We start from the raw sequence: 65,441 nt of genomic DNA, 5'->3' as shown, positions 1-65,441 counted from the left end.
ACGCCTGGACCTTTATCAGAGACAGAGAGTCATGAGAAAGAGGCAGACCAAACTGCCTCCTCCCCTCCTGACGCTGATCTCCCCGAGCCAGAAACAGAAGACACTATAGGTGTCATAGATTTCTCAAAAGCTGAAAACAGACGTCTTTTACGCAGATTTGAACAAATACAAAGCAGACAACGTAAGAGAGAGGAAAGGCGTGACCTGGGAGAATGATCCCACGTGGGCTCAGAAAGAAAAGCCATTATAGGACTGACATCTGCTCTGCAGGGACTGCTATCAGGGAACTTATCTATAGTATCGTAAATCTTGTAGACAATTAACATTAAAGGACTTTAGTTTTATAGCTCTGTGGAGAGTTGAATGTTTATACAACCCTTTCACGACAGAGGTGCAGTACTGCAATAATGGGAGACTTCAACACTGACTGTGTTATTATTTGTTCCAGTTCTGACAATGAATTAGTTTCTTCATATCCTAAATGACTGTGTCCCAGAGCAGTTGGTCATGGAATCAAGCAGAAGGGAGGCAGTCCTGGATTTAATCTTAAGTGAGATTGCCCAGGACATCGTTTGGAATGTCAGTGTTGTGAATGGAATGGAAACCGTGACCACAGTGCTATCAGATTTAATATGCGGTTAGGTGGAGGATTGCTAAAGAGGTCTAGTAATCAAAAGAGGAAACTTCAACAGAGGAAACTTTTCAAAAATGAGGAAACTGGTGAAGAAGAAGTTGAAGAGGGCCTTCAGTAAACTTAACTCTCTTCCAAGTGCTTGGAGATTACTCAAAAACACTATAATACAGGCACAGATAATATTCACACTGCAAGTCAGCAAAGATAGCACAAAGTCCAAGAAGTCACCCAGGGTTTGGCCAAACCTCACTGCAATCTATTGTTCTAGCATTCACAGTCTTGCAAAGCAAGCCAAGCCAAGAGGAAGTCTGCAAATACGAGCAGAAGGAAGGTTGTACAACCGCAACCTTCTTCTGTATTAGGTGCAGCAGCATGAAGGATTGCACGTGATGTGGAAAAGGAACACTCGTTGGGCAACCATCAAACAGGACTTGGCAGGGATGCTGCTTGTGCAGCTCATTGAGTTCAATTCCTGCCAAAATTAACCCCGGGGCCAATGTGTGATGTATTGTATGGTGTCCTACACTGTGGTTAGTTTGAGCTTCACCATTGCCTTGAAACTGGATGTATGTCAGAACCTAAGCCCTAGATTTCACTGTTTGCTGAAACAGGGCTAGGTTGAGACAACACAATAACTCATACTTGAGGGTTGCATATAGGTTGTCACTGAACTATGCGTTATCATGTCTCAGCCCAGCCACACAAACAAATTGTTAACCACGGACAAACCATAGGTCACAACCCAACAAGACACATGGTTTCTCTTGTGCTCATAACGAGAAAGGCCTTAAGCCACAGAGGGAGAAGCAAGGTTTAAGGGCTGTAGCCAGCCGACCAGGCACAGGCGGCTGCTTCAAGGATGAGCAGGTGCTTGGGTTGGGCCAAGGGAGGAAAACAACTGAAGGTCTGGAGATTTTCAAGGATAGTCACAACCTTCCCAGGGAAGGATCCCAGTTGGAGATACCAGAGATGACACCCATGGATCAAACAGTTCTGTTTGCCTAGTGACTCCTTAGAGGGCAAAGAGTTTAGATTTGTTGATGTCACCCCAGAGAACAAAGGATTCTGATTGCTCAGGGAGGGAATAAAAGGAGGGCTTGGAGACCAGGCTGGGCGCACTTCTGGGGTAGAAGGAGGCACGCCTGCTGCCAGATGCTCGAGCCCCTGGACTGCTACTCTTGATACGACTGGTTAAGTACTGTGTGAGTTACTAGGTTTTAGACTAGCTAGTGTTTGCTGTTTTAGAGTCTGGGGTGGTCAAATGACCTAAGGGGGGATGAACATTAGTGATTGTATTCTATTGACTAAAAGCTGCTATCCTCTTCCCCCTTCCTTTTCCCTTCTCTTTACCCTTGTGTAGTTGAAGTTGTTGTATTTTTCTGTTTGGATGGCATGTGGTTTGTAGTTTAATGAAGTTCCTTTCCCCCAAGACTTGGGTCACTGTGTGCTGGTCCAGTGCTGTTTCGCTTGCTAAGGGCAGGGATTGGGTTTTCCTGGCCCTACAGACTACCGGGAGGTGGGGGACTCCCAGTAGTGTCAGTGTTGGTGTGTTGCCTCACCGTTACAGGGCTGTTTGTGGTTAACAAACCAGATTTTGTTAGCATGGCTAGGTTCAGACAACATGATTGCCCACAGTTCAGTAACAACCCATACTCAGCCCATGACCATGGGTTATTCTGCTTTCTGAACCCACTCATGGGAGTCTGTGTGGAATCTATCATGCAGCTGAAGCCATCATTTCACATTACAAATTCTCAGTTGGCAACTGTAACTGTCCAGGCATGGACAGTGGGATTACTTAAACACACTAGGTTCCAGGCATGGTGGTACAAAGCCAGAATCCAGTACCAGCCCAAATCACAATTCCAGGTTACAATACCAAACAGGTCAGTGTCAAACCTCATCCTCAAGGAGCAGGATAAGGTACAGTCCAGTAAACAAGAGTATGGTCAAGATGAACCAGGGGTCAGGAGCCAGGAAGACAGCATGATAAGGTGGGTGGCACAGTGGTTTAAACCGCTGTGCTGCTGGGCTGGTTGATTGGAAGGTCGACAGTTCGAATCCGCAGATGGGGTGAGCTCCTGTGCTTTGTCCCAGCTCCTGCCAACCTTGCAGTTCAAAAGCATGCAAATGCAAGTAGATAAAAAGGTACCACTTTGGTAGGAAGGTAACAGCATTCCGTGCACCTCGGTTTTCAGTCATGCCAGCCATGTGACCACGGAGACTGTCTGCAGACAAACGCTGGCTCCCTCAGCTAGGAAACAGAGATGAGCACCGTCCCCAAGAGTCAGACATGACTGGACTTTAATGTCAAGGGGAAATCTACCTTTACCTTTACCTTCACCTTGGAACAGGAGTCAGCAAGATCCACATGCAGCAAAAAGATTCAAAACACTGGAGACTAGTGTTGCTGCGGCAACTTTGGAGGGGAGAGCCCTTTCTTAAATAGCTCTTCCCCCAGGATGCTCAGATGGAAGGCCCTGGAAGCTGCCAGAGTCCGGGACTAATCCTACCACTACCAAGGCTGTTATTCTGGTGCATGGCCAGCAGGAGGAGCCCTCGAGCTGCCCAGATTCTGACAGCAACAGATACCATCTATATGGAATATCAGAAGAATAGAAGTATCCTAAGAAGGCTGAGTAAAGACCAGGAGAGAGAACAGTAACATTCTGCCTCTTCCAAGTAGCAGTAGATCAGTAGCACAGTCAGTAACTGAGGACTATATTATTTTTGAGGCTTAGACTCCACAGACAGTTTTTAATAAATAACAGATCTTGGAACATTTAACTACTCCAGGACTCTCTTCTAACATTAAATTTTGAGACTTACTTTAAATCATTATTCATGTAGATGTTTGTTTGCTTCCACCCACTTTTCCTTTCCACATTAAATCCTAATTCTCACTGTATCAGTTACTCACTGGTTTTCCCTCACCTACTTTCAGGGAACAGGGGTCCTGTTGGGCTGGAAGCACCATAGACTATATTGCAATCAATATATTTTGCTTCATCCACTATTGCATGTATGAACCCAGGTCCCTGATAATGATAATGATAAATTTCATTTCTATAGCCAAAGCTATTTATAACCTTGCATTCCTTTCCAACAACCCTGCACAAATAAAAAATGGTTACTGCAAAGTACATCCCATACATGTCTGTGAAAAAAAACTTACAATGCCTTTCAAAGTGCCACTAGGTACTCAAGCAATTTAAAATTTGTACAGATCACTCCTAAGTGTCCTCTCCCGCCAGGCAGAGCCCACTCTTCCCCTTGGTATACATCTGAATTGCGGGCGATGAAGTAGGTCGGGAGACGGCTAGAGCGTAGGTGGAGGAGATCACAGGATGAATCTGACCGAACACACTTAAGAGCCCATTATCAGGCCTATGCTGTGGCGGTGAGGGTGGCGAAAAAGAAATTCTTCTCCGTTTCCATTGCCTCCTCAAAATGCCGTCTGGTGGAGCTTTTTCGGGTGGTACAAGGGCTGGTCCATCCTGGCCCTAAGAAAGATCTGGTTCCACCCTTGAAGGCCCGCTGTGACGACTTTGCCAAGCATTTCAGGGAGAAAATCGCTCAGATTCATCACGAGTTAGACTCTACTAGTGATTCAGAGGCTTCTGGGGAGATACCAATGTCGCCGTCTGGACCAAAATTAATGGATGCATTTCAGTTATTGCGGCCTGATGATGTGGACAAGGTGCTTGAACGAGTACGTCCCACCACTTGCCTATTGGACCCTTGCCCATCTTGGTTAATAAACAACGCCAAGCAGGGGATTGGGATCTGGATCTTGGAAGTGGTTAACGCTTCTCTGAGGGAGGGTTGGGTACCTGCCCCTTTAAAGGAGGCGGTAGTCCAACCGGTCCTGAAGAAAGCGTCACTGGATCCAGAGATGGCCACTAATTATAGACCAGTGGCCAACATCCCGTTTCTGGGCAAGGTGTTGGAGCGGGTGGTGGCGGGACAACTCCAAGCACTCTTGGATGAAACTGATTATCTGGACCTATTTCAGTCCAGCTTCAGACCCAGGTACGGTACTGAAACTGCCTTGGTCGCCCTGTACGATGACCTATGCAGGGAGAAGGACAGGGGGAGTGAGTCCCTGTTGGTTCTTCTGGACCTCTCAGCGGCTTTCGATACCATCGACCATGGCATCCTTCTGGATAGGCTAGCGGGATTGGGGGTCGGAGGCACTGCTTTGCAGTGGTTCCGCTCCTATCTCAGTGGTGCTGGGGGACTATGGCTCTGCACCATGGCAGCTATGCCATGGAGTCCCGCAGGGTTCCATTTTGTCCCCTTTGCTGTTTAACGTCTACATGAAACCGCTGGGAGAGATCATCAGGAGGTGCGGGCTGCGGAATCATCAGTACGCTGATGATACCCAGCTCTACCTCTTGTTTTCCACCAATCCAGGTGAGGCAGTGGCTGTGCTGAACCAGTGCCTGGCCGAGGTAATGGGCTGGATGAGGGCCAATAAACTGAAGCTCAATCCAGAGAAGACAGAGGTCCTGTTGGTTGGCGGATCAGGCTTCGGGGAGGGTGAATTGAACCTAGTCCTGAATGGGGTTGCACTCCCTCTTAGGGACAAGGTCCGCAGCTTGGGAGTGCTCCTCGACCCAGAGCTTTCACTGGAAGCTCAGGTGACAGCAGTGGCGGGGAGTGTTTTCTTTCAGCTTCGGCTGATCCATCAGCTGCTCCCCTACCTGAAGAATGACTGCCTGGCGACAGTGACACACGTGTTGGTGACTTCCCGACTTGACTTCTGTAATGCGCTCTACGTGGGGCTGCCCTTGAAGACAATCCGGATACTTCAATCGGTTCAAAATAGAGCTGCCAGGCTGCTGACGGGGACTGGGCATTATGTTCACATGACTCCAGTCCTCCGTCAGCTTCACTGGCTTCCCATTGAAGTCCTGGCCCAATTCAAGGTGTTGGTGATGACCTATAAAGCCCTTAACGGCTTGAGTCCTGGTTACCTGAAGGAGCACTTACGTCCATATATGCCTGCCTGCCTGCCTCTCGAGATCAGCGGGAGAGGCCCTTCTCCAGGAACCCTCCGTGAAAGAAATTAGGAGGGTATGTACTCGGAGGAGGGCTTTCTCTGCGGTGGCACCCAATCTACGGAATGCGCTCCCCAGAGAGTTCCGCCTGGCACCATTGTTATTTGTTTTTCGGCGCCAGGCGAAGACCTTTTTATTCAAATGTTATTTTAATTGTTAATATTATTTATTCATTTTATTCTTTGGCCAGGGCAACTTAATTTATGTTGTTAATTTATATTGTTTTATTCTATTTATTTATGGTTTGTGAGCCGCCTCGAGGCTTTGGCGAATGGGGCAGCATAGAAGTCCCCTAAATAAATAAATAATAAATAATAAATAGATAAGCAATTTCTTGCCTTTTCAGCCTCAAAATTGGTAGGGAACACTCTCAATCCCACCTTCTACACTACCAAATTCCACATCAGTCTGTTAAACTTACTCTTAGTGTAAGGCATGGGATCTACCCTGCACAACCCCCTATTTCTGGATATAATGGCCTATTATTAGAAAACTGCACGTTCTGGGGTGAGTATATGATTATGTGTGGAATGAATGAATGATTATTTCACCAAGTCTGTTGCATGCACTGTACACAGGCCTTCATGGAGACTGGGATAAGGAAAGGTATGAAAGGGCACTGAATTTAAGAGCTTGTTAAGTAAACTGCCACCTCAGTGAAGCTTAAAGTTGCTTTATTGTCTTAAAAATAATTTCTCTGTTAGAGAAAATCAGATTCCTGTACTTGGGGATCCTAAAAAAATAGATGGATGGTAAAGGAGTGGATCGTATTCTCTACCAAAGTTTGATGGTTTACATGCATTTAAAAACCATGTGGACTGTGAGGAAATATCAGCAGATTGACATAGTTGGATGCTACCTTTTATGTATACTTTAATTTCTGTCCTGGATTTTGATTACTTGTGTTCATTTTGCACTTCAGAATTATTGTATTTGAACAGAATATTATGAAAGGCAGTAACTACTTAATATGTGTAATTACTAGTTACCGATACTCATTTTGGTCCAGTGCCTGGATACAGTTACAAGATAGATGAAGGCTAACAGCCCTGCCCCAGACTGGATGAGTTCTATCTTGTGATACAGATCTGGAGCAAGATGAGGAAGCTAAGTCTCGCTCAGGCATAGGAAGCTAAACATCTGAGAACTCAGTTCTACCAGGCCTCTCACTGGCTTACAAGCCCAAAGGGGAGAGGCACAGGATTCTGATATAGCCAGTCTTCTACAACTGGGAGACCAGACCCTGCTTCTCAAGCCAGAATGCTTCTACAAGAGCAGGTCCCTGCTGTAAAAGGGGTTTCAAGGATGTCTCCTTTGGCACATCATCAACTTAAGAGAGCAGGTCTGAGACATCTCTTGATGAACAATAAGCTTCTGAGAACTAGGTTTCCTCCTCCCAGGATCGAATGTCTGAAAGTGATCTTTCGATGCCACTTCCCTGTGTTTAAGCCAAAGCAATTGGTGGCAGACTTTTCTGGAAAAAAGTACTGGCAGCTTGGAAAGCTTCCTTCTTTCACCAGAATTGTGAGATTGTTTATCTGTTTGCTGGTCCCAGGACTGATGGAGGGAGGGGGCAGTTTAGTGAGACTCATAAACAGATTCTTGTCAACAAACTATCCTGTGGATCCTGATTGGCTCTGTACAGGCTTATAGCTAATTACAGGAAATGCTGCAAGAAAAGGTTTCACTGAGACTTATGCTTTACTCTGGGAAGTCAGGTTCCAGTACTGAACCCTGAGAAGGCATTTCTCTGGCTGGTTCATGGGGGCAGGAACTGGCTTCCTTGCCTCTTTTGGCTGATACTGCACACCTTCTGAAGGAACAGCTATGACGTATAGGGGATCTCCACTGCTGTCTCTGGGGGCTGATGTGACTTCTGAGGCCCATTACCAGTTTCAGCTTTTCACCAGCTATCCTTTCCTTATAGGGCTACCCTACCTGTTGTGACCCATGCACTGCTAACCTCATAGTTTTCCTGCTGATCTATTCTGGTGCTTTTCTGGAGCCTAGTTCAAAACCTGCAGCTAGTACAAAATGCAGCAACTGGGATACTCATGGGTGGAGCACCTCATGTTGCACCTGCACAAAAAGAATTGCACTAGCAACCAAGTAGCTATTGAGCCACTTACACGTTTTTGCTATTGACATATAAAGTCCTAAATGGCTTAGGACCAAGTAGCCAAGCACCTGGCTGCTTTCTCTTATATTAGAAAGGGTCCAGAGGAAGGCAACAAAAATGATCCAGGGTTTGGAAACACTGCCCCAAGAGGAGAGGCTCAGAGAACTGGGCATGTTCAGCCCTGAGAACAGAAGACTGAGTGGGGACATGGTATCCCTCTACCTCAAAGGCTGTCACAAAGAGGAAGGTCAAGATCTCTTCTTGCTGACACCAGAGCATAAGACATGGAATAGTCAGTTTTGACAAGGCTCGATATCAGTTTTAGGCTTGATATCAGGCAAAGTTTCCTCACAGGCAGAGCAACACAACAGCAGAACCAGTTGCCTAGCGGGGTGGTGGCCTCTCCCACACTAGAGACATTCAAGGCAAAGCTGGATGGTCATCTGAGTGGGAGGGTGTAACTTGGTGGCCTGCAATAGCAGGGGGTTGGACCCGATGGCCTTCTTGGCCCATCCAACTCTACTATTGGCAGACTCTCGGTTTTCACTTTGTGACAAATCATAGAATAATAGTATTAATGAGGCTTCTCAGCCTAGCTAAGAATGCCATCTTCCTAAGGTAACAGCAACACTAAACAGCAACCTGGCTGAAAATTCTGCTGCTGTGTGAGAAAGGTGTATATTTGATTTAACAACACAAAGGCAGATATAAGCAACCTTTTTCTACCAGGATTTATCTGAATTTTCCCATGATTCGCTGGTATAAACCCAATTGACCCCTGAGATCTTCTGAAGAGATGCTGCTGTTCATTCCATGGCCAAGGGAACATCACCAGGTAAGTCAGCAGATGTTCTCAGTGGCTGCACCCTCCTGTTGTAGCAGTTCTCCAGTGTGTGGCTTGAAAGGCAAGAATGCTGACACGTTATAAACTCAACTCTTCAGAGGCTTTCCTTGACCTGTGAGGTACTCTTATTGCCACTGGGCTGTTGCTGTTACGGTAGTGGAATCTTTCTAAATGCGCTCAAGGTTTGTATGCAGGAACTGAGCAGGGCTGCCAAGAACAGGCCATCTTGGTGGGCAGGTATTCACAGGGTGCGACTTGATGGCTCATAACAGCAACAAGAAATGGTAACATTTCCAAATCTGTTTAATGTGTTGATTGTATTATCTGAGGTGATGTATTGTGATGTGTTTTAAGTGAGAACCACTTCAGATTTTAATATGAAAGCAAGCAAATAAATGAATTGCTAAATAAGGACATAGCTAACAGGGGATAAAACACACGGGTTTATGGTTCAAGTCTTTGTAAGAATCGCATTCAGATAAAACCAGATCGAGGATAGGCTAAGCAAAACGTCATGAACAAGGTTTCTCACTGCGGGGAATACTTCCTTCTGTTTTGTTTCTCGGCTTTGCTGCAGGATTACAGCACTGTTTGCCGTAAATAAATAAATAAAAATTCAGCAGGGAAACCGAATCTCTCTGCTGTTTCCTGCCTTAAAAAAAAAAAGACCTATTGGACATTCTGATGTGAAACAGAAAATAAAAGTCATTTGCTCTGTATTCTGCTTTCGCTCTTGGTTAAGTTTCAATTGCTGAGAAATAGAATAACGGGAGGAGTTAATGCTGTGCCAGGCTAGTTATAAAGCATCCTCACCTCTGTAGCTTGAGAGAAGAAACCAGCTTCTTGCTTTGATTTTCGGACACAAAGGTAAGAAATGGTATAATCCAGTGGTTCTAAACTACAGGATGAGTACAACTTGGGGTACGAGGAAGAGGGGAAAAGGTGCTTGGAAGGAGCCATAAAATGCTAGAGGAGTGATAGGATCCTGAATTAGGTGGTTTCTTCTTCCCTTGCAAACACATCACAAGAGAGGTAAAAGCTATACTATCTTCCTGTAATTCAAGGGAAAAGTAGCTCAGAAAGAATTGCTGCTTGTCATTGGTTATCAAGTCTCCCAGTTCCGGGAGTAAGTGAAGAAATCCTGATCCCCTTCCGCTTCTAATGCAAATAATGGGAATAGCATCCCAATATTTGCATTATATTTAGCAAAAAGGTTATGTGTATTCTGCTCTGTACAAAGATCTTGACTTCCTTGAACTTGCAACAGATGAGCTGCAAAGAGAGATTTGCAAGGAATGCAATGAGTTCCAAGAAATCTTGAACAATTGTGCAACCTGCTTTAACAACAAATTACAAATTTTGATGAATGCCTGCAGTTCACTGCATGATCTGACGCACATTATGCAAACAAAATACATTGCCTGCTTGACTGCCTAAGGCAGTTATTGGACTATTCAAAGGGCAAGTCCAGATCCCACCAAGTTCAAATATATAGAAAAACTGTTTAGAATAGCTAAACTTCAATGTGTGACTGCTTCTGTTTGGCATCCAATGGTAAGTGGTGGTGCATTTTGTATTGAAAGAGTAAAAAGTACTTCTAAAGTCCTATGTACTTTCGAGAAATCATGTATAAATTATCCAGTTTTCTGTTCGGCCGTTAAGGAACTGCTTAGCAGCTTTATGTCAGAACCTGTTAGCACCAGGGTTGCTTTGCCAAACCCTCTTGGGCGTGGTACTCAAGGCTGAGAGGTGGTGACACCTGGAGGCTACCAGTTGGGAAAGCCACCATAGTTCTCTTGGGTGTAGATTGCCAACCTCATTGCAAAGTGCCTAGCCTGAGTTTTGGGATGGGAGGCTTCCATAAAGTGTGCCAGGCCTTCAATTATCCCCCTCTAGAGATACAGGATCGTGCCTAAGTACCCATGTTTTAAAAGCAGTTAATGGAACACCAGATTCCACCCCCATTCCCCATTTGAAGGAATGCACAGTTTGGCTGCAATTGCTGCTGGTGTTTGTAGTTCTTTAACAATAAATAAAGAAAATGAGAGATGTGAAGATTAGTTATGTTACATATATTCAGCATTACAAATGCTGTGTTGGATAGTTTTACAAAGAGTGAAAAATAGGATGATTGGCCTGGGTCTAGGAGAGGTGTGGTCTGGCATGTTAGCTTGCTCAGGTGGTTCAGCAAGTTGCTGCTACCAAGATGCTGACCTAAAACAGCATACAGGGCAAACGAAAAAGCAGCAAAACCTTATTAAAATAGCCAACGATGATCTTTATGCTTCCTGTGATATATCAATCTAGGACATTTTTTCATTCTAGGAAACTATTAGATGGATGAGGAAATGGTGTCTGTCCCCTTAGTCCATACAAATGATGCAGCTCCACAGAAGAATAAGCACATTAAGTTACTGGCATACAATATATCCAAAATTAGACCCAGTGTTGCTGAAATCCACACCTGAAAAAATGCACAATAAACTATATTTAGGACTAAATGAATTTTAAAATCCAGTTTTCAATATCCTGGTCCAGAACTGGATGCCCCGGCAGTAACAATGATTCAAAGAAAGCATAGATACTACTTCAGTGTGTGGATAGTACAAGTGACTACATGTAAAAAGGCGCATGTATCCTTGTGTGTATTATGCAAATATAAGATAAATAAGACCTCAGTATCCTCTTCAATAAGATATGCCATGATTTGCCACTAGGACTGTTTTGTCAGACCTGTAGCTGTTCTTTGAAGGTGCTATCCTATGCAGGTTGAGGCAGAAAAGAGGCCTGCAACTCCCAGATGTTTTTAAATTATGACTTAAATTCTGTCTTAGCTCATATGATTAAGGTGCCTTTTATGGCGGGTTGTCCCTGATTCCGTCCCATGATGCTGCTGTAACCATACTAGGCCCATCCTGCTCCACTTGTCTGGAGCCAGTGCTCTTGGCTGTGTGTCCTATCCCAATTCTGTGGTGGTCGTGAGGGAAAGTTCCATGCAATTAACTCCAACCACATGATAACATTTGGTCAAAATCATCACCTAGGAAACAGGCCCATCTTCCTGTGTGTCTGAGCCTCAAAGTTTGATAATCATTTGTCGGATTTAGACACGTTTTCCTGGAAATGTAAACTTCCTCTGTTATTAAAATGCTAACCATGTGTTAAAATTGCTTATGTATAGTCATAGACTGGCACCACTAAAGAAGCCATACTTTGTTCATGGATTAATCCTTTTAAAAAATCTGCTGCAAATGTCTATATCAGAGTCATATCATGATTGCCTCCAACCCCTTATTGGGACTCCTAACAACTTTGTTTGTCTCTCAGGAAGCTGCAAGCGCCTCCTTAAGCACCCTGTATAAGGAGACGGTCCACCCCTGAATTGACCTCATTGATTCCCTGAGAGCACTTGCAGTGGAAAACAACTTGGCATTGCCAGCGATTGCTGCGATTGGACACCAGAGCTCTGGGAAAAACTCAGTTCTAGAAGCCCTGTCTGGAGTTGCACTCCCTTGGGGCAGTGGTGAGAATGCCCAATCAGCTTTTGTCCTTTGACATGTTTAGCATTTCTGTGTGTGAATGTGATGTGGTCATTGGTTGCATAGTTCGCTGGCTGTTTAATTCCCTTCCAAGGAAGCTAACTTCTCTCCCTCACTACTGTCCTTCCACCAGGGAGTAAAGACCATTTCATTCCATGAGGCTTTTGGCCTACTAGTGGAGCTTTTTAATCTATTTTATTTATCAATTTTGGTAGAAAGGCAGGATATAAATTAAATAAGTAAATGCATTAAGAAAGCTGTCCTCTGACTGCTCCCTGTGCTGAGAAAGGTGGCAATGATGAGGGAAGACTATCTCGGAGGTGGCTCCAAGCTGGTAGAATGACTGACACTTGCTTTGTTCCCTTGAGGCGCCTGACAGAATTGTCACTCCATCCCTGCAGGTCTTTAAAATACCTTAATTTTTACATGCAATTCGTGTATGCAGCTTTTTATTTGACATTTTTCTTGTTAGTTTTTATATTTCTGGCTCTCTATCTTTTCCTGTAGTTTTGTTTTGTGGTGTTGTCTTGGATTTGTTGCTACTGCTGCTCCTGTTGTTGTTCTTGTTTTTTGAATGGGCAGAATAATACTCCCTTTAAAACAATATAATGAAGGCAGCAAAGGACAACTAGATGAAGTGTGATACTTCCTTCCTACTCAAAGACATCAGCTATGTTGGATGGTGTTCTGCTAGTTTAACCAACCTTTTTTGTCATTCTATGTTTCACTGACATTTAAAATAGAGAAAAGTCTTTTTCTTCTTTATCTTAATCCATTCATTTGATACAAAAGTGTAACTTCTTGCTTTTAATAGGTATTGTTACCCGATGCCCCTTAGCGCTCAAACTGAAGAAACTGCCGCATAAAAGCAAGTGGAAAGGGGACATCCAGTATTCAGGCAAGATGTGCCCACTGACTAGCCCATCAGATGTAGAAGCTGCAGTAATCAAGGGTAAGGGTCATGCACTATGCAATTCTATGCATCTTTACTTAGAATGTTAGTAGAACTGCAGCCTAAAACTAATTACTTTTCTTATGTCCCCTTGTGGTTGAGATAAGATCTCAGAAGAGCTAACCAACCAAAATGTGTTGCTGCCAGAGCCCCTGTCTCTGCAAGGGAACAGAGAGGGCCTTCTTTCCCACCCCACGTGCTCTCTGCTGGTGCATCCGGTAGTTGCTGAAGACACGTGAGTCAATGTGCTGCCCCTCCGGTTGTAAGCTGGAAGGAAGAGGCCGAGGCATGCTGTGCCCAGTCGATTACATGTTGGTTCATTTTGTAATATGTTGGAACAATTGCTGAGTTTTCTGTAATCTAGTCTGATGTTCTGCTTTCCCTTGATAAATGTAGCCCAAGATGAGATAGCTGGAACAGGAGTGGGCATTAGCCACAATTTAATTAGTCTGGAAATCAGCTCTCCAGATGTTCCAGACCTTACTCTGATTGCTCTGCCAGGGATTGCAAGAGTGGCGGTGGACAACCAGCCACAAGACATTGGCCAACAGGTAAGTTGGGTGAATGGTCTACATTGGTAGGATCTGAAAATCGCTTGACTGTTCCCTATCCAAGCCTATACTTCACATTAATGCTGTTTTTATCCCACCCAGTTCTGCTTCTGGAACAGAGTTCTACTGCAGCTTTTTCTGTGCTGTCTTCTTTCTTTAGAGTTTAGCTTTTTCTCCAGCAGAAGGTACTAATTGGTTTTTACAAGAGGAACCATGAAAGCCCTTTGCATATGTCCATGCAGATACATCAATAAATAAATAAGATGTAGTAATGTGCCTTGCCCAGCCCAGCCCTAGACCTTACACAGCACCAAGCCTTTCATATTGCTGCACATGGAAAGTCTAGGCGAGGAGGCTCCCATGCATTCTGGCTCCCTGCATCCTGTGGTATGCATGCATGCTTTGGGGACATCAGCATCAGTGTGTGGCCGTCTGGAGGCAGTGTTGATGCTATGTAAGAGCTGAAGCCAAGAGGCATGCTCTCATCCTGAGCCCCACACGTGTGGACAACAGAATAAGATCCCTGCCGGAACAGCCTAGCAGTCCCTTCACACAGTGACCAGCCAGCTCCCCATGGGACCCCTCAAGCAGCATGTGGGTGTAACAGTACCATCCTGCCCATGTTCCCTTTGACTGGATTTCAGGACCCTGCTGCTGATCTGGAGGTAGCAATGAGCCATCAGGACTAGGAGCCAATTATAGCCTTCCCTGAATTTGTCCAGTCCCCTTTAATGCCATCCAAATTGGAGTCTATCGCTTCCTCTGCAAAGGACTGATAAAGGCAAGTAAGTGGCAGGGCCTGGTAGGAGTTGCTGGCTGCAACACCTTCTCATGCATTTTGGCGGGTGACTGCAAGTTTGCAGGGAGATAACCATGCTGTGCTCCATTGCTATTGTGAAGGAAGGATAATTATGCATCCTCAGCATTGGAAAAAAAAGTTGACTTATGCCTCTAGGTTTGTTCAAAGTTCTACCTATTGCTATCATCTTTATCACATACAGCACAGGTCTTATTGTCTGGATTTTGTTGCAGATAATAGCATTGATCAAAACATATTTGCAAGCACGAAACGATCAATTTGGTGGTGGTGCCAAGTAACATAGATATTGCAACCACAGAGGCACTGAAAATGGCTCAGGAGGTAGACCCTCAGGGAGAGAGAGCGCTTGGTAAGTGAATAAAACTCTTCAAGCTTTTTAGCTGCAGGGAAAATGGTTATTGTTGCAAATGATGTTCATTCACATGTTATTCTTTCCAGTTTGACTTTTATAGAGCAGAAAGCCCATGTCACTTGGTTAGCTTCTGACTGTTGGTGCAATAGTATCTGAAGCCACGCCACTCTTGAAAGACCATCTTCACTCAAGTGTGTTCCATATCTTGGGTGAACCCCTAGTTGATGCCCCATTTCCAGGCTCGGTTACCGTACAGTAAATTCCTCTTGAGGGCAGAATGTGCTTCCTCGGGAATGCTGCATGTAATGGTTGAACAGAAATCCCAGGAACACAGCTTGGTTAGCCAGGAGAGGCTCCTCGCTGATGGATCTCCAACATAGTGCTTTGCCCAGTGGGCTCAGCACACACTCCTGGGTAATTCTGCTCCATTGCACATTTTGAAAATACTCTGTTTGCACAAAGAAGTAGCTGGATATTCTGGAAGGAGGAAGGAAAGGTGGGAATGATGTCGGGACTCAGCATGGCTGTCCAGAGCAAGCCTGGATCAACTTAATGGGCAGCAGTCATGGGTACTAAGCAGCAGATACACAGAATATGGTCCAAGACAATCAGTTGGACTCCAGAAGGTGGGACAGGAAAGTAACAGCCTGCAAGTTGTTCCAGTAGCACAGAAAGTGCAGTTCCTGAACCCTACTGCTGGATTCCCCAGTTTGAGCCTTCACTGGGGGCTCCCCTGCTCTCCATCTTCCTCTCTGAGTGGTGGAGATGCCCCTTGACAGAGAACTTAACCGCTGAATTTAACACTAAATGTAATGCTACATGCATTTCACCCTTTCAAATTTCCCTTTATCATGGTGCTCTCTGAAATAGTATTTGAATGATCTCAAATCTGTTTCATGGGGACATTTTAAAACTCTGCCAAACATGAGCAACAGTCCTCCTTTCCAAGCGAGCAAATAATTGGTGGGCCATGGGCAGTTGTGGGGGAAAGGAACAGGGCCATCTGGGAATCTACCTGGAAGTCTCACACCTTAGCCCACTTGCAGGTCCGACTTCTTAATCCCAGCATTGAGCAGACATGTTTACTGAGTGCCCAGGATGTTCAGAGACAGCCTTTTTTTCTCATTGTGCAAGGTTTAGGCCTGAGGTCTAGATTAGAATAAATCCTGATTTTTATCAATAAAAGAAGCCTTTCCTTATTATTTATCAATTATTCCAAAGACATTCTGACCAAGCCTGATCTGATTGACAAAGGAACGGAGCAAGAGGTAATTAACATCGTCCAAAATCAAAGAGTTCCTCTGAGAAAAGGATACATAATAGTGAAATGCCATGGACAAAATGACATCAATGACAAAATGAGCTTGGAAGAAGCAATCCAGAAAGAGAAAATTTTCTTTGAGGCGCATCCTGTCTTCAGGTAGTGTTTACATAATGTTCTTTCTTGGCTAAAATCTGAAGCTGAATTGAGGCAATTTCTATAACAGAGGCCTGCTCTCCTTTCAAATGCATCGGGCTGTTCCATGGCTTGAAGATGTGCAGTGGAATGCCCAGTGTGAGGTGCTTTGTGCATTTTGATGTAGGACGGGCAAGAATAGGCAAGAGGTGAGGGACCCCTGAGTATCTAAAACTTGGCAGAGAAACATGGCTCTCGTAAATATCATACTGTGTTTTTGTAAGGTTTGCTTGACTGTGAAATATGTCATATTGAATATCATATCAAACCTCCACCTTTTCAACCTTTTTTTGGCATCTGTGAACATGAGAGTCAGTTTATTTAATTATTTTTACACAATACTTTGTGCTCAAAGTAATCAAAGGCAATTGCCATAATAATTATTAGTAGTATAACATTACATTTCTGTACTGCCCATACCAAAATTCTCTGGGTTGTTCACATTTAAGTCACCCATCCAGATTTCAACCAGGGCTGACCCTGCTTAGCTTCCAAGATTAGGCAGAATGGACTTCAGGCTATATGGAAGCTATTTAATTATAAGACATTGCAAGGACTTATTTAGAACATATCAATATTCCAGAAACTCACAATGGACATCGCTCTGTCAGCCTTGCAGTTGCTTCAGGAAGGGAAGGGGAACAGGTTGCCCCTGTGCAGCTTACATGGTTAGCCATATCCAGCTTTTGTGGCATGGTGTTGTACATTACTAGCTAAGGCAGAGCAGAGGGATACATACCTCTGTTCACACTCCCATACATTTTCTGCCTCAACTGATTAAGAAAAAACAACCGACTCAGGGCAGAGTTCCTTTCCTTGTTTCCTAACTATTTCCCATGTTACAAGGTGGGAAAGTCTACATGATGTACCCTCTTTTAGCTCAGTAAACTTTGATGCATGGCTCAGAGGTGGACTGGAAAACCCCAAACCACTCAGTTTCAGCATTCAGAGAAAGAATGTGGTGTAGCTGGACCCTAAGTTTATGGTGTCTAAAGCAATAAGCCCATTTCTGTTTCTTTAATTACTCCTCAAATTGTAACCTGTTTACATAGTCCCAGAGAATTAAGTGGAAGTCTGTTGGTTGGTTCACAGTTTAACTTTGTTCTGATCCTGTGCCTGGACTGAGGCCTACATACACAGGTCTCAGTCATGTGAGCGATTCTCCAGAAAATATCTGGGAACTGACCATGCAATTGAGTCTTATGCAATTGAAAGGAGGCTACAGTTGTGCCTGGGAACTCAAAGCTGGACATGGTGTCCTCCTTGGATTTGGAGGGCAAGCACACTTGGCTGTGGGGGTAGGAGGAGGCCTGCCATATCCTTATGGTTCAGTGCAGAGATAGTGATCAAATCAGGCCCAGCGGAGCAAATGTGGGAAAATGTCTTCTTACCTGTATGCAAACAATGTTTTGAGTCATTTCTATATGTGATTCTTCCTTTTGTTCCCTGCCAGCTACTATCCCACTGCTGGCAGAAAGGCTTACAGAGGAGCTGATAGGACACATTATTGTAAGAGAATCCCAGTTTCCTTAAAGAGCTATTCCTTGAAAGGGCTTTGCCATCACAGATGAATGTATGGAAGAGAAGAAGTAGATATTGCCTCCCCTGTCCACTTAATGTGCATTGTGTGAAGGGCTCATCACACAACTATTGGGAGTAGGGCCGTGCTAGTTACACTGTCCCAGGTGTGCACAGAAAGTCTTGTGTGTGAGCACCTTTCCCTGTGCATTTGGGGGCAGCATCCACAGCTCCTGGGAATTGTGTGATGCCCCTTCCATGTGATTCTTAAACCAAGGGGATTTCTGCTATAGTGTATAAAAGTATATCTGCATCAAAGTTTTACAGTTTGATATGGCACTTTGAAATGAAAAATAATAATAGCATCAAGAATTCTATGGATAAAATAAACTCAGATTTTTCTCTTTGCTGGGACCAGCATTAAAATATTAAGAAATTTATTTGAGCATAAGTGTTTGTGAAATAAATGTGTTCCAAGTACTTATAATGGAATAAATGTTAGTCTGTGAAGTGCCACAAGACTGTTGCTTTTGCTGCTTAATGTGACTGCCTCTCTGGAAATGGTCACATAAATATTGTCTGATTTATACAAAAGATTAATGCTATAATAATAATGTAGGATCTTCATTTCCGTATGTTCTTCTGTTTTTTGGATCATGGCTGTGGCTAGCCGTACTCTTGTCGCCAATTCACCTACGCAAGTGTTGGGGCTGCTATTGGCCACAAAGGGGGAAAACACACGCACTGGGATTGTATGTTTTCCTTGCTTTAGCTAACAGCAGTGCATGTGTGCATATGGGTGCAGGGGAGGGACTTGTTTTGAGAAATCAGTACAGGTGGGAACATAACCACACCATGGCCCAAATTTGTCCCATCCTTCCTCATAACTTTTTGTGGATTGCCCAGGTCACATATTCCTGGCTTTATGCGGCAGAAATGACATATGACATGTGGCTTCAACATACCTTTTCCCTGCATACTTGTTTGGCACTGGAGACTGCTATTTCAAATGAAGGACTGCTGAAGTAGGGAAGGGTTTGTTTACCTATTCCCTTGTGCTTCTTTCACCATGCAAAGCTGCTCTTCCTGGCAGCTGCTTCCCCATGTGTTTTCAGCCACAGGGGAGCAGCTTGAGAGAAGAAATCCTGAGTAGAAAAAATGGCTGGAGGTGGGAAATATTATCCCTCAACAAGCCCTGGCCTCAACAGGAATTATTCATATTTGTACAATTTGTTTGTCCTGTGTGGTTGCATGCCTCAGAATATTTATTTATTCAAAAAAGACAGCAGTTTGAGGAGTGGACAGTTTCCTGCCCCAGTGGATTTGTTCTAAACAATGCAGGGGGTGTGGTGCTTGTTGTAGTTGTTGTTAGTCGCGAAGTCGTGTCCGATCCATCGCAACCCCATGGACAACATTCCTCCAGGTCTTTCTATCTTCCACCATCCCCCAGAGTCCACTGAAGCTCACGCCGACTGCTTCAGTGACTCCATCTAGCCACCTCATCCTCTGCTGTCCCCTTCTTCTTTTGCCATCTGTTGTTCCCAACGTTAGGCTCTTCTCCAGGGAGTCCTTCCTTCTCATTAGGTGGCCAAAGTATTTGAGTTTTATCTTCACTATCTGGCCTTCTAACGAGCAGTCAGGGTTGATCTCCTCTAGGACTGACTGGTTTGATCGCCTTGCTGTCCAAGGGACTCGCAGGAGTCTCCTCCAACACCACAATTCAAAGGCCTCAATCCTTCGGTGCTCAGTCTTCCTTATGGTCCAGCTTTCACTGCCATACATTGCAACTGGGAAAACCGTAGCCTTGACTATACGCAGGGTGATGTCTCTGCTTTTTAGTATGCTGTCTAGATTTGCCATAGCTTTCCTCCCCAGGAGCAAGCGTCTTTTAATTTCTTGGTTGCAGTCCTCATCTGCAGTGATCTTGGAACCCAGGAAAATAAAATCTGTCACTACCTCCATTTGTTCCCCATCTATTTGCCAGGAAGTGAGAGGACCGGATGCCATGATCTTAGTTTTCTTAATGTTGAGTTTCAAGCCAACTTTTGCACTCTCTTCCTTCACCCGCATCAAGAGGCTCTTTAGTTCCTCTTCACTTTCTCCCATTAGAGTGGTATCATCTGCATATCTGAGGTTGTTGATATTTCTCCCAGCAATCTTAATTCCAGCTGGTGATTCATCTAGCCCCGCCTTTCTCATGATATGCTCTGCGTATAAGTTAAATAGGCAGTGTGACAGTGGTGTGGTGCTTAGGTGTATGCTTTGTCTCTCAGCCAATTTAATTTGCTTGGGTCACTGGACAAGTCCGTGTGGGTAGCCTTTTAAAAGTGTGCATTGTTGGCCTAATTTCACAACACCCAAACTACAATGAAATTAGTGGTTTCTGTATCTCACCAGCATTTGGCAGCAACACTGATCTCAGTCAAAATGTCAGATTAATCAATTAATCATTTTATGAATTCACCCAAATAAGAGCCATTAAAACACTCTATTTTGTGAGATTAAGACTGAACACTGAAAGCCAGTGTGGTGCAATGTTTAAGAGACCAGGTCTGAGACTCAGGAGATCTGGGTTCTAAGTCCCAGTTTGGCCATGGAGCCAATCAGGTGACTGGGCCAGTCACAGACTCTCAGCCTAATTTATTTCACAGGGTTGTTGTTGCAGGTATAAGATTGAGGGCAGGAGGAGAATGGTGTAAGCCATTTTGTGTTCTTTAAAAAAGAAAAGGGCAGAATATAAATCTAATAAATAAAAATGAACATCTTTCTTTTATTTTGGTGCCTTGCTCTTTCATTCAGAAATCACTACCAGCATTAGAAAATCAAATAAAAGACAAACTTGAAGTAGCACATATGAAGCTTCAGCAATGTGGCCAAGGTGTGCCTGAAACTATGGATGAGCAGATGCTTTACCTTATAGAAGTAAGTATGATTATGGGTTGGGCAATAAATAGATGTGTGCTTTCATGGTTTATTTCTACATTGCCTGAACACTACAACATGATATAGTAGAAAATTTAAAACTAACTATCTAGAACTCGATAGGTAACTTAGTTAAAAGTTTATATGAACTAGACACTATTAAATGTTTCCCATCTACACAGTTTAGCTTGGCAGAAGACATATTTCTAACACCTTTCTTTTCTTTTCTTTCCTTTTCTTTTCTTTTCTTTTTTCTTTTACAGAAAATCCAAAATTTCAGTAAAAGCATTTCTGAAAAAGTGGAGGGTCAGGAAATTTTAATGGATGAGCAAAACTCAAGAATGCTTGCAGGAGTGTGAATCTGTTTTAATGACTGGCAAAATACCGTTAATGGAAATGCACTAAACGGTAAAGTCTTAAAAGATTTCTCTACAAATGACCATTTCATCTGAGTACTCAGATAGTCAAGCTGAATACCACCAAACCATGTGTTTGTATTAAGTTGGTTATAATGGGACAGAACCTGGGAGAGAGTCTGGGCCTGCCAGGCAAATCATGCCTTCCCCTGTCCCCATCCGTTGGAAAAGTTCTGAACAATGTGGATTGTTTCCAGGTTCACTGTAGCTGCGTTGTGTTGCAGCCCTTTGTGGTTGGGTCTGGGACGTGGTCATGCTACAGGATACAAGTGCTTCAAAGGCAAAGTTGTCCAGCAATGATCTGGACTCCTTCACTCTCCTACCATTTTTACAGGGGCAGTCATTATTAACATAAGCCTGACTGGGTGCCTGGGACCTCTTGGCTTAATAATTGATTGTGTTGCTCTTTCAGTAGGAGGCATTTTGAAAGAAGTCAGCACCTTTGATACGAAATACCGTGGCAAAGAACTCCCTGGGTTTGTCAGTTACAGGACCTTTCAAGAAATTGTGAAGATGAACATAGAGATGTTACGTTCACCAGCTATTGAACTCTTAAAGGAAGTTGCAGGTCAGTTCTGCAGTGATGCTTTACTTTCTATTCCCAAATCTGATTTCTGTAAAGTGCTTTGACAAATGACTGAATGTATCCTTTCTGGATGCTTTGTAGGCATGTCTAGACTTTAAATGGAGCCCCGTTGGTGGGATGGGAAGATAGGATATAAATCAAATGCATAACCAAATGGTCTGGGAATGCAGTTGAAGAGACATACAATTGTTTGGAAGCCCTTTCTCTGGATAGAGAGAGAAGTCCGAAATTGGAGACCTTCCCAGATCAGCCACAGGAAGCTCTACTGCCATTGATATACTGCTGGCAGCACCATGTCCTGGTGGCATCTGGCACAGGATGTTCTGGGGGAGGTGATGGATCCACAGCGATCTGCACCCGCTCAGTCCCTCACCAGAGCTACTGAAATGTCAGCTACTGTTGTTGGATTCAGTTTGAGGGAAAACTGTTTACTGGAGGGTGAGGAGATCAGGCAGGGCGTTGGTTGCAGCAGATGTTCCAGTGTGGATTGTTCATCCAGTAAGTAGGCTTGATCTGCCCTGAGTTGCTCGCTCATTTTTTGGATAGGCCACTTTTAAAGGTGCAATGCCACTGTCCTATTTCTCTACCCTCTCGTATTCAGGCTGAATGAATCTGAAATCCAGCCAGAGTCTGCAAGCAGCCCTAGTAAGAACCAAAGTCAGAATCTAAGTCAGAACTTTACAAATAACAATGCAAAGGAGAATAATACAAAAGGTTTTGGGGAGAATGTAGTCCAATCCAGGCCAAGGTCAGTTATCAGTTTGTACCCAAGCAGAAGGCAGAGCCTATAGGCAAGTTGCAGGCTGGACCCAGAGTCAAACATGGACCTTGTGTGGGTTCACATGGCACAATAAACCACCATACCCCTAATGCATCCAACAGACAATCAGGCACATTGTGGGTATGGTGCCCTGCTTTGTTGTTCTGTTCACAGAGTACACCATGGGAGAACTAATGTTCTCCCTTTCCCAGCTGAGAAAGTGAGCCATCTGGGGCTCTGCACAACCTACCTACCTACCTACCTACCTACCTATCTATCTATCTATCTATCTATCTATCTATCTATCTATTTTAGCCAGCAAACGCTGGCTTTAAAGTTGGCTTCTGCAGCAATCCTTTCAACAGCTATGAACAATCCCACCAAGGTGCTCCAGCAGTGCACCTCAACAAGTGCACTGTCTGTCGCTTGTAAACATATTTTTAAAAATCATGTCTCCCATTTGCTACCCTTGTGCAACTGCAGATGCCTGCAGTTAGACAGAAACAGCAGCGGTGAAGTGGGGGGAGAGCAGTAAAGGGTGGGGGGAACCCTGTTGGTGAAGCACTCACCCTGCTCAGTGTCTCCCCTCTGCCAGGTTCACCACAGCTCTCCCTGTGTAACTGCAATCATCTTTAGTTAGAGAAGGCTTACATTAAAAAAATAAATTTGCAAAAACTGGGTGGATTTTTTTAAAAGTTTGGAAAGCATGGGCAGCCCTTCCAAGGTAGCCATCACAAGGAGGAGCTAAAGCCAACTTTCTCACTCTGACAAAAAAAGTCATGGTGATCCCAAGATGTTTTACAATGGGGAGTGGGGCAGCTCTGCTAACTGCTCCCAAATGCCATGTGAGTAATTCTGTGGCGGCTGGCAGCACTGGTCGCCCGGGAGTCACTTGGCTAGAGTGGCAAGGGTGTCTCGCCACTATTGCCAAGCACCTCTGTCTTTCTTTGGGTAACTCACAGTGTGCCACAACATCTGGGTTCAGATGACACAGTGGGCCATGCAAAGCCTATAATAGGCCCTGGCTTATAACCAAATCATAAGGCAGCCTGCCAAAACCATGCCAGGTTTACACACTGCGCTAACTCAGTCACTGTATCTACCCGCTTCGGCTAGAATCTGCAGGTTTATCATTTGTGCTGCAGGCTTTAGCTTTCCATATATGAATCTGTTGCCAAGTCATCAGATCTTGTTCCAAAGGATTGATTAGCTGTCCTTAGGAAGAGCTTTTAACCAAGTTTATACCAGATCTTTCTTAGTTTAGGAAGCAGCCTTCCTCTGTCCTGGTTCTTTGCTATTGCTTGGGGTACACTGTTCTTTCGCTTTACCCATTCCTTGTCTGTCTGCCTCTGCCATACCAGCTCTTTCATTATACTGCTGTACCTACGATTGTGCCAATCCCCTTGCAATGCAGCTAGCTACAGTTCCTGAAACTTCTTCTGATGCTTGGCCCTTGCTTAGGGAGCAAGCTGAACAGAAGTCCACAGACACTGTGGAACTCTGGTTACACAACCAGCAACCTTATTCCATAGCCTGTGCAGCACAAACAAAAACTACAAGTCTTGTGCAGAGAAGGGGTAAACTGCTTGTGCAGGATTTGTGTTAACTCAGCTACTGATGAGCATCCGTGCAACAGCCTGCTGCGCTTTGCAGGAAGTCAGACTCACAGCCATGAGACAGTGGTCCAGAGTCTGGGGAGCCAAGGCCAAGGAATCGGATGGTTTCTCATCCCCCGCCCCCCCCCCGCTAAAAAAGTTTTTCTTGCACATCCCTAGCCGCACCTCCTCATCCTGTTATAGCTAAGTATTGATCTTGCAGTTACTGGCTGTTACTATTTATGTTGTCTTTCATGAAGTTGAAGTTTTAAGTAACATAGAAGTGGAATGGATATGAATTTTGCTACCTGGATAAACTGTCCACTATATGTTGAGACCCAAATAGAATGAAATTTCAAGAAAGAAAAGGAAGGAAGGAAGGAAGGAAGGAAGGAAGGAAGGAAGGAAGGAAGGAAGGAGGGAGGGAGGGAGGGAGGGAGGGAGGGAGGGACAGCCTGCCTGCCTGCCTTATTTTAACATTCATTCATTCATTCAGGATATTTATATGCCGTCCTATTGCAAAAGCCTCAGGACGGCTTACATAAATAGAATACAAGTCTTTTAATCTTTATCAACTTTTTATTTTGGTTGTTATCTATCCCAAAAGGTTATTTCTTTCAATTAACTTGTTCATAAATGAAATCTTTCCCCACTTTTTTGATCTCTCTCCCCCCCCCACCTCAGTGCTTGAGATTATTTTTAAATATGTCATATCTTTATTGTTTAAATTTTAATATTTTGGAATAATTAAAATGCTGATCATTTAATGATAATATCATAATTAATATCATTATGATAGCCACTGCAATAGCAGAAGTTATACTGCAGTTTTCTTCTGGCCCTCCTGGACCAGTTGTGCTTCCTTAAGCCTCTATTAATGCTAGAAGAAAGTATGGGAACAAATTAGACCAATTTTTCAAATTGTCTGGGTCAAGAAACAAAATTGCTTAGCTGTCCTGTTCATATTGCCCTTTCTGCATAGCTCAAGATCTCCCCAGCAGGAACTGTCCAATAATCAATGAGAAAAGCAGGGAGCTGGCCAACAGGAAGGTACAAAATTTAGATGCAGCCTCAGAACTGTTTAGCCTTTGACCAAGCAGCTTTATGGGTGATGTTGCAGCTGCCCTTTTCCTAGCCTGTCATCAGAGTCCTGATGTAAATTGAGTTATCTGCCCTCTTCATGAGCTGCCAAGCAGGCATTCTCGGTCCAGCTTAAGGCTTCAGCTTGTGAACATTCCCACCTCTGCTTTTATGGTCTGATGGTGAACCAGGTGAGTCTAGAGTGATGAGACAACAGGTGGGTTATTGGTATCCAGGGCTCTCTTGATTGGCAGCACGGTTCTCTACTGCCATGCAGTTCAGCTCTTGTCTCATCTGCAGAACCAGGATACTGAACACTTTACTGCTGCCCCTGCAGTTAAGATCTAAACCTAGGCCACCAAAGAATGCCACACTGGCCAACAGGGAAAAAGAATAGTACCTGTGATTTGCTCCTGGAAGAGGATGCTACCCATGCTTCTACGAAGCCAAGGATGTGCTTTAAATACAGTGTCTGTCTGTGTTTTAAATGTGTTGCCGTATTTTGATTCTTTTTGTCACTGTTGGACATGGGTTTGGTTCTTATTTTTATGTTATATGGCACTTTTAAACGTTTAAAGTTTTGCATTTTTGTGCTTGTATTTCATCATGTTGTATTTTATGGTTTGAATTGCTGCGAATGGCCAAAGTGCTTTGGCCACTGAGTGGTACAAAAATGGATTAACTAAACGAAGAGTAGGTATAAACCTCTCAAATGTGTCCAACTGGGTATCATAAGCAGCACCAGGTATGGCTTGGAGACACAAATATGCCATCTTCCGGCTCGGATGTCTGCCCAAAAATCTCCTGGCTTTGAGAGTCTGTGCCTGGTAATGGAAACTTAACAGGATTGGAATTCTGCTGGTGTACAATCTACCTAGCCAAAGCAGCAAGAGGTTGTCTCAGTTATGTTGCTGAAAACACCAAAGCTTACCATCTTGGGGGACATAATTAGTATATACCACAAGACCACTTTATCTGGAAAAACTGGGGATTTCTGACTGTCAGGACAAGCATAGAAAACCATTCCTGCTGTGGCAGGCTTGCCAAAGCACAAGTACCTACCCTGAGTAAATGACAGGAGTAGTGTTTGGCTGAGACCTAGCACACTAAACTCCTATGAACCCTAGAGGTTATTTAAAAAGAACAAGTAGGAAGAGTTGCCAGCAGCTTGGTGGGCTCCAAATAAGGTTTCTTGGGATGCATTGGTACCCAGAGGGAGAACATTGCCCATCCCAGCTCTGGATGTTGTGGATCAGGTAAAAGTGATCTGTGAGTTGATTCTGTTGGGTTTGGAGAGATCTGATCTGGTTTGGCTTTCATACTGGTTCTCATCACTGCCACCTTGAGGGACACATTTTAATGATCCACTCTGGACCTTAATGATTTCCTAATGTTGCTGGGGTCCTCCCATTTAGGTGGTTGCTGAGTCTTGGTTTGTTTTAGTTCTGTTTGGCAGACCAACTTTCCTTTTCTTTCACCAAGAAACTGTATTACTGACAGATAGTCCATTTGAAGTGCTTCCTAATTTTGTCAGTCTTAACTTCTGTTTAAATATATATCTATATCCTCTTATTTTCAGAGTGCAGGAATCCGTATTGGCACCCAAATTCCCATGATAATTCGGACTTGCGTTCTCCACGATTGTGCTGAGAAGTTGCAGACTGCAGTGTTGATGCTCTTGCAAAATAAAGATCACAGTACGACTTTCTGCTTCAGGAGGAGAAACATGTTGCTGGAAGGAGGACCAGGGTAAAGGAACAGATCAGCCGTCTAACCAAAGCTCAACGGTGCTTGGTAAAATTTCCCATTTAAACAGGCAGCGGTAGCTAGTAATAGGGAATATCATTCAGTGAGTTACTCATACCATTGAGTAACTGAATTAAATATTTATTTTGTTCATAGTCCACAATTGTTTAAAGTGCTCACACTAAACAGCTTAGGGCCTGGATATCTAAAGGAGTGTCTTCTCCCATATACACCATCCCTTAGATCAGGTCCCTCTCCATGAAGCACCCTTGAAGGAGATAAAGAGGGTGGCTATGAGGGAAAGGGCCTTCTTAGCTATGGCACCCCATCTGTAGAATCATCACCCCAAGAAAATATATCCTGTACCGTTGTTATATGTGTTTTGGCACCAGATCAAAGCATTGTTATTTTCTTACCATGTTATGCTATTTAGTTTTATACTGGCTTTTAAACAGTTTGGTACAAGTGGAATAGCTGTTACTAGGTATTGTTTTGTTTATTGTTTGATTATATGCCTGCCAAATTGTGGATGTTATGACAGGCAAGTTATTCATATTATGGCAAACTAGATGTGAGTACCATAGCACAGTATACTTCAGTTAAATTAGACTAGAGCTGCTATTTGGGCCTATCCACAAACAATACGCTTGTGCATTTCTGAGCACAATTCAAAGCATATGGTCACCTATAAGGCCTTATTACAGCTTTAGACTGAGACCTCCAAATATTTTGGAATACAGGTGCCAGCATTCCTTAGTACTGATCATGCTGTCAGGGGCTGATGGGAATCGGAAAGGTAGGTCTTTTTGAGGTACCAAGCCTTATGAAGTTTGGTTGAAAACCATTGAAGAAGCCTTTCTATTTCCACAGTCACACCTACAAACTCTTCCACAAGGGAGATTTTCTACACCTGCCTTTTTGGCAATGCAAAGTACTCCCATTTGTTTTACCCCTTTTAAATGGAAGCTGGACTCCATTTTATTCTGAGGCCATGCTTGCGTGTTGATTTTTGTTTTACTCTGGAACCAGTCAAAGATATAGTAATGGCTTAGAATATAACTGTAAACAGCAATAAAATGAAACTAATTTTACCTTATTGTGAGCCATCATTTTCACTTGCATGTACAACACCCTCCCCCATTTCCTCATCAAAGATTGCAGAATGTGGAAAGTACAATGCTAGATCATATGACGCAAAAAATAAAAAAGATGAATTCCAGCTGAATAGCTCAAAGGTTCTCTGTAATTCACAAATCAAGAAAAGCATCTTTTTAAACATTCTGAATTACATACAGATACCTAATTCTCTCTCTCTCTTGTTTTATTTATTTATTTATCTGGAATTTTTGTATGCTGTCCTATTCGCATAAGCCTCAGGATGGCTTCCAACATCATAAATAATCAATCATACAGACAAGTACATATAAAATCTGGATTCATCCTGGCTAAAAATTAAAAATCAATAAATATTAACAATTATTAAAATATTGTTTAAATAAAAAGGTCTTGGCCTGGCGCCGAAAAACAAATAACGACGGCACCAGGCGGACCTCTCTGGGGAGCGCAGAGAGGCCTCTCTTACAGGCCTTGAATCCTTAGTAGCCTTTAACAAAAATTAACACTTTCCTAGAATCACAGAATTTTTAGCCAGACACAGAAAGACTATAAAAAGTTTATTCCTTGTCACTTGAGTACAAAATACACATTGTATTTCTGAAACTAAAAAACCCCATTTCCTACCTAAAACTGTAATGATGGATAGTTAACAATTCTGCAGGATTTATTTTGAATAATGGCACTTTATTACATAACCTATTGTATCTCAGAAACCTGATGTGAAAGTTTCTTCACAATCAGGCACATTTTTAAAAAGTGAATTTCAATAGCAGCAATATTATGTCAGTCCATTCAAATCAAAGGGGAAGGGGGGAAATCAATGCCATTATGTTTATGATCTAGTCTTTCTACAGAGTAACATACCTAGGCACAGTAACATCTTCATAAATCTTACAAGAATGCATTAACTGGAAAGATTTGTCTGCTTAACACATTCAATTTTGTCAGTGTTTTACAAAATGAGGTAGTCATAAGATTAAGTAATTAATGTTGCTTTCTTCTTTCCTTTTTTCATAAACTTAGTATCTGGAGTTGACAAGAGTGAACTGTGCACAGCGCAGCTTCACAAGATATTTATTCTTTGCTTAGAAAAGAGACAGAAAATGTTGAACTATTTGTTAGTCACCGCTTCTGGCTTCAGCAACTCAAGATGCATCTGCTACATGTCTAGCTGCCAATCCAGAACTCTTATGTGACTTCAAAATGCTAGCTACTTCATTCTTCCTCCATCAGATATATGACCCTGGAGTATTCTCTTTAAAAAATGGAAGTCCAATAGTTTTCTGAAATCAGCTAATCTTGATTATACATGCATAATGGAGAAAGGGAAACATTCAACTGAAATTGGATATATACTTGATTTCAGAATTAATAATACCAGCAAAAAGTATAAAGAATTATGGGTACCTGAATATATAAGATGTATTTTTCATCTGTCAGTGACATTTTAGAAGAATGTCTCCTTTCATGTAGTATTTCAAGTCCCGAGTTTTCCCCGAGTCTTGAAAATCTGGGCTAGCCAGCAGCCCAAATATTCACTTCACTGCTATACTAATCACTAAGAAAACACTATATACTGAACAACACTTTAAGTAACGAGATGTTGTGCTTGTATTCCAAAATAGAAACAGCAATTTACAAATTTGGTTATAACTTAAAAATAAAATAAAAATAGCTGTGAATCCTCAGAAATAAAGGAATCTTCAGCAAGTAGTTGGTGAAAGGAAATGCTGGCCACCCGACTGTTGCCATCACAAAATACAGACTTTTGCAAAACCTAATTTATGCTTGGTAGACTAATTGTGCTTGCAATGGCACCAAGCATTTGCAAACAGTCAGGTTATAGTCACTGTATGAAGTGTTGAGGACCTAAAAGTCATTTTTAAAAGACACTTAATATAAAAATTGGGAAGGACAAGAAAGGCTTTTTGATCCACCACTGAAAGAAGCAATCCAATGCATCACTGGGGCAGCAGTCATTCCACGGGGAGAAGATGTGGCAGAGTGGAGTCGTCATCATCTGTTTGCCTGTCAGAAAAACATGCACAACATGTCAGCACCCCTGCCCAAAAGTCCTGAATATGTGGGTTTTTACTGACCGCATTTATAGTATTAGTGAACAACTATTTCAAGATTGGTAACACACTCAAGAGGAAAATCAGAGGGGGACTTCCGGTAATGGCATCGAGACAAGGCAGATGTGATTAACGACCCTCCATCATTATCACGCTGGTAAATGTCCAGTGGTGGGCCGTGAGCCCAATCTAAGCCCTGTCGGGGCAGAAGATAAGTGCTGGAAATCTCCCAGGTGGTGTGGAACAGCAATTCCATGCCTACTGGGGGAGAACCAGGCATTTTCAGCTGGACAACACAGGGAGGAGATTAGCCTCCCATTAGTCTCCGACATACCAGAAGTTTAGTTTAGGAATTTCTCATTGGATTTACTGGGACACATTTATTTTCTGTTTTTTTTACATTATTACCTGTGGGAACGCTGGGTTTTTTTGCTAATTGATATAAGGGGGGGAAAAAGGGAAGCCCTCCTTTCACAGAACTGCAAGCGGCAACTGAGATGAAGGAGAGAGACGGGGCTGTTTGTAAGTCAAGCAAAGGCTTTCTTTTTCTAATCTCTCCAGGGCAAAAAAAATAAAAAAATAAGCAATTAAGGTGGAATTGATTGATAGAAAATCTTTCTCTATACTGGACTCCTGCCAAGGATATCTAGATATCTGCCAAGAAACTTTTGTATTATGTAGCGTTTTTCTCTATTTTATGATCATCCTTGGGTGAGCATTGCTTTCCTTTCTTAGAAGGCTATTTGTGGAAAAGCTGTACTTGTTACTAATTGGTATGAGAACAAAGAAAGTAAGTCCCTTTGAGGGAGGGAGGAAGCTTCCCCCCCGCCCCGCAGCCATCTAACATTACGGGGAGAGGACTTAAGGCTTGTGTAAAAGCTGAAATCGTGTCTCTTAAACCTCCTCAAGGGCGAAAACTAAAGTAACAGTTACGGAATTAAGCTATACCAAAATATAACTTGTTGAAAGTTACTTTTTGTGTTCTTGGCCATCTATTCACTTTCTGGGACTTTTGCCAGAAAAATTGGATGACTGCCAAAATATTCCTGCCAGGCTAATTAGAAGACTGTGATCTGCTGACACTCGGTGGACATTTGAATTATTGCAAGCTTCCCCCCACCCCAACAATTTTCTGCTGACTCCGGTGGACATTGGAATTACTGCAAGCTTTCTCTCTTTCCCCCCCCCAACGATTTTCTGCTGACACCTGGTGGATATTGGAATTACTGCAAGCTCTTTTTTTTTCTCCCCCTTTTTTCCTTTAGTTCTTCTTTCTTTCAACTTCACCTCTCCTTTCTGTTTTTTTTCCCCCTCCTTTTTGGTGAATAACTTTCATCATGAGGAAAACACAGACCTCTTCCTCAGCTCCCTGTTCAGCGACTCAGAGCCCAACTTACCAACCTAAGATAGAAGAGATGGCAAAAAGCTTAAGGGAATTGCAAACAATGACTTTGGCAATACAGACGGCCTTAACAGCTTTGCAAGCATCCCAAGAGAGAATGCAAGCTTCTCAAGAAGCGATGGTAACACGGCTGGAGAGTATGTCAAGTGAACAGAAAGAGCGATGGGATAAATTGGATAACTCTGTTAAGGAGATAACAACTCAGCTTTCTGATGTTCGATTCAAAGCTGAACAGAATACACAAAAATTACAGCAAACACAGGGAAAGCTAGAAATGGTGGATAAAGAAACACAGATAATCAAACAAACATGTAAGTCAACATGGGATGCCGTGACCGTATTAGAGATGGAAAAAGCAACTTATTACTTAAGATTTCAGAATATATTAGAGAAGAAAGTGAGAACTTGCAGGAATTGATGACCAATATGCTGGCAGACCTCTTAGGTGTAGGTAATGAAGCCATGGAATTGGGGATCGACCTGATATATAGGGTCAATTCAAGCTATACTAGAAGAAACAAACTCCCGAGAGAAGTTCATGTCAAATTTTCTCTAAGGTCTATAAGAGACAATGTTTTGAGGGATACACGTGAGAAACCATTAAAGAGAGATGATCATCAAGAAGTGAAGGTTCTGAAATAAATACCATGGAGATTTAGAGATGGGAGAAAGAAATACTTATTTCTTACCACGAAATTGATTAAGAAAGAGATTGCTTTCAAGTGGTTAATACCAGAAGGAATATTTTTCACTTGGAACTCTGTAAGATATAGATTAGACTCAATTCTCAAAGCCCAAGAATTCTATGAAAAATTTAGATCGATGCTCGAAGAGGAAGAACCCGGCATTGCAAAAGAAGAAGGAAAAAGTACTGAAGCCATGGAAGTAACAGTATCATTCGGAAGAAGGAGAAGTAACGAATCTCGACCCACAGCAAGAAGCACAAATTTTGGACTCAAAGGAGAAGAGAAAGGGTAGAGCTGTAAAGGCGAAAAATAAGTAGATATGTATATGTACATATATGCATATATATTTATATAATTTTTCTTAAATATGGCTACAAAAAGAGAAGGGAGAATTGAGTTCCTCTCCTTAAATGTTAATGGACTGACTGGACCCGCTAAGAGAAGAAGGGTTTTCGCCCAACTTCAAAAATGAAAATTAGATATAATTTGTTTACAAGAAACACATATTAAGAAGCAAAGTGTTAAACTTTTGGAATGTTTAAAACTGGGAAAATTGTTTGTATCTTCTAATTCTCAAAAGAAAAGAGGTCTAGCACTCTATGTTAAGGAAAAACTGGAACCTAAATTTATTCTTGCTGATGAGGAAGGTAGAATTCTGATGGTTGAAATTACAATTAAATGGAAAAAAGTACTTTTAGTGGCAATATATGTACCAAATGATCATCAGGAGACTTTTTACCAAAGATTACACGTTACTTCTACAAGTGGATTTCCAGCCGATGTGTCTAATGGGAGATTTTAACGCAATTGTGGATAAACAAATAGATTATAAGAATGTTAGTAAAGGAAAAAAGGGTAGGAGGATACTCCCAAAGTCCTGCTCTAACGTGATTGAGGAATTTAGACTGACAGGCGCTTGGAGGCACAAAAATGTATCTTCCGCCAAATACTCTTTTTACTCAAATAGACAGGTCGTGGTCTAGAATTGATATGGTTTGGATAACTCCAGACTTAGTACCAGATCTGATAGAAGCTGAAATAGAGACAAATGTCTGGGCAGATCACAACCCAGTATTCTTATCACTAAAAGGAACTGTAAGGGCGCCCAGATGGAGCCTAGATAAAGCATTGTTAAAAGATAAAAAATTCACAGAAAAGATGAATAAGGAAATGCAAGTATTTTTTCAAATCAATAAACCAGAAGAAACTTCTTTACAGAATGTCTGGGATACAGCCAAAGCCTATGTTAGAGGAGTGATAACACCATACTCAGCACAAATAAATAAAAAGAAAAAACAAGAGCGAGCTCTGATAGTAGAGGAATTGATGAAATGCTGTAGGAGGACCCATCAAAACAAAGTCTTAAGTCTCAGCTGTATATTTTAAGGCATAAGTTAAACCTTTTGGATACAAATGAGCTTACTAAACAAATGAAATTGACCAAACAGAATTTCTTTGAAAATGCTAATAAACCAGGGAGATAGTTAGCACATAAAGTTAAGAAAGAAAAAGAGAAGAGATTGATCGTGAAATTGAAAGACAGAGAAGGACAGCTACATTCACAGGGTGCACAAATCAAGAAAACAGAGGAAGACTTTTTTACAAAGCTTTATCAGAAGGAGGAGATTTCAATCGAGAAAGTTAAAGAATATATTCAAAAGGGAAAGTTACCAAAACTACCAGAGAAATATCAAAAATTATTAAACCAAGAAGTCACGATCATGGAAGTAATAGAAGCAATCAAGCGACAAAAGAATGACAAAACTCCTGGCCCGCATGGACTACGAGCCGAGTTTTACAAATCTTTCGAAGCAATATTTGCTACACTCTTAAAAGACATATGTAATGAAGCATTGTTAAATACTATGATACCGACTACTTGGATCGAGGCAAATATCACATTAATACCGAAAGAAGATATGGATGTAGCACAGATTCAAAATTACTGACCTATATCACTATTAAATGTGGATTACAAAATGTTTGCTTCCATACTCGCAGAAAGATTAAAGAAGTTATTAATAGACTTTATCCATCCAGACCAGAATGGCTTTTTGCCAAAAAGACAAATGAAGAATAACCTGAGAACTATCTTGGATATTTTAGAATATTATGAGATACATACTGAAATACCAATGGCCTTATTGTTTTTAGACATCCAAAAAGCCTTTGATAATGTTAATTGGCAGTTTATGAAACAACAGATGATTCAAATGGACTTTGGTGAAAGATTTATGAATGCGATATCAAGTATTTACCAAAAGCAATCGGCCAGGATCTTAATTAATGGAGAACTTTCAAACCCTATAGAGATTCAAAAGGGCACAAGACAAGGATGTCCTCTGTCACCCTTCTTGTTCATTATGACTTTAGAGGTACTGAATAGATGTGTTAGGGATGACGAGGGTATCAAAGGAACTAGAATTAGGGATGGAAGTTATAAATTGCAAGCATTTGCGGATGATCTGGTTTTTATAATGGCGGAACCTTTTTCAACAATGCCCAAACTTCTACAATGGATTGAAGAATATGGTGAAGTTACGGGAATGAAAATAAATAGAGAAAAAACAAAATTGTTAGTCAAAAACCTTACGTGAGAACAAAAAGAAAGACTCCAGGAACAAGTAGACTTGCAGATTGTTAAAAAGGTTAAATACTTGGGAATCTATCTTACAGCTAAATGTACTACCTTGAAAGAAGACAATTATGATAAATTATTGAAGGATATTAAAGGCTTTTTGGAAAAATGGACCAATTTACAATTTTCTTTGATTGGAAGAATAGCTCTTGTCAAAATGAATATATTACCTAAACTTTTGTTTTTGGTTTTTTTTTATTATTATTATAACATTTCTATGCTATGCATTTCTATTGTTTCAAATGATTCCCATAAAAATTGATAAAAAATTCTTTGATGACTTAAACTTTCATATCTCGAGGTTTATCTGAAGAAAAAAAAACAAGGATTAAATTAAAAATGCTTCAGGAAGCTAAAAGAAATGGAGGTTTTGGTCTTCCTGATTTGATGTTGTATTATCAAGCGTCTGTTTTAACTTGGCTAAAAGAATGGGTAACGTTGCAAAATAAGAGAATTTTGTATCTTGAAGGCCATGATGCAGATGGGATGGCATGCTTATATGTGGTATGAAAAAGCTAAGTCACATGGGTCCCTTCCTGAGTCATTTTATTAGAAGATCTTTAATGTCAGTGTGGGAAAAACTAAAGCTAAAACTGTATAATAAGTTACCAAGACGGCTTTCACCTACAGAAGCTTTTGTATATCCAAATGTATTGAACTTTGAAAAGATCATAAGATATGGCGATATCCTGGATAAGGATGGTGGCCTGAAACTGGAGCAAGAAATACAAGAACAGGGACTTAATATTTCCTGGTGGTATAAGGTGCAGATGCAATCAAGATATGCTAAGGATCGTAAAACATGGGGGTTCTATAGAGACCTTAACAGAATTTGATCAAGTGATGCTTAAAACAGATGAGAAAATTATTAAAAGACTATATGATTTTTTACTTGACAGGAAAACGGAAGGAGATCAGGTTAAGGAAACTATGATAATATGGGCACAAAACTTTGGATTTAATGTTGAACTAGAAAAGTGGCAAAAACTATGGGAAAGAAACATTAAAGTAACTTTAGCAACTTTGTATAAAGAAAACTTATATAAAATGTTCTATAGATGGTATTTGTCACCAAGTCAACTAGCTAAGATGTTTCCAAATATGTCAAATAGATGTTGAAAATGTAAACATAAAGTGGGTACTTTTTATCATATGTGGTGGACCTGTGACAACGCAAAAAAGTACTGGATTAAAATACATAGATGGATGGAGGAAATATTACAAAAACCCTTTGCTTTTAAACCCGAAGTTTTCTTGTTAGGCATTATACTGGAAGATGTTAACAGACAGGAAATCTATTTGATGTTGCATCTAATTACAGCAGCGAGGATTGCATTTGCTCAATATTGGAAAAGTGAGGAGCTGCCCACCAATGGATTGATTCTAAGAAAGATCTTGGACTGTGCAGAAATGGATAGACAGACTTTATCGTTGAAGGAGAAAGAGGATACTGATTTCTATTGAACTTGGGACTCTTTTTATAATTGGCTGGAGAAACAGGACTTGGCATAAATTTAGAGATGTTTTTCAAACTATGATAAACTAACTGGAATTTGTTATTAGAATGTTAAAAAATATGTAGTAGGAGGATGACCCAGTGAATCCAGTGTTAATGTTTGTGATGTTTGATTTTTTTTTTTTTTTTTTTAGTCTTAGTTTAAAAATTTTAAAGAGGAAAATCAGAGGCTGAATCAAGTAGTGTCCATATACCACAGAAGGATCGGGGCTTCTTTGCCTACCTTTTTTCATACCTCGATACATAATCCTGCAACAGCAGGGGGTTGGACTCCATGGCCTTCATGGCCCCTTCCAACTCTACTATTCTAGGATTCTATGAAAATAATATAGACCAACTTTATCCCAACCTGATGATGGGAGTTGCAAAGCAGCACATTCAGAGATCATCAGACTGGGGAAGGTTTTGGTTTGATAGAACTATGTATGAATTCTCAGGACACAATGACCTGTAGGTAATGAAAAGCAGCAGTGATGGGTGTGACTATCGACATCTTTGAATTCCTTCCCCAAACAGAAAGGAATTGTTGCACAAGAACTGGGTCTGTGTGTTCACTGTGTAAAACAGCTGCCACACATTTAACTTAACATGAGCAATTAAATTAAACAACATCACACTTCAGGTTCCAGGTGTGACAGAAGTGGACAAACTGGATTCCAGGGATGAAGAGGATGGCCAAGGCTCCCAATGCACGTGCCTGCCTCCCATGGCCAGAACTTGCTTGGGAGTGGGAACTGGCTGCCCCTGCCAACTTTCTCTTAGCTCCCCATACCGCAGCTGCATCGGCATATTCCGTGCCACAGGTGCTGCATCTATTACCTATTATTTACTCATTAGGAAAAGGAAAGGTACCATTAATATTTAGACATTCCAACATGTTTTAGTAAATGACACATTCTCCAGCTCTTTTCCAACAAAGAAAAAGATACTAGGAAGGCATCAGGAAGAGAAAACTAGGCGTGGGAACCGCTGGCAAAAGCCCAGCTCTGCAGAATGCATTGTGTGGAGAAGGCTACAGAAGGCACTGGGAGCAAGCATAGCATTGGTGCCTCAGCTAACCCACAAAGCAGTGAGGAAGTGAATTGGAGCAAGACTTCTATTCCTTTTCCATGCTCTTTCCTAATATTATTATTATTATTATTATTATTATTATTATTATTATTAGACCACTACTTGATTTCCAGAGCAGCCAAGATAATTTGATGCATAAGCTGTAATGAAGCATAGGCTGCATATAAGCAGTCCCACCACCCTGTGCATATATTCTCCTCTGGCCTCACAGGCAGACCAGTCTCTTGTGGCAGCTGGGTCTGCAACCCCTGCTTTGCTCATCTATCACCCAGCAGCAACTTACATGGCACACGGTAAGGCCAAGGAGGACTTCTCCTCCGTCTCCCACAAGTGCGCTGGCCATTTTACTTTTCTCAGAACATTTATTATATTTTACCATGAACCATTGACCCAAGTTTAGAAAGTGCTGTCAAAAAATACTCGAAAGAAAATTACCTGCATATTTCGGTAAATCCAGTCCGTGAACACAGTCATGTTACCATAAACTCCAGGTTTAAGTTGACTAGCGCAGCCTGTTCCCCAACTTGTGTCACCTACTAACCACCACACGGTGTTTTTCAAAGTGACCAATGGACCACCACTGTCCCCCTAAACAAAAACAAAGCAGAAACAATTATTGTTGCAGTTGTATCACAGTTTACATTGCATGGGAAAATACACAAACATTTCAGGTATTGCATCTCAACCAATGAAAATGCATCACAGAGAAAGCAGGCATGGGGCAATGAGAGGCTGCCACCTCAGCTTAGAACAAATGGATTCCAACAGACGGCACAGCCAATCTTGACGGTGCTGGCAGAGCAATTCCTTTGCTTCATCTCATTCATGGCTGCCACCATGAGGATAAAGGAGCAATTGCAAAGGAGGCAGAGAGTGAAGAGTCAATTGTTGCTGGAAGATATACTGAATGCCTTATTTCCTGAGGGCAGCAGGAACAGGGGGGAAAGGCCTATTTCCCACATTGTTCTACTGTTTTTCTGGCAATCAGGCAAGAAGAGGAAAACCGCAGGAAATTACAAGCACACCTCATTTTCTCACGTCAGCCTTCTCAAACCCTGCTCCCAGCTTCAGAGTACCCCCCAACACCAGAAGCATGTTTGTTCGTTTTTATGTTAAAAGAAACTTTAAAAAGCTGCACCTAACTCAGATGAGTCTCGGCTAGTAATGCATGTGCCAGCCTGTTCTGGCCTCTGGTTCCGCCTGTTGCTGCCACCTCGGCCTATTATCCCTGGTTCCACTTGCTATGGATGCCCGCCAACCACAATGGATGGCAGCCCCCACTGCCCTCCAGAATCCAAGTGGCATTACCTGACAAGAATCCACGCCTCCTCTTAGGTAGCCAGCACAAATCATAGTAGGCAAGATGGCTCCATTATAAATAAATCTGTTATTACATATATTTGATGGTATCAGATGTACTATTGCTTCATTCAGCTCTTTTGAAGTGTTACCTGATGTTGATGGAAAAGGCACAAACAATGAGACATTTAGAGCCGCTCATACACTAGCCACTACAAGTGTCATCCACAATATTTAAACACCCATGCAAAAGCTTTGAGAAATTGTAAAATGCAACAGTAGAAGGTGTCACTAATCTTCCTCACCTGTTGAACTTCTTGTGGAAAACAGGAAACATCACACAAGCAACATACAAAACAGGTTCAGACAACAAAACAACCCATGGTCAACAGTTGAGAGTGGGTTATCATTGTACCACTTTGGGGGCAGCAGGCACTGCTGGATGCCCAAACTAAAACCTCAGTTTTCAGGTTTTATTGCAGTGCTGGCACTTTGCCATAAATAAGTGGGTTTTGGGTTGCAGTTTGGGCACTCGGTCTCTAAAAGGTTCACCATCACTGCCCTCAACTGTTAGGGTATGGATATCAGTAGGAACATCTCTTTCCATTTACCCCTGAACTCTAAGTTCTTCCAGTGAGGTCCTTTTCCTGGAGCCCTCCTTGAAAGAGGCTAGAAGAGTGGCTACCCAGGGTAGGACCTTCTCTGTGGTAGCCCCCCGGCTATGGAACCTGCTTTTCAGAGATATGTACCTGGCACTGCTGATTTATTCATTTCAGTGCCAGGCCAAAACCTTTTAATACACCCAATATTTTAATGGTTGAATGGTTTTTTACTGTGCATTTTTATATATTGGAAACTATATTTTATATAAGTGCTGTTATTGTTCTTGCCCTCTGCTAGCTGTCTAGAGATCATTCTTGATATAAGGCAGGATGAAAATGTTTTAAATAAATAAATAAATGCATAGTTTTTGCTGCAAGAAGTGAACACAGCTCATTCTCCTATTTTGTTCAATTTTTGGCATATTAATATCCCATCCTTCTTTCTGAAAGGGATCCAGTGCAATTTACACAATCCTCTTCCTTCTCTCTCTATATGTGATCCTGTGAGATGGTCAATGACGGGCCCAAACTCACCAAGTGAGCTTCATGGCCGAGTGGTGTCTGCAACCTGGATCTCCCTTGTCCCAGTTCAACACTGTAGCTCTTATGCCACACTGAAAAGTACTTTTCCGTTCCCACTGTATGTATGTATCCTCATTTTTAATGTCTTTGGGTTTTTTGTTTTGTTTTTTTTTACTGGCTGGAATTGGGAAAGATCATAATTCGCTAATAGTCATCTTATTGCAGTACAAGATACCCTGAGCCAAATTTTGACACTCACTGCAACAAAATGTGCTGTTTTCAATATTCAGCAGCAATCCCAAAGCTGCACAAAAGCATTTTCCACTAGGTACCTACTACATACAATCTTTTCATTCATCAGATGCATCATTAAATAAAGCAAAGTCCAGATTTTGCCTGTAACCAATTTTACCTCCTTGGCGTCTGGCTCCCCATCCGGTTATCCAACTCCACTGCTCAGGCTGGAACATCATTCCAGGGTTGGGCAAACAAACTGGTCTTATAAATTCTGTGAAGCAAGAATAGACTGTTAATCAATAACTGTGTTCCCAGAACAGCTTCCTCACTACTACAAATATAAAAGGTTTTCAGGGACAGCTGAGGGATCATTTCTAGCACCTCTGTTTCTCATAGAATAACCAAAGGAAACATTTATGCACCAGATACACAACGCAGTCGTCACTAAATCCCCTCACTGCAAACAGGACTTCTCCAGCACCCCACACCCAGCCAGAGTATGGAGAGCGGGTGGGGGAAATGGAACAACTCAGGCACCGCACTGCCAGGTGTGTGCAAGCATTTACTTTGTGTGGTCTACCAGGCACTTTCATTTCAACAGTATTTAGCAGAGGCTACAACGTTTCCAAGTGGATTTAGAATGCTTACTAAACAAGGGGACACATGTTCAACAAACCCTATGTGACCTTGCACAAAAAGACTTATGGAATACATACAACTGTTCCAGCAGGAAGTGCTGTCCAGGAATGGGCTGTTGTAGCGGCACATGAATTGAAATAATGAAGAAAGAAAGAAAGAAAGAAAGAAAGAAAGAAAGAAAGAAAGAAAGAAAGAAACCAAAGCGAAAGATAGCCCTCAAGTTTGTTTATTCCACTTATATTTTGCAGCTAATTGGTCCCAAGAACTCTCTAAGCAGATTACAAAGAAACAATAAAAACAACATATAGTAAAAGCATATAAAGCTATAATAAAAAGAAACAGTAACAGGATACAATAAAATATACAATATGAAGCGGAGGGGTCAGATATAAATAGATTAATATAACATATTAAATAAAAAAACACTATAAAACTATATGCCTTAAAACTGAGCAGTATAAAATCAATTATTAAAATGTTTGGAGAATACGATTGCTCCTGGTACCAAAACGCTTATAATGATGGCACCAAGTGAACAACTTTTGGAAGGCTGTTCCATAGTTGGTCATTCAAAGTAGCAGTCTGTAAGATTACCCAGGCCTTTTAACTGGTCATCTTCCTCAGAGGAAAATATGTCATATTTTAGTACACTACTTAAAATCAAATGACTGAAGGAATGTACTTTTCATCATTAGAAATTAGTTCAAGACAGTGCCAGACTCTAAAAAGCCTGCATTAGAAGTTGATTCTGTCTGAGAGCCAAGCTTTACCTGACCCTGCTCCTGGAAGCTGATGAAGGTCCTAGAGAGCACGGTGTTATCAGATACAAAGCACAATCTTGTGTATGTTTCTCCAGACTGAAGCCCAGAACAGGACCTGTTTGAAGCGCAACCTGAACCTGCTCTTTTCCTTTCCCCACACACTCCTGGTGCTGGTTTGAGCATTCATATGTCACTGCACTGAGATCCTTTGTAGCATGAGGGATTCCTATATCCATTCACATTTCAGAAATTGAAAGTTGACCTTTGATCAATGCAAGGCTAGCTAACATTTCCAAACTTCTAGGCTACCATGCAAAACAGTGTGATGCAGTGGTTAAGAGTGTGGGACTGGGACTCAGACGATCTGGGTTCTAGTCACTGCTCAGCCATGGAGCCAACTGGGTGACTTTGTTGTCACCCACTCTCAGCATAACCTACCTCACAGGGTTGTTGTTGTGAAGATAAGATTGAGAGGAAGAGGAGAATTATGTAAGCCACCTTGAGTTCCTTGAAGGCAGAAAGTGGGATACACGCATACACACACCCTCTGGTTATTATATGGCTGGCAGATGGAACAGACACGTTCAGATGTTTTCACACTTATAACAGACACACAACAGGGACTTTTATCTATTTGTGCTCATCTATTAGAAATACAGATTAAATGAATCAGGAAGTAACCCTACCTCCAAGTGGATTCCTTAATGGGAAGCTATTGTTGCCTATTGTGACTCTTTTCATAAGTATCATATCCTATTGTTGTTGTATACACTGTTGTTTGTTTGCAACCTGCACTGAGCTTATCCATTCTAAGGCAAGCCATGCATTTATAAACAAGTAAACAAATGCGTACCATTAAAAAGAAGAGGAGACTGTAACTTCATAAGGGCGACATCATTATTTTTAGTAGCTGGATCATAGTTTGGATGAGAAATTATTCTGGCTACACTGTGTCCCTTTGAAGAAATCATTTCCGGCTGTGTCAGAATTCCAGCATAAACCTTCCAGTAGTGTGCCTGAGAATATGCCCTGCAGAACAGAACGGAAGAGGAGTAGCCCTTTGTTCAGAACAACTTTTGTTACCGCAGAATCAACAGGATCTGTTATAGACAAGATCTATTATCAAGAAAGCAGCTAACTTGAACCCTGTACAGGTAGCAGAGGAAGTACATGCAAACAAACCTTCTGGGATAGTGGCTGTATTTGTTAGGATTCCCCAAAAACAAGCAGCAGCAACATGGAAGGGAAGGGAAGGGAAGGGAAGGGAAGGGAAGGGAAGGGAAGGGAAGGGAAGGGAAGGGAAGGGAAGGGAGAACATTTGACCAAACGATGAAGAATTCTATATGATGCACCAGTCAGTTATGATCCTGTCATTCTTCACACTATATCAGTAAAACAAAAACTAAGCAAACCATGCATACTATGTAAATCTCCTTCTGTCAAAACCAGGGGTAGCCAACCGTTTGGAGCTGTGGACATAGTACTTCCTAGTTATATTTCTACACTGCCCAATAGCTGAAGCGCTCTGGACAGTTCACAACAGTTGGCAATGTGGTAAAAATATCTTGAATACTGCCACAAAATGGCTGCCATGGGAAGCATAGCAAAGGACAGATAACCCAGTAAATGGTAGAGTGAGGTCCCAGCACCAAGAGAAACCTCTTTCAAGGCAATCCCAGCTGTCAGTAAGAGTGGCAAGGCGAGGCCAGGCCAGGCCAGGCATCTGGGGGCCCTATCTTGCCCACCACTGGTCAAATATGAAGAGCATAATGGTAGCTAATGCCATCACTCAGAGTCAGTACAGCATCCCAAAAGTTAGTTTTTTGTAGAAAACTAATGAAATATTAGGAAGACATCTTGACAGTAACTGCTCAGGACTTACCCTTCCACACAGTGAGCTGCTGTTACAATCCATTCAGGAGTGATAATGGACCCTCCGCATAGGTGGGTGCTTTTGATATGAAGGCTGACTTGCCATGGCCAGTCTCCTAAAAAGGTGATATTTCCACCCACAATCCTGTTCCGAGCCTTCCGTTTACTCGACCTGCCACAGTCTTACAAAACATGATTAAGGAAATTATTAACAATTAAGCCAGAAGACATTTTAACCAGTCATTTCTGTTACTAACTTCTGAAAAAAAATGTTAACAATATTTGCATCCTGCCTTTCCTTTTAGGAGCTATGGGCAGCATATGCTACATGATATGGGAGAGAATTATGTAAGCTGCCTTGAATTCTTTGAAAGAAAAAAATACAGGCTTTATTAATATAATAAATAAATATGCAAATCAAAGCCACACAGCTCCTAGTCAACTTCAGTGCAGTCACATTTGATCTCAGTGTATTAGAAAAGTGGGTCATCTCATTTAAGGAGAGTTTACCAGAAGAGAAGACATTCATTTTCATGCAAGGTAATCATTATTTTATATTGTGACTATAGGAATGGAGTCCAGAATCTCCAAATGAATGAGGCTAAAAGTAGCTGGCTATTTTCCTGTATTCAAATTGCAGGGCACCAATTTACACCAGCCCACTCAGATGACTGTTCATTATGTGAGAACAGGAGTATAGTATCACAACACTTACTTATGCATCGCAGAGATACCGCACTTCCTGATGGACATGAGTAGCTGAAACACAAAGAGGCACAATGAGGCTTTATGGAATGCGCTTTCATGTGAACACTCAGCAGAGTGGAAACCACTGCAGCAGCGTACAGTCCTGTGTTACAAAAGCATCTGAGTAAGGATCTGGCAGGCCCTTCCCACCAATTGGAAATTTTGCAATTCCCTAACAGAGTACCAATGGCCCACTCATGGGATGGCATGATTCTCATGCCCATCCCTGCAATGTGGAATCAAATCATGCGGAAGGTCTCCCACATTACTATGCTCAAGTGTAAAAAGGGACATTCGTCACCTGCAGAAGAACGTATCTCCCTCTCACTCAGGAGTTCTAGAGCTCCTTATTCTGGATATCTGTTCTCCAATATCCTTCCAGAACAGTCAGTATTGTGTGGGCTTTATGATGGGAATCTAAAGCTTTTCCTCCACTACTGAACATTAACAAAAGAAGGGCTGTTAATTATTCCTACAGTCACTGGGTATAGATCAAGTACTTAGAAAATGTGCCATGCCTTGGAGAACAATCCCTGGCTACAACACGGAGCTGTTGCAGATTTGTTTCCTTCATTCCAAGAGCCACATTTTAAACTAGGCTGCACAAGGAGCTGTATTTGAGCTTGACCTATGCTGAAGTTCCACTGGAGACATATTGGACCACCTTCCTGAACTAGAGACATTTGTTTCCATGGGCACAAAACAGAATTCCACAGAAGCATAAACATGTAATGTCCTAAAAATCTATTCTAATGGAATTATATTTAGTTACCTTAAGTAAAGGCTAAAAAACCCCTTTTAAGGAAGAGGAAGAGTAGCAGCATTATCAATCATTAACTTGCTGCTATTTGAGTTAGCCTTATGCCTTATAATGGTTTTTGGAGCCAAACACCATGAAAGTAGACAAAAAGTAGAGATGAGTCACCTGTTGTATAATTTCTTATACAAGTCTATATCCCCTGCACTTGTATTCAGCCTCATAACGTTCCTAGATCCAGCCATGAGTGGCACCTCCAGGCTGTCAACATACGTGTTCCTGCCAGAGATGAAAATGAACAGTTGAACACATGGAGCCAAATTGCAGCAGAACAAAACAAACATCCCCCTCCCCACAGTGTTTTAGCCAGAAAATAGATTTATAAAACCACCATTTACCTCCTTCTCAACTTTAGTGACTACTAAGCAGCATCTTCTGTGCAAGACGATGTATTGCATCATTATTTTCAAAGGGAAAGTCCTATAATCTGTTGCAGCAAAAAGTCCTGCAACATCTTAAAGACTAACCTATGTATTATGCTATAACCTTTCAGTTAATAAGAGTGTCCACAAAAGTTTATGCCATATTAATATGTTAGCCCTTAAAGTGCTACAATATTCCCTGTATTTTTGCATTATCATGGAAGCCACAGCCTTTGAAAAAGTGCTATATACAAGTGCTGTATCATTCTCTATTTCCAGCATTTGGATTTAACATCATAAAACAAAATCAACAATTTTGTACTTCACTCAATTCTGTTCCATGATGCAATTTTGCACTACACTGGTGACAGATTATCTGGCCAACACATTAGTAAGTTGCAACACTAGATAATGTTCATAATCTTTGGCTTAGATTTGTTAATAGAACAGCGCATTTTATTCAAATGCTGCATTTAAGATATTCCTGTCTTTCAGTCTCAACAGAACATTAGGGATGACATAGTTGCTAAAATCATCCTTACTATCCTGATGCACAAATTTTCAGATGCTTAAGGTTTCATCTGCACTCAAGTATGATACCTCTTCATTTCATTTCTTGGAAAAAGTTCCACTTTTTTCTCTAAACAATGCAATGTGTTATGGAGGAGTTAAACAGATGCCTTTCATGGTATCTTAATTTTTAAACTGCTTAATTAAGCCACTTTTAGCAATAGATGCATCCCACAACATATTCCCTACTGAGAGATACTGGCAAATATATTAACAAGTCACCCTGAGTAAATTATTGTAAAAGAATGAAAAAAAATCAACTTATGCTACTGTACAGGCAGTATTCAATCAAGGCCCAATGAAGCAAAAGAATGCTATTTTGAAGTGAAAATAGCATTAAACTATGAAGTACTGTACTTACGAGTTATATCCCATGTCTTCACAGGCGGTTTTCCCATGTTTATCATTCCAATTATCATAGCATACTGGGTACCAATCCTTGCTTTTATATGAATAGACTTCCAGGAGAAATTCTGGTCCATAAAGTCTAACTACAATAACAGAAATGACATTGAAGAAATGTCAATAACAGAAATGACAATGTATCAATGACATTGAAGTTTTCTGTCTATGACTTTTATAAGAGCACACAGCAGTTTTCAGGCATGTTTCAAATGTTAAGAAGCTTGCATCCGCCTGTAAAATCCACCCTCTTGCATTTCATAGCTTCTTCTTCAGAAAGGAGGAAGTTGATGGAACTTCCTTGTTCATCTTTGCAAAAATGAAGCCAAGTGCTGCCAGAGAACAGGAGGGAAAATACCAAGACACTGTTGACAGTACTGGGGACATCACAAAGGTCTCTCTGTGGATGCCTGTAACTACACCGAGATTTGGTTGGGTGTTTGGATGAACCCCATCAGATTCAGATCTCCAGGCATTTCCGGGCTTCCTCTTGTGCTCAGCCCAGCCTTCCAAAGTGAGCTGAGCAGAGAGGAAGTCTGCAAACACCTGACTGTGCAACTGGTTGCCTTCTTTGGCATCAGGTGAACAGTGGCTGCATTTGCTGTGGGAGAGATGCTGCTAGTGGTTGGGTGGGTGGGCCCCTTCTGACCAGCCTTCTTCAGCACTGGGGGCATTCAGCCAAATGGCAGCAGCACCTGATGCCGGAGAGGAGCACTGCTTGCGCAGCAGTTGCATGAGGCTTCATCCCCGGTGAGTGCCCTGTAAATGCTGGGAGCACTCACCAAAAACTCAGGTTCAGGGCTGTTGCAAAGTGGACCAGAGTCCCGTCAGCTGAGCCCAGGGAATCCAATGGATTCCCACCCCAACCAAATTCCTTGCACAACCCTAGTTACACTGAATCTTTTAGCCCTTATGGTATCGAAGGCTTAACTGCTGCTGCAATGGATCACAGTCATACCATTGTCCAGAATTTCTGCAATTGTCTGAAACTAAAAACAAACAAAGAAAGGGTTTCTCCTAGCAGTAAAGCAGCATTCTAATCCCTGCCACTAGGGCATGGCTTTGCAGTGTTTGCCCCTTACCAAGTAAATCCTGCACCCAGGAGCACAAGGAGCAGACCAACAAGGTCTTAACATTCCATGCATTCTGGCATATTCCTATCACTGCTTCGCAGCAGGGGACAAGCAGCAGGGTTGTGAAATCAGGGGCTGAAAAGTTGGACAGGCTCCAGTGCACAGAATCTTTCAAGATTCCAGCAGCTACAGTAGAGGATTCTACTGTATATTAAATAAAGTAATGATCAGCTACACTTAAGGTGGTGGTGGAAGTGGGAGAAATGGAGGCAATCTTCCCATGTAGATAAATAATCATTGAATATACTGACCACAACGAGTTTCATCTTCACCATTAGGGCAATCACTAACTCCATCACACCACTGAGATGGCGTCACACATATTCCTGTAGTACCGCATGGTATCTTGGAGCCAAAGCAAGTGTTTATTACTGCAAAGACATACAGATATATGGGAATCCAGTGAGATTATCCAATGGAAACTACTAGACTGTATTAAAAGACAGAGTAATTCTAGGCAGGTCAAAATCATGCTTAATGCTTTATCTTCAGTGCCATCATATAAACAGTGAGAAAAACATACTCATTAAGATTTCCAGTACAGTCGCCTCCCCTGGGTTTTAAGTCATTTCTTAAAGCAACAGGATTAGAAAGGTAATAATAAAACAATATACATAGTTTTATAATAAAAACCATTAGTTTAATTAATGAAGTCATAATGTATTAAAATATAAGTGATCGCACATATTGATAATATCAGTCAAGGAATGTTTCAAAGCATAGCATAGGAAAAGTGGTTATCAAACCAACCTTTATTATACTGATAGAGAACTCTGAGAACTGTAGATCTCTATGTAACTAGACCAACAGAATCCTCACACAGGGGAGATATCAGTATGTTTGGGGGAACACATAAGTATAACAAAGGGGGACCTAAGATGGGTGGAGGGGAACCAAACATCCCAATGAGGATGGAGCGTAAACAGTACATACAGAATGATGACTGCTTGTTGGCAGGGGGAAAATGGAGAATGAGTATGCTGAAAAAAAATTGTTACAAACTCCACTTATTTATTAACTAACAGGCTCAAGGGCAGCTGTGAAGTGAGCCAATATAGCCTAAACTCTACAAAGCTTACTCAAGGATGTAGTTCTCTGAAGGCAATTTTTGTTACGAAGGCAAATGGTAAGTCCTTTTAAAATAAAAGCTCAATATTTTAAACTCAACATTAATTGCAAGATCAATTCCATGGAGAAAGCTAGCAGGATGTTAAAGTTCAATAAGCTAAACTTGACCAACTGCTTATCAGAGACCTAAACCCTTCAGTAGAAATAGTCTGTTTGCTGTAATTTGATCAAATATCTTTTTTTACAGGATTTAATATTCTCTTTGAAGGGCTAGCCTATCCAAATCCAGTTTAAAGGTTATGAACTATAAAAACTGTTGCCCATTAACCCTTAGAGAGTGCTCATAAAGTAGTCTGAATGGGTAAGCCACACAGGTAATGGTGTGATCTGCTGTATTTGTATTTAAATTATAATTATGTTTAAATGTGCACATACACATATAGTGTATGCAATTAAATAGCTTTTCCTCTTTTTTGGCAATTCATAAGTTGCTCTCATAACTTGCTTAGGCACTTGCGTGTAGCATTCCCTTTATCAGTTAGAACCTGTCACAGAGCAGAAGTCTCTCAAATATTGCCCCCATTCCCTTTTTATACTGTTGGATAAGCCTAATTAAGAAGTGAGGATAATCTGTAATCAGTTAAAGGAAATTATGTAAAACATATGCTGATCTATAATACCAGATCTGTTTATGCTATAAAACCAATGAGTAATGAAACTACCTAAAGATAATAACCTACAGATTTCAAAGAACAAAAAAATGCAGTGAAAACCAATGGAAAGGCAACTGTAGGGAGAAAGTAGGAATCAGACTGCCTTTCATTAATTTCCACAGGTCTACTGAAATGAGAAAGTTTTGACTGTCCCTAGAAAGAGAACAGAAAGGGGAAAACGAAATTCTGAGTACCAGGACTGCCACTGCAAAGGCTATGCTCCCAGTGGAAGTCAACCAACCTCCACATGAGATAGAATTCCATCCCGGTAGACTCATAAAGAAGGTGATGTTCCATAAATGAGCTTTACAGGCAAGAGCTAGTACTCTGTGTTCTGCCAAAAACAAACTGATAGCCTATAAAATTTGTGCCAGATACTCTGGTAGGTTTTTTTTAGTTTTTAAAAAAGATATTGTATGTGCTTGAAGGTTGAGATAATCCATAGCCACATTTTGTCTATATTGACCACAAATGCAAGGACTAATGTATGATACTAGCAAACTACTTTCCCCAACTTGCTGTTGTGGTACCATTAAATTTAAGCTTTTTATAATCTCAATCTTCTAAGATGTCAGAAGACAGGAAGTTATGGCATCACAGACTAAATGTCATGAGCATAATTTAAGAATTTAAAGCAGATAATTTAAGAATGTCGCAGTTTGTTGGCAGAAAAGCACCATTCAATTTTCCAAGGCAAAGAAAAAATGTTGCACAATCATTGACTAAAACATCTGTTGGCACAAGTGCATCCTTACCAAAGTACCAGATAAGAACACAGGCGGTTCCAGCTCCTATTAGTATTATTATAATCGACATAAGGAAACAGAAAGCTTTGGTGATTCCTGCAATTATAAAGAGGAAAAAGGTACACATGAAAATATTGTTACACTAAGAAGTCTATGTATGAGTATATATCAGTTTAAAGTAAAGTGAATGCAAAAGATCACCACAGGATTATAAACTTCTTAATTCCCTTGGGTCAATCAAACATAAAACTAACCCCAGCCATACCTTATATTTCTAGTTATCCTCCTTTGAAAAAGCTTCATTACAAGCTTCCACAAGTTTGTTTGCCACACTAGCACAAGAATTCTGCCACCTTCTGGTGAGGATGCCAAGCCACACCTTCTTCACAATCTGCAGAGGTGTATGGGAACTGTCTTAGTTGTTCTAGATTCATAGAATCATAGAATGGTAGACTTGGAAGGGGCCAGTAGGACCATCAGGTCCAACCACCTGCTCAATGCAAGACTCTAAATTAAATTTGCATGTTCCCTGTGCAAAATGGTCCTGTTGCCACAGCTACACAAAAAGAAGCAAACTGTAAAGCAGAGCACCCATGCTCAAGTCCATGCAAGAAACAGTACTCACACATTCTCTTCTCTTGAGAGCGCCTCTGGATAGAGGGAATCGGTGTGGACACCCAAGCAGATACATTCCTTTCCCCATTCACGTGCTGCAATGGGATGCAGCCATACAAAGGATTCTTACAGATTAGTGCAAAGAAGGTTTTTAAAAACTCCTTCAGAATAGATCTGAGTGCAGAAAATCTGGATTTGTATAAATCAGAAGGAAATCTTACTTGGTGTGCATAAGTAAGGTGACTTTGGCTGCACTGTCATTGGCACTGGATTTGACTGCTGAGTAGAAACCCTTCGGCTATAACGTGGCACTGATGGAGGATAATATGAAGATGAGTAATGTGGAGGCAAGTTATGGCCACTGATGTACCTTGGAGGAACAGCATGTTCTGGCTGATAGGCATAATTTTCATAATATGGAGGAGGCCTCTAAAAAGCAAACACAAAAAATGGATGAAAAGGCATTAGTACAAAGGAGAACAGTCATCACAGGTAACAGGTTGAGAAAGCAGGAGCCCAATATCTATTACTCTGTAGTAGACCAAGAGTGAAGGTGATTCTGAGAGTCACTGTGAAAAGCACATGGTGTGACAGTTAAAGTAGTGGATGGGGAACTTCAGAGTTCCAAGTTCTAGATCCACTCAGCCATGACGCTTGTCAGCCAAACCTCCCTCACAGCGTTGATGGATAAAGTGCAGTGGAGGAAGATGATATAAACCACCTGGAGCTCCTCGTAGGAGGAGAAGAGGTGGAACAATAACACCAGGGCAATGCTACTACTATCAATGCACTAGGAATGCAGCATTTCGGAAGTATATAAGGTCATGATAACATATGACAGAACAACTTTGTTCAAAGACTTGAATTCAACTCATGTTCAGTGTTGAAACCAATGATTTAACTAGGTATTGCTCTTTTCAAAAGCACATTTGTAGAACTAATTTGAGAAGAATAACTACTAGATCTTAAAAATTTTGTTGTGGGTGCTGCTAAATGCATAACCAAATGATCTGCATATTGTCATTGTAATACCAAGCAATGACTCATGAAAGCAGCAGAGTTTTGTACTTTTCTTCTGCACTGTGTTGTTGGGGTTGCAACTCTACATTGCTACTTTCTATCAGCAGTTTTGCCTCTGAGATTAAACATGAAGAGGCAGTTTTCACAAATTCACACACTTGGGCCACAATCCTATGCCCTTTATCCATCTTCCCAAAGACTGAACTCAGCAGGACTTGTTTCTAAGTAGACACACTTATTATGATCGTACTGCAGAGCACTCAAGAGTGAGTGTAGCCTGGCAGCAGGCAGAGCTGACATTGCAGGCCTTCCCTTCTTCAGGTCAATCATGCCTTGGACCTGCAGAGACGGGTGAAAATCATCTGCACATCCTCCCACCCTCTTTCCAGCTCCAAGATGGAGACGAAGGTTGGAGGCTACAGTGTCTCAGCTGCACTGGACCAAACTGGGACAACTTGCTCCAGGTTTCTTGCAGAAAAGTCTGATGAGCTGCTGGCGTGCAGGGCCAACCCAACTTCAGAAATCTGTTCAAAAGACCAAAAGGAAAGTCTCCCTTCCATGTCAATCTGGCAAAGCTCTGTATGAGTCACAGTTATGCAACCACACTTCTTGACTTCATTGGCAGCAAGGTCAACCAAAATTTCTGGGCCACTGCCTGCTCTCCAGGACAGCTCGCTACTTCAAGTGGAGGCACACAAGCAACTGCTTGCACCACAGCAGTTCAAGCAGTTATTTGACAAGTATGTATGAAATACAGAATTTCCACTTTGTTTATCTGATTATCCATAATGTGTGTGTGGGGGGTGTCTCAATAGTATATCTAAAACCTTTTAATAAGATTATTCCCCCTTGCCTGGGAACATGCTTACAAAGAACACAAAATGGCATGAAATAGATATACTTACTGAATCAGATTCCATCTTTATTTTCACCAATATCCCTTTGGCACGTTTGTAATAAACCTATGGATAGACAAGATGCATTTTTAATTACAAAAGGTAAAGTTGCAATTTTTGATAACTCATTTCTAGAAGAGCATTTTTTTTCAGATACAAACAGAAAGAGGGGGAAAAAAAATCAAATGACATCATGGTTTATTATGGTAGGTGGTTTGCTGTGTCATGTGGACACATCAGAGGTCACCCAGGATGGATTGTTTTTTCCAAGCGTCCCGTCCTAAAAAAACTATGGCTATTCAAGGGTTGCTGCCACTCAGGGCTTCCACAACCAGCAACCACTTGGCAAGGGTGGCAAAATGCCCTTGCTAGACTTGACTGCAGCTGCCATATGCGTGCCATTGACAACAGCCCCCAAGTTCGCAAGCTGCTGCTGCTGTCAAGGCTTTGCTTATCTCCTATTGAGGACTTTTTGAGAAGTTTGCAAGTAATGCAACACAGGGTGTACATTTGTTTACAGCTTTTGCAAGCAGCCTTGTAACTAAGTTCTCAGAGTGGCTCACAAGAAGAAACAATGTAAAAATATAGCAACTGTAACAACAACAGAAGTATAAATTCAGTGTCAAAACAATCAGAAAAATTAAACAGTGAAGACTGATTGAAACCTCTGAGCAAATCCAGGGTCCTCATCTGGCAACAAAATGAAACCGAAGGACGCGCAAGGTGAGCCTCTCTGGGGATATCCCTTCAGGAAAGAAGTTCCCTCAGTAAGCCGGGAAACAATTATGTCACTGAGTAGGAGGGACTGGTCCTCATCAGAAAGGCTCTGACCATTCCTTCTCCCTCTCATTCCATCCACCTAGCTGCTGCAGAACTCAGCCACAGAGCCCACTGGATTCTGGCTCCACAGCAAAATACCAAAATACCGTCTGTGCCCAGACGGCGTCTTCTTCCACTGGGGGAAGCAGGGTGGCATTTGGCAGTTTCTCTCGTTCCTTTTATCTTCAGAGGCTCAAGGTCTTCCTAACAGAGTTGCCTCTGATGTGAGGTGTTGTTCAGGAACAAAGGAAACGATGTGGATGGTGCCAGCATTAGCCTAGGAAGAACCACCAGGAAGGCCACCACTGCCTTTGCTCTTTGTTGCTTGGCAGATGTCCTGTTGACCCCTTGCTGGTCTGCAAGCCATTGCAGTTGTCATCCCATGGTAACCACTGATACCACCAGGGCTGGTTCTACCCACATAGGCTGATGAGTCCATGACAAATGCCAGGGTGAGAAGACAGGCAAACTGCACTGCTTTCTGCCCACTTCAGCCAAGGACCACTGTGGCACTTCTATGGGAGATCAAGCAATTCTCATGATAGTTTGGCTGACTGCTCCCAAGGGTCCACCAAGAGGGGACAGGGTAGGAGTGGGCAAGTAAGGGACCAGAGGCCAGGAAAGCAGTGCGGGACATGAGCAGGGGAAGAAGAGACTGGGTGAATAGAATAAGCCACCCATCTATTACAACACACCGTGCGGCTGGCTCCCCCAGCAAAGGATGCGCCGCCATGCTTGAGGTGACAGATCGTTTTGGACTGAACCTGGACACTGGTCCTGGTTGACTGCCTTTTAAAATAAAGCCAAAGCAACTGTCTAAATATAGATCATGGCTACTTAATAAGTCTTTTGGTCATGTCTTGCAGGCACATTATATTTGTTTGTTCAGACTAAGGTATCAAAAGGATGGGAGGGGGAGATAAACAGTGGAATTTAAGGCTCCTCCATGTTCAGTTTTTTACCTACTGGCACCATTCTATACCTATGTCATGTGAGTGAAACAGCAACACCTTGGGTGAGTAACACTGCATAAAAGAAGTTTATTCTGTTTTAAGGGTTGTTTTGAGAATGTAGACATAATTGATTTGCCCTAAATACTAGATGCTTAGTCATGTTTCCGCATGCGTTTTCAATTGTTAAACAAGAGAATTCCCCTTCACATCTTGCATACCAGGTTGAAACTTGTGAATAAAACAGAAGATAATACCTTGATACCTCTAAATAATGCTCACAGGACTGGAATTTCAGTGCAAAATTTCCAAAATGTCTAAATCCCATTTTAAAAAGAATAGTAGCAGCATTTTTTTTTTGGTTTCTCTGAATCTGGGCTGATGCTTTGGTCTTTATCTGTGACATAACGAGCCATGCAACTGTGCTTACAATTTTTATTAGCATTCACATGTTTCTCATTGGCTACTGTATGACTTAGGAAGATGTATACCTTAGAGTGCGCAGTCTGCAGTGGAACTAATAACATTGCACCGCTGAAAAATACCAGATGACTGCTTTAGTGATATGGCATTAACTCTATTAAAAGCATACATAAAGAAAAGTATAAAAGCCAAAATTGCAAAAATGCATGCATTTCCACACTCAGCAACCATATCTGTGATGATGTCAAGTTATCTCAGGTGGTTAAAGCAAAAAGGGATTGTGAAGAATTCTGCCGGAATCTCTGGTAATGAAGAGAATGGGAAGCAAAGTGGAAAATGCAGTTCAGTGAAAGTAAGTATAATGTGAAGCTGATGGAGACTAACTCGCAAGTCCACATATCCACCAGTTGAACCTAAGCTAGAGCTGACCGACCAAGAAAAAGATTGTGGGGCAGTGGTTAGACAGCATGATAAAGATTTGAGTTTAATTTCTAGGTTAGGGTTGTTGCATGTTTCATGTTTACATATGTCTCACGTTTATGTATACCATATACACCATATCTTATATTTACACAATATGGTTTTGATTGTTGTGAACTGCCAGAGAGCTTCAGCTATTGGGTGTTTCAATATTCTCATCTAATCTAATCTAATCTAATGAACTAAAGCACATTGTTTAGCTGTTCTGAAAAAAATGGAAGCATTGGTAAGGTTTTTTGCAGTACGCTTGAGGATAAGCCATGTATTAGAAGAAAATGTGTTGGGTCCAAAGTAAGTTTTTCCAGACGAAAATAGTAACTTTGGGAAGCATTGGTAAGATTTTTGACTATGGTGAGACAACTCCAGATGAGCAGAACTGGTCCAGAATGCTTTAAATAATTCATTTGACTGGAGAAACTTTTAGTAGCATTTAGCATATATATCAGACCTAATATACTGGTCCCAATTTAAAACCACCATTTAAATTTTGAATTTTAGCACCAAAAATAACCATAAAGCAACCTTAGGTTCTATCTTAGTTAAAAGTGTTATAACGGTTGTTATAAATTCATGGTAGAGTACCACTTTGCATGCAAAATTTTCCCAGTTTGATCCCTGGCACCTCCAGGCATGGCTGGGAAGGGTTCTGCCGGAAACCTCGGAGGACCGCTGCAAGGTAGATAAACTGATGGTCCAATTCACTGTAAGTGAAACTCCTATATTATACATTTCCTTTTGTCCTGTGCCTTTTGCTGGGTGGGAAGCATGCTGTTCATCAACCAGATTTGCTGAAGAAATCTTTCTAGCTGGAAGTTGCAAAAGGGTTGCTTGTTTTGAAAGTAGTACTATTTTTACAAATATGCAATTCTACTTCTTGAGATGTCTGTCCTTGCATCTTGACACCAGTATTTTACCCAGTACTTTGAAATCACATACTCAAGGATGATTCTATGACTTGTGGAACTCAAAGGCTAATCAGACTATGATGAGCTCATTAACATTCATTTTGCATGTACTGCCCTTCTAACCTGTTCTTAGTAACGGTTATCTTGGCATGGCAAATCATTAGAGCTGAAATCACTTCAGAGGTAGAGAGGAAACATTCTTTAGCACTCTCTCAGAAAATCAGATATGCTTCCTGCTAAGCCAGGCTGAATGTGTCACCTTACAGACAAAGGGGGGAAAGGAAATAAGGGTGCTTACTCAGATGGGCATCAAAATGCTGTAATTCACTACACTGATGTTCTTCACATTACAGTATCATATGAAAACAGGTGAGCTTTTTCAGAAATGATACTCAAGAAAGAGCAACTCGAAGGGGAATTTTCTGGCGGACATGGGTGTATTTATGTGTATATGACTGCAAGCACACAGATGCTTGGGTAAATAGGAGTGGCTTTTATTTTGCACTCCTCAGAATGAGTAACATTGAATGGTAAAAAGTGTCCTTGTTGAGGACTGAAGGAAATTTATTTAGGAAGATTACGACTTTAAACCAGCTGGAAATGAGCCATTTTTGAAAAATAAGTAGGTGCTACAGAAAAGGACTTTTTTCAACATTATGCCATCTGTTCAATGTACTGAATCCGTTTGGTCAGAACACTGCATGTTGAAATAAAGGAAAAGATACATTTAATGATAAAATGGAATTTAAATCATACTAAAAGTCTTAATTTTTATTTGTTTAAACTGAAGTTTTTAAAATAAGGCCCAAAAGTACCAAACTGCATGGGGAATTTAAAACACAAATATGAAATGTTGATTATGCCACATGGATAAAGGGGGACAGTTACCTGCACTGGAAATGTTTAGGAAGACACAAAATATGGTACATGATAGCTACATTATAGTTAAATCTGCTGGTGTTAATTATATAATGCAATATGTATGGAAAATGCCAAACTTCTTTTAAACTCATCAGTGACCATATCAAAACCTAGTTTAATTTTTAGCATATCAAGAGGTCCAGGACTGAGTTAAAATATTAAAGCAAATGGTTCATATTGTTCTTATGCTATATATTAAATTGAAAATACTCCAGATTACATGATATAGTTAAAGAATATCAGATTCGTTACATAGTTAAGTTCCTTTGACATACAATTCCTTCTTAAAACATGTTTTAGAAACACTCTAAATTGATACATTATTCGTATGTGTTCACATATAATGCATACAAACACCCTTTTAATGTTGCTAAAATAAAAATACAAATATCTTCATATATTAGAGAGCAAAGAAACTGCTTAGCTTTTCTTTGTTGTCAAAATGTCTTAAGAAAACAGCACCATATTCTCCAGAATAAAGATATACAGTTCTGTGCAAGTTAACTACATTTTCTCAACAGAAATCCTATTGATTCTATTGTCGGGCTGTTTCTCTACCTTATTTACTAATCTTGGAGATACCTCTTTATCAGGAAGCATGTTTTATTAATGAAATACCAGAAGACACACAAGCAGCAAACAGAATTTACATTCAGTTGAATACACTATTTTGTTACATTTGCTATCAACACCTTGGCTTTCAGAATGGCTCCTTCATATTTCCCAGGTGTTCTTTTTTTAGCAATGAAGAAAACTACAAGTTTTCATGGTACACCACTTAACTGCAACATGCCAAAAAATGGAAACCACTGAATATGAATTACTGTCACCAACCTCATGACCCTCACTTAGTCCCGTATCTTGTAGATCCATCTAAGATACTGAATCTTTGAACTATCCATACAATTGTTAATTTATTAACATGCTTTTTCATTTTCTTGGTTACTATGCCTAGGAGATTCAAATATACATCAAGGACCATTTTAAAATGTTATTATTACAACTTAGCCATGCTGACACCCTCCCTCAGAACTATTTTCCACGAATTAGATTCAGTGTTTTCTTCCTCAGATCACAATATGGACACTTAGAAAAGGTAGAGGTAAGTGAAAGGTTCTCCCTTTTTCTCCCATCCCCACTGTTCTGGATGATCCTCTGACTCTCCATCCAAGGTTTAGTGGAGGCATATGGTGATTAGCAAGATAATTCATACCTCATGCCATGAGTAGAAATGCTAGATGGCTCAGGAGCCTTCTGAGGAGAGAAGAACCCCTTTTGTCTGCAAAAGATTCTAGATTTTGAGTATTTTTCATCTTGATTATCAAAGCTCTTAACCCTCATGGGATTCAAATAGAGGGCAAACGGGCAAGTCCTCAAACATTCTAAAAATGGCCAAGTTCCATGCAGAGCTGTACCACATTCTCTGTCAAAAACTTAGTTGATTCTAGCATCCTTTTTGTTTGTAAATTAAGCATACATGTACCTTTTCTTAATCAAATCCAAGAATTCTTAAAATTAATATGACATGTAATACGATATACAAGTTACATTTATATCTGTGTTTAAACCCAACTTTCTTTATTGCCTGTAGGCCACAGCTCAAAGCCAGCATTTTAAATGAAGGCTAGTAAACTTTGCCCCACTGACGTCAATACAGCCAAATCCATTTAAATGCAAAAATGCTGGCTTGGGTAGTTTATGGAATGTAACCTGAATCACTTACTGGAAAGTAGGGTCATATCTGACCAGAACATGTAAGATGTTAGTTTCTGCCAGGGTGAAAAAAACTAAATATGATCTAATCTACAAGGAAGGAATAAAGGTGATAAGTAAAATAAAAGGCTAATTCTACTGGGACCATGTCATTTTTGCCTAGCCATTAACTACTGAACAAAAAACCCAAACACTTTCAAAACTCAATGTACTAACTGAGCTTGGGAGCTCAAAACTATTAACTGAGCATTATATTTCATACATATGAAGTATCAGGAGTGCTTTTACAGCCCCAGTTCCTTCCTAAATTAGTATGCAACCTCACATGAAGGTATGGTTGCAGAATGCCATTTATTTCAAGCACTATTCCCAGACAATGAAAGATCAAGCAGATCTGTTTTCCATCAACCTGAACAGCCTCCACTGCTCCTGGCTTGCTCTGTATTTACTGCTACTTGTGTGCTTGGTGCGACTGCTATACAAAATAACTCTATAATAGCTCATCCATCTGAGTTCATTGAGACAGCTCTGTTCTCACTGCTTTCAAGAAGGAATAAGGTTTGGTCCCAGTAAATTGTCTCAATGGAAAAGTGCCTAGGAACCATGTGGAAGATGCTCAAGGTTCTTCACAGTGGCTAGAAATGAAGTTATAAGGAATCTGGCTTGGTGGTTTACATTCCAAGTTTTAAACCCTGCTTCATCACAGCTTTACATTCAATTTGGTGATTGGGCTTTCCAGTAGATACAGAAAAGCAAACAGGGTAACACTAGACCAGCATGGGGGGCATTGATGAGAATGTCTGACTAGAGTCCATGCAGGCCAGGTTCAAATCCCCACTTAATCACAGAAGCCCACTGGGGCACTCATGGCTTCCCAATCTCACATGGTTTTTGTGCAGATACACTGCATGGAAGAGAACTATTGTGCTATCCTGAGTTCCTAGAAGGAACAGTGGGATCAAAATGGAAAACTAGTACTGGCCTAGAGGAAAACCTGATGAACGGCAGACAATTTAGGAAGCTCCTGTCTATGCAGACACCAACAGTCCAAACAAATACCTTCTGTGTCCATCATATGCATGCTGTCACATTTGGGGAGATGAATGTCACTGCCAAAACTCTTGCCATTCAAACCAAAGTCATATTAATCCAGTACAATAATGGGGCCTATTACCTGGGGAAGTGGGCTTTCTCTTACTGGAGACATTGGAGAAGTGTCTAGAGAGTCATCTGAGTAGCATGATGTAACTGGGTGTCCTGCAATAGCAGGGGGTTGGACCCCATGGCCTTCTGGCCCTTTCCAACTCTACTATTCCATGATTTTATTATTATAATAGGCAATCAGCAACTGGTTGGTCTAAAGTCCTTGGATGCAGTACTAAGACCGACCTATGCAGATCATATAGACATATCAAAATAAATTAACTTGGCCTAATTCAACAGGGAACGCGACGCAACCGTGCGACACATATTCTTCTGAAAAGCATTCTTCTTCTTTTCGTGACCATGCATTTGATGAACTTGCTCCCCTCGCTTTTCTTTAAACTACCGATACGGTCCTGGCTGGAAACCGTCGCAGGGGGTGCATCTAACGAGAAGGCCAGTTCGTGAGGCAAGCCTCTGAAAGAGCGGCTGTTCCCCAGCGCGGAAGAGCAACAGAGACGGCGCCCGAGGCGGCGCCCTGCGGGGTGAGCCCGTGAGCGCCCGAGACGCAGGCGAGCCTCTTCTCCCCGTTAGCAATCGGAGGCAGGGAAGGGAGAGGTGCCCAGCCGCCTGCCCCGAGCCCCACAGGAGCCGCCTTCAGAAGAGCCCACTCGCCGCCGCCCGCCCCTCCCAGCCGCCCCCCGGACGCCACCTCGCCCCCAGGACGCCACCTCGCCCCCGCAAGCTGCGCCGGAGCTCACCTGAGTGGGCGGCCGGGGCTGCGCCGGCGTCCCTCGCGCGCGTCTCGGGGCGCTTCTGCAGCCCAGCGGCGCAGGACGCACCGCTGCTTCTCCCGGTGCTTGCTCGCTCGCTCGCTCGCTCGCTCTCTCTCTCGCCCGGGGAGCTGCCCGAGCGCGCCCAGCACCGAGCGCCCTTGCCGGAGGTCAGCGACGGAGCGCACCCAGAGCGCGCCACCCGCGGGAAGGGCGAGCAAGGCCGGCCGGCCGGGCGCTGCAAGGAGAGGTGGGGCTGCCGGCGGCGGCGGTTTCCTACAGCCTGGCTGCCCTCCCCTTTTATCACTTCATCCCCGCGGGCGGGGCCAGGAGGCTCTGATTCACCTGCAGGAACCGAGGGGGGCGGGCCGGGCTTGGGCTTCGACGAGCGGCGCTGACGGCCCGGGTGCCGGTGGCGTTGCTCTCTGGGGAAGCTGCCGCTCGCTGCCCCACGGGCGGGGGCCGCTTACGGCTGCAGCCCGGTCCTCGCTGGCCTAGGGATAAAGCCCCCGGGGGAGGGCGCTGCAACAGTGGCTCGATCCACCACGGAGTGAGCCCCGCTGAACTCGGCGATCCTCACCCCCAGGAGACCGGTGGCGAGTCCTGAGGCCACAGGCTCAGTCGGAGCGCCTGGTGTTGTACCACAGCCTTTCCCAACCTGGTGCCCGCCAGATGCATTGGACTGCGACTCCCAGCATGCCCCAGGCGAGCATGCAACAGGCTGAAGTAGTCGCTGTGTTGGGGAGCGCTGCACCGGTTCCCTTACCTGCCTGTCATGAAGTTGATAAAGCCGCTAAAGTCTTCCCAGAAATAAAACAAAGCTTTGGCCCATTCACATGGCACCGTAAGGAGGAGTAAGCCACTCATTAGGGTGTAAACTACAGTGGCATTTCTTTCCATTCAAACATGCACAGGCTAGGCTGGTAATCGCAAACAATCCTCATACTGGTTTTGCTCTTCGTTTGAAGTAATGTTAAGAGAAAGAGCATGTCCAGAATACTTTACCCTCTTAACACCCCCCCCCCCCCCGAAATTAGGACAAGGGCTTCTAAGTCAAAAGCAATGGTTTCCACTCTTGCCACCTTGCATTTTATACTTAAGTGCTGGTGAAGTCACAAAGTATAACAGGAATGAAACCGAAGCCATAGAATCAATAGAGTTGATTCACTGGAGTCGTTGGAGTCCAAGAGTCATTGGAGGTTACCTTGTCCAGCCCTCTCCTGGATACGCAAGACAGTCGCAACTACAGCATCCCTGATGGATGGCAGTCCAGTTTCTGCTACCTTTAGGACGTGTTTTCAGAAGTTCTTTCATAACAGATAAATGTAAAGGCAATCAGCTGTTGTGAAATGCAAAAAGAATGCTTTTGAGCAATTGTCTGTATATTTTTTTGTTATACAGATTGCTGCTGCATTTACACAAAAGGGTAACCCATGGACCTATTTGCTAATCCTGATTTAGTATGAATTGTTTGCTGTTTCCACCCACATAACCAGGTAAAGAAACCAAGAAGCAATAACTGAATTTAACATCTGAACTCAGAATCCTGGTTTATTACTCTTCTTGTTGGGCTTATGAATCCTAGTCTATATAGGAACATTAGACTAGGATCTTGGGTTATAGTACATGACTATTGCCTCTGGTTTCTTTTTCTGGTGATGTGAGCATAGAAGGAGCAAACCAGGGTTAGTCAGGAATCCTGGCTTAAATGTATATTGAAGTATGCCGGGTGATTTCTGTAGAGCAACAAAAGCTGCTTCTCCCTCATCTCTACCATGGTCTGAACTCCTAAAGCATAAATCTCACTGCTTGAGAAAAAGAATGTTAGTGCCTTTAAAACACACACACACCTGCACACACAGAGTCAAGAAATTGGTGTTTGTTTAGTGCCTAAAGGAAAAAATGAAACTGTTTTTATTGATTGATTGATTGATTGATTTATATCCTGCCTTTTCCTACAAAGGGCTCAAGGCAGCTTACATCATTCTCTTGGCCATGAATGTGTCAATGTGAATAGACTTAAATTTCAGGGGTTATATTATAGCTTACATATTTAGATTTTCACATATTTTACAAGTTCAAAAAGTGGTACTGGTAGGTGTGGGGTTATTATATGTCTTGAAAACTATCCACTAAGTATATTTACTTTACTTAGGGATGCCTCAAGGAAGCTCAGAGTAGAGAGTGGGCCAGTCTCTTTCACTGCGGGTTGTGCAGTGGGAGTCGTCTTCAGGTTCTGAAGCAGAAAGGAGGCAGGAGCAAGGGGACTGAAGCCACTGAAGATCCTTCAAGGTTGCTTAGTGAGCCTATAAGTCAATCTGTTTTGGAAAAGAGGACAGTGTTTCCCGAAGGGGAGAGGAAGCAGATGCGAGATCCAGGCCTTGATCCAGTATGGAAGCCCCTTGGGAGAGACAATCTGCTCAGCTGGAGGGGCTTCATTGCTCTCACCATCTTGCTCTCCAACAGTAAGAGCCCCTTGAGGGTGGATCCAATGGCCTTACAGAAAGAGAGAACTTTGGGAAAGTTTCCAGATTTGATTCAACTCTCTCCATGAACAAAAGCTTCTTCCAGGATTGGTCAAAGGCCATTTGGAATTAAACTGTTGTGTCAACTGTGGAGTTTCAATAAAATTACATTTTGAACGATTGCCTTGCATTTTGGACAACACAACAGATGGACAGCCATAAAAAACCACCATGCCTTGTCATGTTGTTTTAATCCAGCTGCTGTATGTACAGTGCAATAGGATTGCACTGCACAAGCCTGACAATATATAGATTGCAGGAAAAATGGGTAAAAATGAATATTTCTGTTTTAATTAAATATTTTTAAAATAGCAACATTCCCTAATCCTATTTTACATTTCTGAGGCTTCTTTTTGTTTGTCCACAAATTATGAGCTGACAGAGGCTGACGCGATACAACTCACGTTAGGAAGAAAAGTGATGTGCAACCATCTTAGTATTGCTTCTCACATGGCTGGGTGTGGAAAAAGACGATAGCCTCATGTTCTTGTTTCCAAACAGGAACTGAAGGAAATGATGAGATCATCTTAAAAATACAAGTAAGTCAAGCAAAAATGTGCAGAAAGCAGATTTATGTTCAGTGTCATTCAGAAAATACTCGTGACTATTCAGATTCAAAGTAGTTTTTAAAAAATGCCCTGCCCTTGAACACTCCAATGCTATGTGAGTTAACGTAGGCTCTCCATTAAGTTCAATGGAAGTTCTTTTAAGTCAGGGGTTTTAGGAATTCAGGCTAAAATAGGGCAAGTACAATCACACCACCATTTTTTTAAATTGTGTTACTGTTTTTACTGTTTTATGCTGTACACTGTCCAAGGAGCCCTGGTGGGCTCGCATTCATAAATGTAAGAATAAATAAATAAATAAATAAATGGGTGTATGATCCAGTTATCACAAACTAGTGCCCTTGTCCTTAATACAACTTACAGCAATACTGTACATTTCCCATTATTGCCCAGTGAAGAACTCAGGAGAACAGAAAGTTTGCGCAGTATTTTGTTATCTTTGTAATTGGTGGTCTGTATATTGATAACATGGATTTACTATGTTACAGTGGAGATCAGCATTTGTGATGTTCTATTTATCAATAGAGTTCATGTAGGTAGCATCTTTTAGGACAACAAAGAGCCAGTGGTTTACAGAACCAAGGTTTACAAGGTCTTTTTTTTTTTAGTTAGGAGGGACACTGACATCTCCTGCCATCCACCATCAATTTCATGTTGATGCAAAGTTAAGCTGGCCATAATGTGGCCTTAAAAGATTCACTTTCCACAAATTTGCCTAATTCCCTTTAAATGCCAACAGTAGAACTTGAGGCACTAAACTTGATAAATTAATATTGTGCTCTGTAAGTACTACTTATTTTGTCTTTCCCAGGCCTCCTGACAGATCTATTTTTAATGAATTTTTTATTTTCTTAACATAAACAAATACAGAAAAAAGAGAAACACATATCAAACAAGCAAGCTGAAATGAACAAAGTTGCCAAGGGTATTTTACACAAATACAACCAATACTTTTAAAACCTTCAACCCTCCAAATTGATCTGTCCTTCTGACTCAGCCCTCTATGGGGGTTTATCGAAAAGGAAATCATTCATCTGTATAACAACAAATCTTCCAATTGCTTCCAATCCTCTCTTGCTTCCCCCCCACCCCCAACTCCTTTCAAAATCCATTAATCATACTGAGAATGGTAAAATTTCCATTTGTCATGAAATTCTCCTCTCTTCTATTTACATAGTTGGTTAACTTTGCCATCACTGCATATTCTGCTAGTCTATTTTTCCATTCTTCAATTGGTGGGGGCTCTGATGATTTCGATGTAGAAGTAATTGTGATTCTTGCTGCAGTTGTCATGTATTTAAAAAGCTTTGACATATTCTTTGAAAAGATCTCTGGCTTTATAGTCAAAAGCATATTCTTGAGACTCATAGGACACTTAATTTTTTTGTATTTCTACATGTATTAATTTAAATTTTTTTTCATTATATCACAAGTCCACCACCTGGGCGGGAGAGGGAGGGGATGTTGCCCTCTCCCAATTGTGCCCGCCCGGGTATCTGGTTCAACACTGTTCACGCCCAGAAGGGAGGGGAGGGGGAGTCGCGTTGGTTTATCAAGCCTCCATCTCTCTCATGGGTCTTCCGGTCCCTTCGAGACCAGGGCTGGAGAGCCTCTACTTGGTGTTGGGCGAACGAGACAGATTGGGGATTCTATTGGTGTACCGTGCACCCTTCTGCCCAGCAGTCTCCCTATCTGAGCTGACAGAGACCGTCTCGGACCTGGTGTTGAGGACCCCCAGGATGTGG

General features: G+C 41.9%; 2 protein-coding genes across 2 annotated transcripts; one reads left to right on the top strand and one right to left on the bottom strand.

Annotated features, from left to right (window-relative positions):
• Window positions 1-11,933: 11,933 nt before the first annotated feature.
• LOC123029125 (interferon-induced GTP-binding protein Mx-like) lies at window positions 11,934-28,044 on the top strand. The gene is given in 12 exon segments (XM_044441740.1): window positions 11,934-12,183; window positions 13,014-13,151; window positions 13,548-13,711; window positions 14,742-14,871; window positions 16,096-16,294; window positions 17,383-17,402; window positions 17,784-17,839; window positions 20,648-20,770; window positions 21,034-21,125; window positions 21,513-21,802; window positions 26,749-26,900; window positions 26,903-28,044. Coding segments are annotated over 12 exon segments (1,731 nt in total). The 3' UTR covers window positions 27,020-28,044.
• A 559-nt stretch (window positions 28,045-28,603) lies between these two features.
• On the bottom strand, window positions 28,604-60,708 carry TMPRSS2 (transmembrane serine protease 2). Its single transcript, XM_044442153.1, has 14 exons — window positions 60,594-60,708; window positions 52,488-52,544; window positions 50,784-50,991; window positions 49,957-50,043; window positions 47,672-47,791; window positions 46,247-46,376; window positions 45,062-45,172; window positions 44,105-44,148; window positions 43,400-43,571; window positions 42,371-42,546; window positions 40,293-40,388; window positions 38,766-38,908; window positions 37,893-38,045; window positions 28,604-30,097 (listed from the first exon to the last, which is right to left on the bottom strand). Exons 2-14 carry the CDS (start codon window positions 52,500-52,502, stop codon window positions 30,086-30,088), a joined length of 1,467 nt encoding a protein of 488 aa, XP_044298088.1. The 5' UTR covers window positions 52,503-52,544; window positions 60,594-60,708; the 3' UTR covers window positions 28,604-30,085.
• Between the last annotated feature and the right edge of the window lie 4,733 nt (window positions 60,709-65,441).

This window comes from Varanus komodoensis, unplaced genomic scaffold (assembly GCF_004798865.1).
Source record: "Varanus komodoensis strain SLA01 unplaced genomic scaffold, ASM479886v1 scaffold4, whole genome shotgun sequence".
NCBI lineage: Eukaryota > Metazoa > Chordata > Lepidosauria > Squamata > Varanidae > Varanus > Varanus komodoensis.
The sequence above is the reverse complement of the archived record's forward strand: the minus strand, read 5'-3'. Positions and strand labels throughout refer to the sequence as shown.

Coding starts and splice junctions, on each gene's coding strand:
- TMPRSS2 (XM_044442153.1), bottom strand. Junction 42,547..43,399: donor GCAGCTCACTGTGTGGAAGG/GTAAGTCCTGAG, acceptor TCTGTTCTGCAG/GGCATATTCTCAGGCACACT. Junction 38,909..40,292: donor GGGAGCCAGACGCCAAGGAG/GTAAAATTGGTT, acceptor CATCAACATCAG/GTAACACTTCAAAAGAGCTG.